Here is a 66,003-nt window from a genome sequence, read left to right as displayed (position 1 = left end):
TTACTTTGAGGCGCATGATGTGAGGATGAGCGATAGAGCCGTTGCTGTTATAAACCAGTTGAAGGCATCAAATTGAAACACTTCAACTGGATACTTTAGTCATCAAACATTGGAATTTGGAGTCTGTGTTGCAAGAGTTGAGTGAGCAAAGAACAGAATGTGTAGTGTATAAGAGAAGGATTAAATGGTTATGCTTTGCACTATGTTTTGGTTGGTTTGTGATTGTCCTCAATTGTGTTGGATGTAGGTAGTCCAAATGTAATAATTGATTTGTACTTTGCACAGTTGCAACTGATTTAGAACTTCTTTATTTGCAATGAAATTGAGAATTACATTTTTGGTTCAAATGTTTTTTTTTTCTACGATAGTATGCTTGTCAAGTTTTGACAGTGAATGCATAAAATATATCTGTTATTGGATTGAGAAAGATTGAGATAAATGAGAATCATAGTGCAAGAGAAATTGAGAAAATGATATCCAAATGGTGTAAAGAGAATGTCAGATTTGGGACTAAAAAGCCTTCCTAGGCAATATATCCAACCCCAAGAAGCACTTATCCATATTATCCCAAATCAATCCTGTTATTGACAGAATCATGTCAAGTGCAGAATCATCCCAAAAAGCCTTCTTGTTATTAACATGTTACACCAGAAGTACATTTATCAGTAGAAAGAAAATCTCAAGAAGCTTGCAATAGATTTTTCAAATTCCTCTTGCCTGCAAATAAAACTACAATATACTAAAATTTACCAGACAATTAAATTAAGCTAGTTCAATGTCAAGACCCCAGGAACATTTTCAATCATCAAACAAATAACTAGGGGTGGCCATATTACGGTTTCGGAAACCGGAACCGAATATTTCCGGTTCCAGTTTTGTTGGAACCGCAAACCGGCGTTTCCACAAACCGGTCGGAACTAGATAGAACCGGTGGTTCTAGCCGTTAAAAACTGTCAGTTTTTTTTTTTTAATTTTGTTGTGAAATCTCTTAATTATCCCTCCCAACAACCATAAACGGCTACATAACGACTACTTTCAAGGATATTTTTGGAAAAATAATTTTTTGGATTTATTATAAATACCTCATTTCATTTCATTTATAAATTCCTCACAAAAAAATCTCTACTCTCTCTACACTATACTATACTCTACTCTATATTATTCTTCTCTACTCTACAATCTCTCTTATTATTCTCTCTAATTTTTTTTATTCAATTTTCCAAATTATATCTTATTATCATATAATAGCAAGTGGAGGAAACTCAAATTCTAGTAAGGGCAAGGGAAAGATTGGAGAAACACAATATTCATCTATCCCTACAAACGACATCTTTTATTTCACTCCCAACCAATTTAATTTTGAGGGATATCCAAATGAAAATTTGGAAATTCCAACTCAAGAATCTAAATTTAATAATGAGCAATTTCATTTCATTCTAAAAGAAAAATTCAATCTCAAAATTATTTATTCATGCAAATTATTTAACCCATCTTCTGCTTTGAATAGTTTATATAATCCCTCCCATTAAAAAATTTACCCTTCTCTTTGGTTAATTTGATTTGAATTGAATTCAAATGCTCATCAATCTTACGTGGTGCTTTTTCTCTCCTTATACGTTTACACAATATATAGCCAATTGGCCCATATATGATACATATCTATGCTTGTTAGTTCAGGACCATCATAATAAAAAGAGAAATGGGAGATACATAAATTCATCTATATATTTTTTTTGAAAAATATTTTATAACACGAGATTTATTGTGTTGCTAAAGTTATATATTGCAGTATGATATTTTTTTTGAAAAATATTTTATAACACGAAATTTATTGTGGTGCTAAAGTTATATATTGCAGTATGATATTTTTTTTGAAAAATATTTTATAACACGAGATTTATTGTGCTGCTAAAGTTATATATTGCAGTAATCATATGACATTTTTTCATCAATGGTAATAATAAGTTTTTTAATTTTTATAACACTAGTAATAATACACATTTTTTAATTTTGTTATGTAAAATGTTGATATAATATATGAACTGGGATACCTGGACCTTTTGTGGAAGCAAACCCTACATTTCCATATGAAATTCCTTTAGTTGCATGCTCGGGTTCCAGAAGGTATAGCTCTTGCCTTGGCTTCGCCTTTGAAATCAGAGACTGTTCCAATTGCCTATCCACTAAAGCCTAACATGTTTGTTAATCCATATCCACTGAGGTCAAAGTTATAGTTTAAAGATTCCACATTATTACGAATTAAAAATAAGAAATATTTTTTTTATTTAATGGGAGGCCGGATGGGTTAAAATAATACTGTGGACTACACGGCCTTTGAACTCATCAAATTGGTGAAAACACTTTTTGTCGAGAGGATCCGAACTCGAGACCTTCTATTCCTCACATAAGCGAGAAAACTAACCAGACCATACCTAATTGGGAAAAATATTAATTTGAGTCTCTCTCCACCTATATATTAGCTTAAATTTTTAAGTTGGGTAACATTGTTTCTAAAAATGTAAGACTATATTTGGTAGTGAAGTTAAATGAAATAAGAAATGAAATAAATGATAGAATGAGAATAAGAATATGAATTCTTATTTCTATATTTAATATGCAGCACATAATAAAATTTTTATTTTATTATTGTAATGAAAATGAAATGAAAATCACTAAAAAGATTAAAATCTCCATAATTTTATATTGTAATTTAATTTATTCAATGAAAATATATGAAATTATGTGTAAAAAAAATTAATTTTCAATGAATTTAACTTTTATTTTTTTGGTATTTAATAGTTTGATATAATGAATAGTTTTTCCTTTATTTTGGTTCCAATTTTTTTTTATTAATAATGATATGGGGTCTATTCGGTAAAATTAGTTGTTTTAATAGTTGTTGGCTGTTTTAACAGCATTTAGCTGTTAGATGTTTGAGTAGCTTTTCATGAAACGCTAAAAGTTGAACGTTACATGAGTTAACTTTTCACAAAACGTTATCATAACTTTTAAAAACTAGTCCAAACGCTATGTTACCGAATAACTTTTTAAGCAACGTAACGCTAAAAGCTACTTAAATAGTTGTTATCGAACACAGTTATGGTGGTGGTGGTGGTGGTGGTGGTTGTATGATTGTTGATGATAGTGGCGTATTAATTACATTATATATTTATAAATGAATATAAAAATAAAATGATAATTACATTTTATAAATTTTTTCAATTACATGACCAAAAATAGAAATGAAATGATAATTACATTCCATTAATTTTTTTAATTACACGACCAAAAATAGAAATGAAATGTTAATTACATTCCATAAATTTTTTTCAATTACATGACAAAAAATAATAATTAAATGTTAATTACATTCTATTATAATACATTTTTCATTGTATTACATTTTTTATTACATTATATTACATTCCATTCAACTAAATATAACCTTTGTATATGATATTTCCTTCTTCCAACACATGCACGGTTCAAAAAATTATTCAGTATTTATATGAATTCTCCATAAAAAAATAATGAATAGTTTTTTCATTATTTATAACTGAACCAATATCGATGGAATTCAATTATTTTATTAGAGATGTACTCAGTTTCAATTCATTCAATTATTATTTTTGAATTTTTTTTAAATTTTTAAGTATTAATTCAGTTACAAATCAGAAATAATTATTTTTTATAATTAATATGTCAATTACATTGTCATTAACTGAATTACTGCACAAACATTTACCACCAGTGCAAAATAAATTCCAAGCATTAAGGAATCGCTCTTAATGGTCATTAACATAACCTATTGAAGAACTGGGCTTACGAAGTTCTTTGATTGCATGTAGATGCTTACCTAATAGGCCCATATATTCATACAAGGCCCAACCAAGCATAAAATGCTTCTTTCCAATTCGTGCTCTAATCAATCAATCAAAAAAAAAAAAAAAAAAATATATATATATATATATATAATCATTTTTTTTCCCAAAAAGTTGACTCGTCACATACATCACATAATCTTTCTATAAGATTTCCACTTGGCATGGTTTTTCAAAAAATGACACGTGACATTTTTTTTTTAAAGAAGAATATTTAATTTGCCTCTTAAACTTTGGACGAAACTACAAATTGCCCATATTTGACCTTTTTTAACACAAAGGATACGAGCTGTGCACAAACAGTACAAATTAATCATTTTTATCTTTGTCTAGGGCGTGAATAAAACGCGGTCAACCATTATTAAAATCTAATTAAAAAAAGGAAAAATAAATTTATTTATAATGGCTATATATCTGAAAGGGAGTGAAATACGAGCAAACGACTGAAATCCTTAAATAGACAAAATCTCCAAATTGTATTAGAAGGAAATCAACAAAGCATGAGCTCCAGTAACCAATACTCAACATCCTCAGCTTATCAAAATCACTGTACGGCTCGGCCCGAGTATGATTACAACGGTCCAACGAAGTATTGCAAGTGTGGGCTGAAGTCTCCACGTTGGGTTTCCTGAAGCGACAGTAACCCAAGAAGAAGGTTCTACTCTTGCCAATTCTTTAAGGTATGATTTGGTTGCCATTACTTTGAGGCGCATGATGTGAGGATGAGCGATAGAGCCGTTGCTGTTATAAACCAGTTGAAGGCTTCAAATCGAAATACTTCAACTGGATACTTTAGTCATTGAACATTGGAATTTGGAGTCTGTGTTGCAAGAGTTGAGTGAGCAAAGAACAGACTGTGTAGTGTATAAGATAATGATTAAATGGTTATGCTCTGCACTATGTTTTAGTTTGGTTTGTGATTGTCCTCAATTGTGTTGGAAGTAGGTAGTCCAAATGTAATAATTGATTTGTACTTTGCACAGTTGCAACTGATTTAGAACTTCTTTATTTGCAATGAAATTGAGAATTACATTTTTGGTTCAAATGTTTTTTTTTCTACAATAGTATGCTTGTTAAGTTTTGACAGTGAATGCATAAAATATATCTATTTTTGGATTGAGAAAGATTAAGATAAATGAGAATCATAGTGCTAGAGAAATTGAGAAAATGATATCCAAATGGTGTAAAGAGTATGTCAGATTTGGGACTAAAAAGCCTTCTTAGGCAATATATCCAACCCCAAGAAGCACTTATCCATATTATCCTAAATCAATCCTGTTATTGACAGAATCATGTCAAGTGTAGAATCATCCAAAAAAGCCTTCTTATTATTAACATGTTACACCAGAAGTACATTTATCAGTAGAAAGAAAATCTCAAGAAGATTGCAACAGATTTTTCAAATTCCTCTTGCCTGCAAATAAAACTACAATATACCAAAATTTACCAGACAATTAAATTAAGTTAGTTCAGTATCAAATCCCAGGAACATTTTCAATCAAAGAACAAATAACTATTTTAGTATATTTGTAAAATAGTAACAAAATGTGATAGACCTGTTATATGACTATATCAGTATACAAGTATCAATATATAAAAAAATCTGGTAAATTTGATATGACTATATCAGTATGCAACTATTTTTTATATTTGATATGACTATATCAATATATAAACAATCTGTTATCAGTACACAACTATATCACCAATATACACAATCTGTAATAGAGAAATTGAGAAAAATGATAAAGTTTTCATTGAATTGAAAGTGTTACATAATATCCAGTCCCCAATCACATAATCTAGTATACTTCTATGCAAAATTTATCCAAAAGGATGAGTATCAAAAAGTGCTCTCCTATCAGAGAATCTAGTATAATCTATACAAAATTTATCCAAAAAAGAGTAAGAGTATGCCTGAGTGCTTTCCTATGTTATGCAACTATATCAATTTACTTGTAAACTTCAAAACATCAAACTATAACTGTATTTTCAAGACAAAAAACAAAAAGAACAAAAAATCAATATTCCTAATTCAAGCCTTCTATGTGGGCCTAATTGATTGCAGCTTCTGCTTTGTTATCTACTGATCTTGCTTTTTCCCTGTTCTTAGATCCTTGCTTGGTTGAGTAGTAATGGTGTTTTGTTGAGTGGTACTATTGGTTTGCTAAGTGGTATGTTGTGTTAGATTTGTTGGAATTTGGACGTATTATTGTTTGTGGTGCATGAATAAAGGTGCTCTTTCACTCCCAAACTATTGTGATTGTGGTGCATGAGTAAATGGTGAAGAACTACTCTGAGATTGCATCATGGTTGTTTGGTTTTCACTTATTTGTGTACTTTGCTGTAAGCATTGATAAGGTGCATTTGCTGCTGCGGATAATGATCCTTATTGCTGCTGCGTTGCTTGCCTTTGAATTTGAGCATTCCTTTACTGCTCATACAACTGCCTTGTTGTGACAACTAGAGCTCCATTCCACATCATCCCATCAGCTTGGAATTCACCATATCTTAGATTGTTGTCATATATATTTATAGATGTGCCTATCATTACCTTCCTTTGTTGTTTAGCTGGTATTGGGTTGGTTGAGTGCAATATACTCTTATTCCACATACCAAGCTGGTTTAATGAATAAATTGTTAAAACAACACAAAATATGCATATAATCAATCATTTTTTTTATTTCAATCATTTGTGAAGCACATATTCAGTCATTTTTAATGCAATTATTTATAAAGCATTTAATAACCTATTTTTAATTCAATCATTCATGAAGTTAACAAAATTAAATACCCACATTCCAGTGAACACTACCTCTTTCATTATCATAGTAGGCCCATTCCAAAGGTGTTGTTTCTCTTGTTTTTGGATTTGCTGGTGAACAAAGGTCTTGCCTTTGCCTTCCCTTTACCAGGATTTTTGGATCATGATGAGGCATTTCCATCCCAGCCATAGGTCTTCAAATTCGATGCCTCTAGTTGGCCTTGATGCTCTTCTTTCAGTATTTGCATTTCCAACTGAACTATTAGCATTTGCAGCTGCATTATGAGTAGTTGGTGCTATAGTCTCAAAAAAAAAAAGGTTACAATATATTAATTTTAGAGTAATGCATATGTTATAATAATGAAATGAAAATAGTATTAGTATGGACTATTTTGTTGGACCTTAGATTTTTGCTTCTCAAATAGGAACGGGGCAAATTCCTTTAGTGTTGCAGGATCTAAAGGAGGAGTTTCAGGTGCTCTAATCTGCCATAAAAAGCAACATTATAATATCAGTTTTTGGTTTACAATGAGAAATTCACTCGAAATTTAAATGAAATAATTAAACACTATAAAGTACTTACTTCAGTGTAGTTATCCTTATTTTTACAACCCTTTTTATTATGCCCCTTGCTTTTGCAAATAGAACATGTCATTTGGACACCCATTCTTGATCTCTTTCCACACTTCTTAGGCCCTTCGGGGTCTTTCACTCTATTCCTTTTTTTCCCTTCCTAGCATCTTTTTCAGTTCAGGAGGCAATATTGGAGCTTTTTTAGTCCTTGGCCACATTTGCATTTCTCTCACAGGTTGCAAAAGATAATTGTAAGACAACAAGTACCTTTTCTTTGAGTACCATTGGTCAATGTACTCCAATATATTTCCATTTTCTAATACGCAGCACAAATGCAATGGGGACATGGGATTCTTAAAAGGTCGCAGGACCTACAACTACAAATTCTCCTCACTATATCAAGAGTATGCCTGTCTTTTCTCTCACTAATTTCGTACCCCTCCTCTCCATTATACTCCAGGACAATTGCAAGCTCTCAACATGTTCCTCTCCAATTTCTCAATAGTATCAGGGCTATATTCTATCACCCATTTTTTTGCTTGGCTCCTCCTCTCAACTATCCCATTCATCAACATCACCCTGATTTCTTCTAGCATAGTTATAATGCGCTTTGCCCTAGCTCAAAGAATATTTCCATTAAAACTTTCATACATGTTGCCAATTGTGTCACACTTGATGTTGAGAAATAGGCCCTACACCATTTTGGTGGTGGCCAATTGAGCAAACTGTAACATCCCTTCTCGGTCCACCCGTTAACCCGAATGAACCGAGTCGAGACATTACAATCTGGTTGAATCTATGTCCTGTCATGCTGATATCAGCCTGTATGCTAAATATTAAGTCATGTTTTTTTTTTTTACACAAACGCTTGGCCGAGCCTAAAGCTAAATCATCCATTTCCTTTAGCTTGTTCTCAAACTCCTACCAATAGGTTGATTAGAGCAAATCCAGAATTGCTTTCTCAACTCACCCCTTTTCCATTTCTTTTGCTAGCGACTGAAAATATGCATGGCACACCACCTATGCTCACAATCAGGTAGCTCCTTTTTAACAACATCAATAAGACCCTAAAACAGATACAACAAACAATTAGTAAGAAGCCAAAAAAAAAAAAAAAAAAAAAGAAAACACGCAAAAAGAAATTTAAGGACTTATAGAACTTTTCACCTTTTGCATGTCAGATATGATGATAAGATCTCTACATTGCTCTAATCCAAGGTCCTTGGATCACAAATTTAAGAACCATGTCCAAGCCTTGGTGTTTTCAACACTTACAATAGCCCACAATTGGATAATGCTTCTCATTTGCATCTCTACCAACCACAGTGAGTAGCTCTTCCTTGCAACATGTTTTTAGAAAGCAGTCATCAACTCCAATGTTTGGTCTACAACCAGCCTTCCATCCCCTCTTTAGTGCATCAAAACATATATAAAAGGCCTCAAATTTATGAGTTTTTAAATTAGAACACACTACTATATTGGTTCTTGGATTACTCAACCTTAATTCCATAACATAATCTTCTAGCTTCCTATACTCTATATTGTAGCCTCCCTCAAATTCCACTTTCAATTTTTTCTTCCTTCTTGCTATACTATAGGCTACATTCACCCTCAATTGGTTTTTTGCTTACTCAATCATGTCCTTTGCTTTGGTTTTTGGACATTGGTGAAGTGTGGGTCTGAAATAGTCAACTAAGAATTTTGTGGTCACTCTTTTATTTTTAAAAATCCTAAAGAATTTATGTTGGTGCACATATGTCTTAATGCTGAAATGCTTAGTACTACCATCCTATGATGTAAATATAACCCATGGGCATGTTGAAATTTGCACTTCGCTCTAACCCTATCAGCCTCATTTCTTTCAAAATCAATTTCCACCCCTTTATGAATTGCATATTTTATGCATGCATCTTTAAATTCTACTGCATTTGTAAACACCATCCCAACTACAAAAGAAGGCACTTGAGATTTGGGGTCATGATGTATTCTTTTTACCTTCTTCCTTCTCACATTGCCATGCTCTTCATTTCCTAATTATTCGTCCATTTCACCATCATCAGGTGAATCATAACCATTCCCATCTTGTTGTTCTTCTCCACCTCCTTGCCATAGCTTATCAGAGGATATTTCCTCAGGTTCAAGATCAGCTTTCGGTACATTAGCTTCCTCAGTTGTAGGTTCAGGTTCAGATCCATCTCCATCACTGTCTTCTTCATCATTAACATTTTCATTTGCATAAAAAGTTTTGACATTTTCTCTAGCAGCTTTAAGTTCATCATCGCCTATATCTGAATGGTAATCAGGATCCAATTCCACTTCTTCATATTCGTCATTTTCCCCTGTCTCTATACCAAATATTGACTTAGCTTACCCCATCAACATTATTGTCCACATTTTCATTACCATTCTGAGCATTGCATTCATTATTAGATGCTCTATTTTGATTTTCAGCATTCGTATCCTCATTTGTAGGCAACATATGCACTTTAGATATTACATCTAGTATATCAACTAAGTGTTCCACATATATATGGACATCATCATCCTTTTCATAACCACAACCCAACATGTCATGCACAGTACCCTCATTTTCTATGAGAATCAATCCATTTGACATTGAACTTCCCTTTCGCAACCAGTGAGTCTCAAAATTTTTTCCATAACCACACTACCCCACCATCTTACATAATCTTCCATAACTAATAAAATCAATGTCATTGATGTTGAAAGTATCTATAATCCCACCTTCGTATTTCAATCTCGCATTTCTGACTTTAAAAAAACCCCCCTATGATGGATCCTTATATTCACATTAATAGGGGTCACCATACTATAAGATAAAGAAATACAATAACAAATTAAAAATTCCTCAACAGCAACATTTACCATAGACAATCCAATTTTTTAATACCCTGTCAATGTCCACTACAACAATTTTATTAAACTATTCACAAATGGTGCTTAATGACAAACAACAAATTCATGAAAACCTAAAGTGCACTTGGTAATAATCAATTTCAAAAGCAAATAATGATATCCTTTAAAAAAAAAAAAAGCGAAGGACGAAGAAGAAGAAGAATTGATAGAGTCAGAAACACATACCTGGAACACTAAGTAATCGAAAGAACACTAGAGTCAGATGCAATCCTCGATTTCTCTCCTCACACTCCAAAAAAGGGCTACCCTCGCACTAAGTTTTTCAAATTGTTTGTTTAACCTAAATTGCTTTCTCTCTTGAAATCGATTTATTCCACTAAGCAAAATGACTTTAGGGAAAATTTTCCCACCAATTATAATCAGATATGAGGTAGGTAATTGAATTAATGCCCACAAAACAATAAGAAATATTATTGACACACTTTTTGAGCTGTTTGTAGGATACACTCGCTGACCTAGATAAAAAATGATTAATTTGTACTGTTTGTGCCAAGCTCGTGTACTTTGTGTCAAAAAAGGTCAAGTATAGGCAAATTGTAGTTTAGTTCTAAGTTCGAGGGGTAAATTAAAATTATTCCTTTATTTAATTAATAATATTTAGACAAAATAAAGTGATAATTTATTTGATTATTTTGTAAAATTAATTAATTTTATTCATATATGAGTATGAGCCTAGAAGTTATTTAAAATAACATTTATTAATATTTTTTAAACTCATTAATTTTTTTGAAAGAAAGATGTAATATTAGAATCGATTTTTTTTTTTGAAAAAAATACATATATAATCGGAAACAGTGATTGGAACCGCACTGGAACTGACAGTTCAGGGGGCGGTTCAGGTTCAACATTTTTAAAATTTTGAACCAACCATGCCTATTTATTATTATTATTAATAAAATCAGAAAAAAACTTAACAAGCTTCGGGATCTAATCCGGATCCAATAGATTTGCCAATAAACCCAACCTAACTAAAGAGAGTTAAATAAAAAATCTAATACTGAAGTACATCAAGAAACAAGCAAACAGGGTATTGAAGAGCCTTAAAAAAATTCTTGAAATAAGAATACAACACTGCAATAAAACCAAGTCTCCTATGATTCATAAGACACCTCACCGAACCTCCAAACTTATAAAATTTCCATTTGCAAAATATAAACCCATAGAAGCATAAGCAAACTGCAGCACAAAATCTTCTCATACAACATCTTCATTCACGTGAGGCGTTTAAATCCGAACTTGGCACGAACCATAAGGTGACACTATAAGCAACCAATTTCCTTTACATACATTCAAGGCCCACACGGATATAAGATACCTTTTATATATTATCTCAATTCCATAATACTTGTCACATTTGTAATTTTATGTCTTTTAAGAAAATTATTAAATTTGTCTAAATTACAATAAATTATTGAGTAAATTAACTATATTACTCTTAATTTAATACTAATTCTTTAAGAAAACCATTAAACTGAAGTAACAATTATTAGTCATATACAGAGAGTAAACATGGAAAAAAAGTATTTATTACTCTTTGAAACTACAAATGTGACAAGTATTTTAAAACAAACTATTTTTTTCAAATGTGACAAGTATTATGGAACGAAAGTAGTATAGCATTGTAACGGTAAAAGATCTTCAGAATGCAGGGCATGAATTAAGTTGGGTTGTATATACCCAGACTGAGACAAAAAATAAACCTAACCAATCAAATCAGCACATCAGAGTAGCAACACTAAGAATATTGATAACTTCCAAAACACCAACACTAAATAATAGAGGTTAGAACCAAGCCAAGAAAGGTGATCTAGCCGCTACTCCTTTCCTAGCAAGGGTGTCAACACATCTATTTCTTTCATAAGTCACTTGATGATACATTACTATATTCAACTTCTTCACATTAACTTGAAACTAGTTCAACGTTTTCCACCATTTCCAGGGATATGGATCTTTAGAAACCCAACTAATGGCCACTTTAGAATCAGACTCAATGATTAAAGGGTATTGTTTGAAGTTAGAAGTACCATATAACTCAATTGCTGTACATATTGCAAGGAGTTCAGCTTCGTTAGAGTCCAGAATTCCTATATATTCAAAGAAAAAAAAAAAAATACACATTTCGCCACACCATTGGAGTCTCTCAATATCCCTCCAATTCCTGTAGGCTCTAATTTTTCCAACACAGAACCATCCACATTAAACTTCATCCATCCATTTTCTAGGCATTCCCATTCAAGTAATAGATTATTTATACCAGCTCCCAATGACCGATTAATAAAATTATTGCACACTACTACAGGTTGTTCAAATCATTCCTTTAATCCATATGGCAAACCTAGACATCTAGACTTTAACAATTCAAAACTCCTCAGCTTTATATTCTCAAACACCTTGTCGCAATCATCAAATTCTCCTTTAAATACAAATTTATTCCTGCGTAACCAAAGGGACCAAGCTGCAATAAAAAAATACCATAACCCAAGCATGTTTGAAGCCTCTTAAGAAGATCAAACCTTCCCACTGCCACCCAATTGTTATAAAGGAATAAGGGAAAGAGCCCTTAATGTCTCACCACCTCAGAATGGCCATCCATACCATTTGAACTAATCGACAATTTAAGAGTGTGTGACTTACTGATTTCTCTTCTTCATTGCAAAGAGGGCAAATTGCCTCATCGGTATTGACAATCACCTTGATATTAAGCAAGTTGAGCCTATAAGGCAGCCTGTATAAGAAGCCTTCCAAATGAAAGGGTCTATCTTTGAGGGAATGAAATGAGCCTAGATATACTTAAGATTAAAATTGTTGCCAGCCTCTTTCTCTTCTATAAGAGGGTTGGGACTTTTGGAGGAGGACTGACCTATTGTATTAAAATTCCAGATTAATTTATCTTCCTTATCAACGAACAATTTTATATTCTACAGCAAAATTAGAAGATCGTTCCATGAATCTTCTTCGAAGCTTCTAAGATCCCTTATCCAAAGTGACCAAGACCACCTACAAATAAGAAATTGACCACACTTTCTCACACAACAATGCTTGTCTTTTGCTAAACGAAATAATCTTGGAAACAAACACCTTAAAGGAATATCGTGGATCCAATTATCCAACCAAAATCTTATTTGTTTTCCATTTCCAACAATCCATCGAAATTCATTCTTTAAAAAATCAACTACAGGACTAGAGAGACTTCCTAATTTTATAATATCTGTATTAAGCTTACCTTCTAATCCATATTTTGACTCAATAACTTTTTTCCACAAGCAGCCCTTCTCTTTTCAGAATCTCCACCACCACTTATTAACAAGGCATAATTTTTCCTTTTCAAAGATGGAATACCCAACCCTCCTTTATTTTTTGCTAAGTTCCACTCTATTCTAGGCCACCCAATTTATGCATCTACTGTTATCTAACTTACGGCCCAAGGACCTTAATTTGAATAGCTTTTATTTTCCGAATAACCATCTTGGGTGCTTTAAAAATTGACATATAATACTGTTGAATGTTGACTTAGTAGCTATGGTGAAGGCCGTTGGAAGATTAGATAATTATTTGTTATTCTGTTGCTATTTTTAAGGAATAATTTAATATGCTTATCATATCAGATATGCATAATAAGTTTGCTTATTTTTCTGAAGTTTTCTGTTTTTAGAGTCTATAAATACTTCTGTAATAGTGTTTCAATATAATAAAAAAAAAGCCTTCACATGTTTATAAATTTTGTTGTTTAAGATCCTTTTTGAATTACTTTTAGTTTCTGAGACACATATCTAACATTGTGGTATCAGAGCCAATATCTTATAGGACTTGTGAAATTGAGTGAACCAAAATCAAACCCAAACACCAACCCGTGAGATGGAGGGAGAGTCTAGTTATGGTTCAATTACTCCTCCAATATTTGATGGAGTTAAATACAAAGTCTGGGCTATTAGGATGGAAACTCATCTCAAAGCTTATGATCTGTGGGAGGCTGTGGAAGAAGATTATGAAGTTCCACCACTTGGAGATAACCCAACAATGATTCAGATCAAAAGTCACAAAGAGAAGGTGACAAGAAAAGCTAAAGCCATGAATTGTTTGTTTTCTGCTGTTTCACCCTCGATTCTCAGCAGAATTATGCAAAAGAAATCTGCCGCAGAAATTTGGAAATATCTTGAAAAGGAGTATAAAGGAAATGAAAAGTTAGATAATATGCAAGTCATGAATTTATTTCGTGATTTTGAAACACAAAGGATGAAAGAATCAGAAACTGCAAAAGAGTATGCCGATAGACTTCTCGATATTGCAAATAAGGTGAGACTTTTTGGCAAAGAATTTTCTGATGAACGAATTATTCAAAAAATTCTAGTCACATTACCTGAAAAATATGAAGCAACGATCTCATCTTTGGAAAATTCTAAAGATCTGTCAAGTATTACCTTGGCAGAACTCTTAAATCCTTTACAGGCTCTAGAGCAAAGAAGGCTTATGAGGAATGAAGTTTCTGTAGAAGGTGCTTATCAAGCAAGTTCACGAATTAAAGAAGGGAAACTGACACAGAGGACAAGAAATGCCAAAAATTATCCACCATGTCCGCATTGTAAGAAAACAAATCATCCTCAACAAAGGTGTTGGTGGAGACCAGATATTAAATGCCATAAATGTGGTCAGTTGGGACACATCGAAAGAGTATGCAAAGGACAGCAGCAAGAAGAGGTTGAGGCTAAGGCTGTTGTTGATGAAAACCAGGAGGAGCACTTATTTGTGGCGTCATGTGTTGCTACAGACAACTCTGAAGGATGGCTTATAGACAGCGGCTGCACGAACCACATGACCTATGATCGGGAATTATTTAAAGAGCTTGACACAACCGTCATCACCAAAGTCAGAATTGGAAATGGTGAACGTATTGCTGCAAGAGGCAAAGGAACTGTGTCAATAGATAGCCTATCAGGTCAGAAACTTATTTCTGAAGTTTTATTTGTTCCTGATATTGATCGAAACTTGTTAAGTGTTGGGCAGCTGCTAGAAAAAGATTATGAAGTGCTCTTTAGAAAAAAAGGTTGTATAATCATCGATCCTGAAGGAAAAGAGGTGTTTAGAATCAAGATGAAAGGCAAAAGTTTTGTTCTTGACATACTGGAACAAGAACAAACTTTTGTTGCACAAAGAGACAGCAACACCATGCTTTGGCATAAACGATTAGGGCACTTTCATCATAATGCAGTGCTATTTATGAAGAAAAATCAAATGGTGAAAGGCTTACCAGACCTGGAGAAAGATTTGCCGATGTGTGCAGCCTGTCAATATGGAAAGCAGACCAGATTGCCTTTTCCAAAAAGAACAGAATGGAGAGCAACTCATAAGCTAGAACTTGTACATACAGATGTTGGAGGCCCGCTGAAAGTATCATCCTTGAATGGTAGTAAGTATTATATTATATTCATTGATGATTGTACAAGATTCTGTTGGATATATTTTCTTAAATCCAAAACTGAGGTTGCTGGTATTTTTTGGGAGTTCAAAACATGGGTTGAAAATCAAAGTGGATGTGAGTTACATGTCATACGATCTGATAATGGCACGGAATACACATCTGATAAATTCAACAGATTTTGTAAAGACGCAGGAATTGAACACCAATTGACGGCACCATACACTCCACAGCAGAATGGAGTAAGTGAAAGAAAGAATAGAGTGATAATGGAGATGATAAGATGTCTGCTACATGAAATGGATTTGCCGAAGAAATTCTGGGCAGAGGCTGCGAGTACTGCAGTTTTTTTACTCAATAGGCTTTCTACTAAAGCTTTGAAGAATAAAACTCCTTTCGAGGCTTGGTTTGGTTATCAACCATTTCTGTTAAACTTAAAAATATTTGGATGCCTGTGTTTTTCTTATGTGCCTCAGGTGAAAAGGGATAAGCTTGATAGAAAGGCTGAAGCAGGAATCTTTGTAGGCTATAGCAACACGTCAAAAGCTTACAGAGTTTATCTACCTCAAGTGGATAAAGTCATAACCAGCAGAGATGTGAGGTTTCTGGAAGATGAAAAATGGAGTTGGAATGATGCTAAAAATAACAAAATTCCAAAAACAGTTAAAGAAAATGGTGATGCCTTAGAATTTTTTGATGATGCCTTTGATGATGAACCAGTAAGGGGCACAAGATCACTTGAAGACATTTATCACAGATGCAATGTGGCTATCATGGAACCAGAAAAATTTGCAGATGCTATTTTAGATGAGAAATGGGTTTTAGCAATGGAGGAGGAGCTGAGAATGATTGAGAAAAATGATACATGGGAGCTTGTGGATAGACCAACACACAAGAAGGCCATTGGAGTAAAATGGGTTTATCGGACAAAGCTGAATTCTGATGGATCTATTAATAAACATAAAGCAAGACTAGTGGTCAAAGGTTATGCTCAAATGTTCGGAGTTGATTTTTCTGAAACTTTTGCTCCTGTGGCTCGTCTTGATACAATCAGAATGCTATTAGCTATAGTTGCACAAAAGGGATGGAAGGTTCATCAACTTGATGTAAAGTCGGCTTTTTTAAACGGTTACTTGGAAGAAGAAATTTTTATAGAGCAGCCCGAAGGTTTTCTGGTTAAAGGAGATGAAGATAAAGTATATCGTTTGAAAAAAGCCTTATATGGTTTGAAGCAAGCCCCTAGGGCTTGGTACAGCCGAATTGATTCTCATCTTCTAAGCTTAGGCTTTGAGAAAAGCTTGAGTGAATTCACTCTCTATGTTAAGAAAATAGAAACAGATATACTCATAATATCTTTGTATGTTGATGATCTATTAATAACAGGTAGCAATGGAAGAATGATAAATCAATTCAAGGCAGAGATGATGGAGGTGTTTGAAATGACAGACCTTGGAGAAATGTCTTTTTTTCTTGGAATTGAAGTGCATCAAAAAGAAAATGAAGTTTTTATTTGTCAACAAAAATATGCCAAGGAGATTCTAAAAAAATTCAAGATGGAGAATTGCAAGTCAACCACAACTCCAATGAATCTGAAGGAGAAATTTTGCAAAGAAGATGGAGCCAAAAAGGTAGATGAGGTGCTGTACAGGAGTTTAATAGGTTGCCTAATGTATCTAACTGCAACCCGACCTGATATCATGCATGCTGTAAGTTTGCTGTCAAGATACATGCATTGTGCTAGTGAGATTCATTTTCAAGCAGCAAAACGTATAATTAGATATATTAAAGGCACAATAAACCATGGTATTAAGTTCAGTCAAGTTCAGAATTTTAATTTTCATGGTTTTTCCGATAGTGATTGGGCCGGTTGCTTAGATGATATGAAGAGCACTTCCGGTTACTGTTTCAGTTTTAGTTCTGGTGTATTTTCCTGGTGTTCCAAAAAGCAAGATGTGATAGCTCAATCCACAGCTGAAGCAGAATATGTTGCAGCCACTTTAGCAGTTAATCAAGCTTTGTGGATAAGGAAATTGTTAGCTGACTTGTCTATGGAAGAAAAAGGAAGTACAGAGGTTTATGTCGACAACCAGGCTGCAATCTCAATTGCAAATAATCCAGTATTTCATGGAAAAACTAAGCACTTCAAGATTAAATTGTATTTCCTTAGGGAAGTTCAAAAGAATTGTGAAATAAGTTTGGTGCACTGCAATTCAGAATTTCAGAATGCTGATATTTTGACCAAATCTCTCTCTAAGGCTAGATTTGAATATTTAAGAGAAAGACTTGGAGTTTGCTGCTCCTAAGCCAAGGAGGAGTTTTGTTGAATGTTGACTTAGTAGCTATGGTGAAGGCCGTTGGAAGATTAGATAATTATTTGTTATTCTGTTGCTATTTTTAAGGAATAATTTAATATGCTTATCATATCAGATATGCATAATAAGTTTGCTTATTTTTCTGAAGTTTTCTGTTTTTAGAGTCTATAAATACTTCTGTAATAGTGTTTCAATATAATAAAAAAAAAGCCTTCACATGTTTATAAATTTTGTTGTTTAAGATCCTTTTTGAATTACTCTTAGTTTCTGAGACACATATCTAACAAATACACTAGTAACGAGGATAGAACAACCTTGATAAGGGCTATTTTTCCACCGCATGGATAACTTTTTTGCTTTCCAAATTGACAATTTTGTTCCCAATTTGTCTAAAAATCTGGTTCCGAAGCTTTGTAACTTTTTGGATTACACCCTAAGGGCATTCCTAAATAAGTAAAGGGAAGTTTCCCAACCAAGCACCTAGAGCACTTGCCTGCTAAACCAATTCACCATCATTCAAATTGAGTCCAAACAATTTGCTTTTGGTATAATTTATTCTCAATCCCGAAATCAATTGGTAATAATAAATGACTCTCCTCAAATTAGAAATCACTGAGACTTGCACGATTAAAAATTATGGAATCATCTATAAATTGTAGATGGAAAACTACTAACTCCTCCCTAACTTTAACTCCTAATATGATATCCATATCAACCGCATTTCTAATCGGAACATTTAACTCTTCAGCTATAATAAGGAACAAAAATGGTAAGAGAGGGTCACCCTGCTTCGAGCCTTTGAGCATTTTGAACTCTTCTGCAGGACTTCCATTTACCAACACAGATAAATAAGAGGATTTCAAACACTCAAATATCAATTCAATCCATCTCCTTCCAAAACCCACGGTTTCCATCATTAGTATTAAAAAGCTCCAATTGACTGAATCATAGGCCTTGTCAAAATCAGCTTTAAAAAATCACTCCTTTCATCTTTCTTACTTTCATCTCATGGAGGATCTCATTGCATACTAGAACCCCATCTGTAATCTATCTCCCACCACCAAATGCTGACTGATTTTCACCTATGATTCTTCCCAAAACAAGCCTACCTTTCTAGCCAAGACTTCTGCCAGTATTTTATATAAGCTAATAATTAAAGAAATTGGCCTATAGTCCTTTAAACCATTTGGAGATTTGGATTTTGGAATTAAAGTAATGAAGTTGGAATTAATTCCTTTTGCTAGCTTCCCATGTTGAAAAAATTCTGAAAAAAAATTGAATAATATCCTTGTTAATAATATCCCAATTACGTTTATAGAATTCTAGAGAGAAGCCATCGGGGCTTGAAGCCTTTGACCCTTCACAATTCCATATTGCATCGTAATCTCTTCTTCAGAAAATTCTGATTCCAAATTAGTTGCCTCAGTATTTGATAATTTTGAGAAAACATCAGCTTCAAGAATTGGTCTAACCCAGTCAGCATCATTATATATCCCAGCAAAGTGTCTTTTAGCTTCAGCCCTGATATCAGAAGGAGCCGTTACCCATCCTCCATTCACTCTTAAGCCTCCAATAAAATTTCTAATGTGTATCTTATTAACTGTTGCATGGAAAATACTGGTATTACCATCTCCTTCCCGAATCCAAGTCATCCTAGATCTTTGTCTTAACATGCTCTCTTTAATTCTCAATAATTGCTACAGTAAATGTTGGGTTTCTATTATTTGAGTCTTTTCCAAGACAATGAGATCCTCAGATTCCGCTTTCAAGTCCAGTTCTTCCAACTTCTTCAACAAGAGTTGATGTTATTATGAATGCATCGGTATTTTTCCTGACTCCAGATTTTCAGTAACCCTTTCAACTTTTTTAATTTCTTCATCACTACATATCTTACCCAACCTGTTGCATCATTCTCCAAACATACAATTTTTACCATGTTACCTAAATCAGGATGATTTAACCAGCAATTGAAGAATCTAAATGGTTTTGGACCCCAATTTTCCTCATCAGGTCTTAAAATTATAGGAGTATGATATGATATTATTCTGTTGAGAACTTTAACTTTCAAATTTGACCACCAAATTAACCAGTTTTTACAAATAAGAAATCTATCTAATATGCTCATTTTTGACCCACAATTATTCGACCAAGTAAATACCCTATCCACCATAGGCAAATCCACTAATTCACAACCAGAAATAAAAGAATTCAAATCACTGCTACTTGTAACATCCAATCTGCAGCCTTTCTTCTCATTTACATTTCTAATGGCTTTGAAGTCACCACCTAAATAAAAATCAATGTCATTTGAGTTAGCTATAAAATTTGACAAGACATTCCACAACCTCCGCCTAGCTCCAATCTTGTTAGGTGCACATACATTAATACGAATACTTTGAGAAACTTCATCTTTAAATTTTCCCTTTACAATCAAGTACCCATCACCTTGCCAAAATTCAGGTTTTTGAAACCACGATCACATCTCACACCATAAGTAGCCTCATGAAGCACCAACAGAATTACAGCTAACCCAATCAAAGTTACAATCAACCCATATTCTGCTAACATCCTTCTTTGTCAAATTTGGCTTCTTAGTTTCTTGTAACCAAAGCATGTGTGCTTTGTTAGATACAACCATGTCTTTTACAACTCCAGCTTTGCGCTTTCTCCCTAAACCTCCAAAATATGCTTTCATGTGCTTTGCACAGGTCTTTCCTCTTATTCTTTGTTCTTTTCTAAAACAAGTTATGAAAGGTTAATTGGTTATCCATTTTTTTTTTAGTACAAAATGTTAGAATTGGACTCTTATTAATAGATATTCCATCACTAGTGCTTCAAAATTATATTATTTATTATATGAATCTGTTTTCTCCTTATCATTATGTTTAATGGTTTATTGCTATATCTTCATAAAACTCACTTTCATTATTTAACTCCATTGTGATAGTAAAATTTTCTTAGAGTCAACTAAATGTAATGTAATGTTTAGAATAAATTTGTATGGAATTTACTTAATTAAATAATTCATTTAAATGAATTTGCCTATAGTTCAATTATTTAATTCATTTCAAATGTGTAATTTAGTACTTTTTAGCAATAATTCATAAGTTTCAATATCCTCATTAGGTTTAAATTTCATTTGCAAATTCTATAAATGTCAAAAAAAAAAAAAATCGTTGAAACATAACCAACTTCACACAAATCAAAAGGTTCAAATTATATATATATAATTTTATTTATGCCAAATATGAAAATATAAACAAAATCCTATAAAATTTATTCACATAAAAAGCTAATTTGAATCTCAATATGAATTTAGATTCTTAATTCTACACAATTATAACATATCTTAAAAAAATCTAAGATACCCATGCCTAGTTATTTTTTAATATTATTTTTGTATATCTATCTGTAATGTGGTATTATAAGTCAGCTTTTACTCATTGTTGGGCCAAATAAGTGGCCTGAAATGACAAAATAGCAATAAAGTTTATCACAAGCAAAACATGTCAAGCGGGTGACTTGGGGGCTAAAACTCATACTTGTAAATATAATATATAATATAGAATTTTAGACTTTTTGTGAAGTCTAACGTAGTATTGTAAATATTTTCAATAAACTAACTCAAATGCACTAAGCATTTACTCTATAGAATGTCACTTTATCCGATAGAGATTTTTCCTTGGCCTTTAAGGCATTCAATTGGGTCTCGAGCTTTCATCCAGGCCAAAATGATCTTCTTCTTGGTCGACTACTTCTGGCCATCTTGAACAAGCACCATGCAGGCCACCTCTACTTCTTCTTTCCTTTTCTTTTTCTTCCCAGAGCATCCTCGAGAACCAAAGGAGCGCAGAAGTAAGCTTTAAGATCATGAAAGTGCTCAACCATTTTTTTCACGTCCATTATACCTTGGTCCGTTACCAATCCACCTCCACCATAGAGGATTATAATGTTCAATCAAATTGTCAGAGAGCTTGAGACTCATAAAAGCTTTATTCCCATGTTCCAGGACCCAATAAATATCACTTAATGCATCCTTCACTTAGTCTGCCACCAAAACTTGAACTGCATAGGTCAAAGGTGAGCTAATCGAGACTTCACCCGGTTTGACTAGAGAAAAAAGTGACATCACAAACTGAAAGTAGCCCTCGTCATCTTCAATAATAGAGCACTCAGCCTAAGAAAAAGAGATGAAAGTTAAAAGAAAGATGGACGGGCAAAATTAGATAAATTAATAGAGAGGAAACTTACCACTATGGGAAAGTTCGGTTGAATGGGGGCATCAGAAGAAGAGGAAGCTTGTCAGTATAGTGAGTTGGATAGATGGATCTTTCGTCAATGGTGCAGATGAATGATGGCCAAAAGAAGGCGAAGCTAACGGAGCTCCCTAAGATAATTCCTCAGAACAGAGAGGGGTTGAGACCAATTGATCGGTCAAGGATGGATGGCAACCAGCAGACCCATTTCCATGGATAATCTTGAAGTGACAAAATGAAGTAGTCGAATTGCTAATAAACGTTTGAGGAGCAGGGACGAAGACACGAACTAGAGAAGGGGTCTAAAAAAAAAAATTATTGAAGTAAAAAAACAAATTACATTAGTTATTAAAAAAGATTTTAATAAAATATTTTTAATTACCGACAGTGATTTTTTGCAAGTATACGAAACCGCAATAAGTAATATAGAATGAGTAGAGTATCGTTCCCACGAAAATTGTATACCAAGTACCAAAATTATGTTAACCTACTATTATTTAAATGGTAATAAGGGGAATGATCTTAAGAAATTAACTTCAATAAATAAGAGAGAACAAAAAGAAATAAAGCAAGGCATTTTTTAATAAGAAGAAATCAAGGAAAAAAAAAACTACTAGAGATTTTGACTTCACTTAATTCTATCCAATTTATTTTATTAGTTTGATAATCAATTTTTAATTATTCAAGTAGGGAAAACAACCCTAAAATCACTAACAAGCTCTCCCGATGTAATGTTAGCTATTTTAACCGGTCTAATTACCTATCTTCCAATAGCGCAATCAAACATGAATTAAATCACTAAGTTTTATGGTTTGTTTATAAATTCATAACCTAAGGTTGGTAACTTATGAAAATCCCCAATAAGTCAAACCATATAGCTTCCGCATCAAGTTATTATTCTCATGTAATTTATTACTTTTTTCATATCAAAAACCCTTCTCACGATAGTGATTAATGAAATAAATCAATCCAGTAGAGAAACTCTGCCTGCAAACATTAAGTTCAATAATAAATTATACTTTGAACAAAGAAAAGCAAATCTAATATTATAAATTGGAAAAGAAATTAAGCTACATCAAATCCCTAGTATGAGAGTTTAGTTCGACATAGTAATTAAATAAAACTCAATTAAACTTGAAAATAATTCCATAATCACTGTGAATAACGAAAAGTAAAAATAAGATTAAGAATTTAGAGATAAAAATTAGTCAACAAATAATTCTGGACGGCTTCCTTAAATCTTGACACAAAATCTTGATCACTTGAAATCATAGGGAGAGAGAAAACAATAGAACAAACGATGGTAGAATTAGATATCCTTCAACAACGAATGGCTTTTGCTTTATATAGACTTCCTGGGGAAAATTTCGACTTCGTTTAGGAAATAGAGTCTTTATTGAGTAAAAAATCTTTTGGAGATAGGAGACTATTTAGGCTTTTAATTTCTTCTCAATTAGGATTCTCCCATGCATCTAAATAGGATTTAAACTTGATTGGCACGTCAGGAAAATATCTCATGTGGGCCCATGCAAGTGGTAGGCACTGGGCTGACGTTTTCGGCCCAAAAAAAACTTGATTTTCAGCACAGGCATACCATTGGACACGGGCTGGGCGTGCTGGAGCCTGAGTTTTAAGGTGATCGCAGCACGGGCCATGCTGGTCTGCACGGTTGTGAGATAAATCTATGGCACGGGCGTGCTGATCCGCACGGCTAAGGCATGCTAGGCGCTGAGTTACCAGGATGGATGCAACACGGGCCATGCTTAGGTGAGCACGCCTTTGAATCGATATCAGTCTGTGGCACGGGCGTGCCATATAGCACGACTAGGGCGTGCTAGGCTCTGAGTCTCTAAGTTGATTTTTCCTTGAATCCTACATGGGCGTGCTGGGTTGCACGACTAGGGCGTGCCAGCCTGTGAGAGTTTTGCTTACTTTGCTCTTTTCTTTATCAAAATCCTACAAATTTCTTCAAGATCAAGTGAATTATGTTTTAAGGAAGCTTTGAACAAAAACATACTGAAACTGAATAAAAACTAACTAAGTGATTAAGACTATTAAAAATCCTATAAAAACTATATTAAAAATATTATAAAAATAACACCTATCACTTAACTAAGCGTATCCAAGAAGTTAAACAGCAAAGAAAATCCAAAAGTCTAATTTTACTTAACGTCAATAGCCAAGCATCATTGCGACTGCTCAACTCCAATTTGCAATTCAAGGATAAGAATTAGTTACCTACTCAGTTACTCATTCTTGAAGCTTGGAAGGATTTGTTGGATTGTTGGAGACTTGGCCTGTTACTGTGTAGAAAAAAAGGTTTATTTATTTTTTTAGTTAGTATATTGTATTGCCCAGATTTTAGCTTTTTCTAAATGTAAAATTTGTTTTCATGTAATATATTTTTGCTTCTTTTTCAATTCATTCATCAATTTATGTCTGAATTTATTTAGAAGCTTTTGAGTTTTTCTTCTTAGATGTTAATTGTGTATGTATTGTAATAATTTTAATTAATTTTTTACATAGATTTGAAGATTTTAGGATTTAAAATATATTTGTGTTTTTGTTGAATTGTAATTATAAATTTGCAATGATGAATTGATGAATGAAGATGATGAGTTTGGACTTCTTGTTAAATGGAAACACTCAACAGAGAACGAACTATGAATGGATGATGATGTATTGAGATGTTAGATAATACTACTTCACTACTCTGTCTTTCCTAGAATTAGAAATTTTCCTTGAATCTTCCAAAGGCAAAGCAAAAAAATTCAGCTATCTTAAATTATTGAATGTTGGTATTAAATTTACTTGGTCATAAAATAATTGATTAGTAATTATTTAGTAAACACTAGACTTGAATGTATAAGTATAAATGTATAAGATTAATTGATTGCTTGCTTAATTCTTTTTTTTAAAAGAAATTCTATACTACTATAAGGCAAGCCTCTAATCATATATTATATTTTTTATTCAATGTAGGAATATTATTTGATTATTATAAAGCCATGGAAAGATATTTCAAGCAAAAATCTATCTCTGAACATGAATCAACAAGCACCTACTCATGAACAAAAAGTCATGATAGAGAATGTCAAATTTCAAAAAGAAGTAGCTTTGAGTTTGAGAGTGATAATCTTCCAGCAGATCCAGGATTACAAACCAGTCATGGATTATCATCCTAATACTCAAGATGAAATTAGAAGAGCATATTTACAAAAAGGGCCTTATCAACCTCGTTTTCATGATTTGAAACAAACTTTACAAGGTAACTTGATGAGGCAATTTAACCCATCTTGGTTTGATTAATATCCTACTTGGTTGGAATATGGTATTACAAAAGAAGCGGGATATTGCTTGTGTTGTTACCTTTTTATATCAAATAGCAAAGAATATGGAGGTGGTCATGATGCTTTTGTTATGGAATGGTTTACTAATTGGAGGAAAAAAGAAAAAATTGCAAGTACATGTTGGTGGACCTAATAGTGCTCATAATAAAGCTTGGAATAATTGTCAAGTTTTGATGAATCAAAAATAGCACCTTCAAACAATTGTGAACAAGCAAACAAGTCAAGCTCGAAGTGATTATCGAGTTCGTTTAAATGCATCTATTGATTGTGTTTGGTTTCTTTTAAGACAAGGCTTACCTTTCTGTGGACGTGATCACTCGTGTGATTCTTTAAATCGAGGAAATTTTTTAGAAAATTTAAATTTTCTTGGCGAGCATAATGAAGATATCATAAGGATTATTGTTGATAAGTTCCCTGGAAATCTTAAATTGACATCTGCAGACATTCGAAAAGATATTGTCAGTGCTTTTGCTATTGAAACCATTAATATAATCATTGAAGACCTTAGTGATGCTTTTTTTCTATTCTAGTGGATGAAACCCATGACATATCAATTAAAGAGCAAATGGCAATTGTTATACATTGTGTGAACAAGCAAGGGCAAGTGATTGAGTGCCTTTTAGGCTTTGTGCATGTCACAGACACTACTGCTTTTTCACTAAAAGGAGAAATTGAAGCATTATTTGCCAAACATAAGCTAAGCATTTCCAGAATCCACGGTCAAGGCTATGACGGTAATATGCAAGGTGAGTTTAACGGTCTTAAAACTTTATCCTAAAAGAGAATGAAAGCGCATTTTATGTTCATTGCTTTGCTCACCAACTATAGTTAGCACTTATTATTGTTGCAAAAAATCATGTGTCTGTAGCTTTTTTGTTCACTTTGGTGACAAATGTTGCAAATGTTGTTGGAGGCTCTTACAAACGACATGACGTGCTTATAGATTCTCAATCTATTAAAGTTATAAAAGCATTTGAAAATGGTGAACTTGAGAGTGGACAGGGGAAAAATCAAGAATCTACTCTGAAACGGGCTAGGGATACAAGATGGGGTTCACATTATCATACTTTGATTAGCTTAGTAAAGATGTTTTCTTCTGCTATTGATGTTTGAATTTATCATAGAAAATGGAAAGTCAGAGCAAAGAGTTGAAGCTTGCACTTTATTAGATTCATTACAATCATTTGACATTGTCTTTTGTCTTCATCTGATGAGAAACATATTAGGAATTACTTATGAATTGTCACAAGCACTACAACGAAAGGATCAAGATATTGTAAATGCAATGACTTTAGTTAGAATAGCTAAGCAACGATTGCAAATTATGAGAGATGATGGATGAGACTTTTTGTTAAATGAAGTTTCCTTGTTTTGTAATAAAAATAACTTGGATGTTCTTGACATGGATGATATGCATATCCTTCGAGGACGATCTCGATGCAATGCAGAAAAAAAATGACAAACATGCATTATTACGAAGTGGAACTATTTTATATTGTGATAGATTTAAAATTCCAAGAGCTCAATAATCGTTTTAATGAAGTGAATACTGAGTTACTTATATGTGTTTCATGCTTCAATCCAACTGATCTATTCATTGCTTATGATAAGGAAATATTGCTTCGTCTTGCTCAATTTTATCCTATTGAGTTTTCATCAGTCGAACTTGGTGTTCTTGATAATCAATTAGAGACGTATATCATTGATATGAAGTCCAATTGCGAGTTTTCAAATGTGATTGGAATTGGTGATCTTGCTGAGAAAATGGTAAAGGCAAAGAAACATATTTTGTATCCATTAGTTTACAAGCTTATAACATTGGCTTTGGTCTTACCTATTGCAACTGCATCTCTTGAAAGAGCATTTTCTGCCATGAAAGTTGTGAAGAATCGATTACGTAATAGAATTGGAGATCGATAAACGGCTGATTATTTGATCACCTATATTGAGAAAGATATTTTTGATAAAGTTGACAATGGCATGGCTATGCAACGTTATCAAGGCATGAAGGCTTATAGAGAACAATTGTAATTTTATTTTATTTTGTAACTTATATTGATGTAAGTAGTGTCATAGATATTTCATATTAATTAGTAAATTTAACTTTTGGAATTTTTTTATGTTATAAGTTATTTTATTCTTATGGAAAAAATGTTAAAATTTTTGCTCCCCTTGATTATAAATCCTAGCGTCGTCCCTGTTGAGGAGCTTGGCCTATAGAGGCAAACATGTTTGAAGCATCTGAAAAATCCAAGATTGAAGATGTCAAATGGGTCGCCTTTGATTTTTCAGACGGGTTACTAGATGAACCACCTTTTAGGTTTTGGGATCATTAATAAAAAGAAAACATGATATTAGCTTACAACATCATAGGAATAAAACGAGAATAAGAAGCATTCTTTAGTTTTCTTTTTTTTTTTTTTTTTAAAGTTAACTGATAGTTTATCCTTTAATGACAGTTGGAATTGCACCTATTAAAAAAGGAAAAAAAGAGTTAGAGCTTTTATTTTCTGAACTGAAAATTCGTATTTCAATTTGTTGTGATATTTGAAGTGATCATTGGCAAATGCATTCTTATATGGGCATTACATGTCATTGGATTGATAATGATTGGAAAATTCAAAAAAGAATTATTGCATTTCGTGCTTTTGATGATAAACATACTGCAAATAATATTTATAGAATATTGTTTCAATTTTAGATGAATATAAGTTGACAAAACAAATTTTTTCAATTTCATTTGATAATGCTTATGCTAATACTAAATCAATTATTGAACTTAAAAATATTTGTGAACCAAATATTAGTGAAAAAATTTTTCATATAAGATGTGTCACACCTTACCCTACTGTAAGACATGGCATGTCGCCCGTAATATAATTAATAAGCACTTAATTCTTATAAATGCTTACTAAGTATACTACAAGGGACTTAATCCTTTTAATTCCTTCATTTTTATATCTTGTAGCAAAATAATTTAGTTATTAAATATATATAACTTCTTTTGGTAGATATTAATCTCAATATAATTTCTTAAACATATTATAAAAAAAAACATAAAATAAAATGGTTCCATAACCCATAAGTCCATGGATGATTTAATTACATATTGGAGTCCTGTTCAAATCTTAGATACATAATAGAAATTAATTACTTTAATAGACTATAAATTTTCAAATTCATACAATCATAATTTCCTAAAACTCCAGTGTGATGATGCTCAGAAGTACGATTATGCAGTCTCTTTACTTCAGGAAGATGCATATGAGTGGTGGAAGACAGTTCCTAGGAGCAGAGTGCAACCACCAGTTCTGACTTGGACAGACTTCCTGAGGGAGTTTAAGAAAAAGTATGTTCCATCTAGCTATGTGGATGCCAGAATAGAGGAGTTTCTGCAGCTCAAACAGGATCATAGGACTGTAGTTGAGTATGAGAGGGAGTTTACTCGGTTGAGTTATTATGCTGGGAGGATGTTAGTTACAGGTAGGGACAGGTGCAAGAGATTTGAACAGGGATTGAAGCCCAGTATTAAGAGCCATGTGATCGGCTTTGAACATGAGAATTTTTCTGCATTGGTATCACAAGCTCTGAATCAAGAGAAGGTTGATCAAGAAAAGGCTACAGAGGAGAAGAGTGTCAGGAGGACTTTCCCAGTGGCTAGTAGCTCTAGTAATAAAAAGAGGAGATTCTTCAGTCCATTTCCTCCTAGATCTAGCAGTGTGAGGCCACAGAGCCAGAGACAGTTCAGACCACCATTGCCACCTCCACGAGCTCCTCCAGTTACTCGTAGTTGTGTTCATTGTGGTAGATATCATGGCGGAGTGTGTAAGTTGACCACAGGAGCATGTTTTAACTGTGGTGAGGTTGGACACTTTGTGAGGGATTGCCCTAAACCGAGAATGACTACGGCATATACAGCCACAGGGGGATCGATTCAAAGACCAGCTGCTAGTTATGGCTCTTCTCAGTCTTCAGGCAGAGGTAGGGGCAGCGGTAGAGGTAGCATGTCGGGTAGTCAGGGGACAGTGAATCAACCAGAGCCTATTGGTGTGCCAGCTAGAGTTTATGCTATGAGACAGAGGCAAGATGCTGATGCAGCTGATGTGGTGACTGGTATATTTCCTTTATTTAATCATGATGTTTATGTGTTATTTGATCCTGGATCATCTCACTCTTATATTAGTGCTGGGATTTCTTGCTATGCATCTGTTCCTTGTTTGCAATTGGGGTATGATGTGCTTGTATCGAGTCCATTAGGACAGGAGGTTATTGTTAACAAATTATATCCTGATTGCCCACTCATAATCTAAGATCATGTATTCCCTTCTAATTTAGTTGAGATGCCTTTCGGAGATTTTGATGTTATTTTGGGCATGGATTGGTTAAAAAAATATCAAGCAGTGGTTGATTGTGACCTTAAGAAGATACTATTTAAACTGCCAGAATATATTGATGTGGTGATACAGGGTGAGAGACAGATACTTCCTTCATCTGTGATAACTGCAGCTTTAGCTCAGAAATTGATCCGTCATGGGTGTGAGGCATACCTAGCTCACATTATGGACACAAGGGTAGCTACTCCTAGTCTTAAGGACATTCCTACAGTGTGTGACTTTCCATATGTTTTTCCAGAAGAATTACCAGGATTGCCGCCAGAAAGGGAAGTTGAATTCGAGATTGAGGTTATGACAGGGACTCAACCGATCTCCATTACTCCTTACAGGATGGCTCCTGCTGAATTAAAAGAATTGAAAGCACAATTACAGGAATTGCTTGATAAGGGGTTTATTCGTCCTAGTGTGTCACCATGGGGAGCTCCAGTGCTATTTGTAAAGAAAAAAGATGGCGGTTTACGGTTGTGCATCGATTACTGTCAGTTGAATAAGGTCACAGTCAAGAATAAGTATCCTTTGCCAAGGATTGATGACCTCTTTGATCAGCTTCAAGGTGCTTCTGTATTCTCTAAGATAGATTTGAGATCGGGGTATTATCAACTCAGGGTTAAAGAGCAGAGTATTCCTAAGACGGCATTCAGGACTCGCTATGGCCATTATGAGTTTCTAGTTATGCCATTCGGATTAACTAATGCTCCAGCAGCATTCATGGCTTTGATGAACACGATCTTCAAACCTTACCTTGACCAGTTTGTTGTGGTTTTTATTGATGACATTCTGGTATATTCCAAAGATATAGAAGAGCATGATAAGCACCTAAGAATCATTTTTCAAACTCTTCGAGAAAAACAACTTTATGCTAAGTTTTCTAAATGTGAATTCTGGTTAGCACAAGTTGCTTTTCTTGGTCATATTGTATCTGCAGAGGGTATTACAGTGGATCCTGGTAAGATTGAGGCTATTTCCAGTTGGAAGCCACCAAAGAATGTTTCCGAGATTAGTAGTTTCTTGGGTTTGGCTGGCTATTATCGCAAGTTTGTTAAGGGATTTTCTATCATTGCTTTGCCCTTAACTCAACTATTGCGGAAGAACGTTAGGTTTGAATGGACAGATAAATGTCAGGAGAGCTTTGATAAGCTGAAGAAGTGCTTGACTGAAGTGCCAGTTTTGACTTTACCTATTCCAGGTAAAGAGTTTACTGTTTATAGTGATGCTTCTCATAATGGCTTAGGTTGTGTGTTGATGCAGGATAGAAATGTTATTGCTTACGCATCACGCCAACTTAAACCACATGAGAGGAATTATCCTACACATGATTTGGAACTTGCAGCCATTGTATTTGCATTGAAGATATGGAGACATTATCTTTATGGTGAGAAATGCTATATGTTCACAGATCATAAAAGTTTAAAGTATCTGGGTACTCAAAGGGAGTTGAATTTGCGACAGAGACGATGGCTTGAGTTGATAAAAGATTATGACTGTATTATCGATTATCAGCCAGGGAAAGCTAATGTGGTAGCAGATGCATTGAGCCGTAAGATTATTGCTAACCTCAGGACGACAGCGTTATCTTTAGTCCATGATCTACGGTCTATTAATGCTAAGTTTGAGAAGATTTCTGACAATTGGGTGTTAGCTAATCTTCAGGTGAAGCCTTTATTGATTGATCAGATTCGAACAGCAATATTGACGGATGATGACTATCAAAAGATTCTTTCAGAGGCACAAGATGGTAAACGACCAGATTTTTCTGTCAGTAGAGATGGGTTATTACTATTTCGGGACCGGTTATATGTTCCATCAGATTTAGATTTGAGACATCTCATCTTGAAGGAAGCACATGATTCTCCATTTTCTATGCATCCGGGCGGAACCAAGATGTATAGGGATTTGAAGAGGAACTATTGGTGGACTGGTATGAAGAAAGATATTGCTGAATTTGTAGCTAAATGCCTAACGTGTCAACAAGTCAAGGTAGAACATCAAGTACCAGCAGGATTACATCATCCACTTCAGATTCCAGAATGGAAATGGGAAAGAGTGACTATGGATTTTCTAATGGGACTTCCACTTACCCAGAAGAAACATGATGCAGTTTGGGTTATTGTAGATAGATTGACGAAGAGTGCTCATTTCCTACCTATAAGATCAGACTATAGTTTAGAGAAGTTGGCAGAAATGTATATTGGTGAAATAGTTAGACTACATGGAGTGCCAGTATCCATTGTTTCTGATAGAGATCCAAGATTCACATCTAGATTTTGGGCTAGTTTACAGAAAGCCCTAGGCACTAGATTGAATTTTAGTACTGCATTCCATCCTCAGACAGATGGTCAATCTGAGAGGATTATTCAAATATTGGAGGATATGCTTCGAGCTTGTGTTCTTGAGTTTGAAGGTAGTTGGGATAACTATTTGCCTTTGATAGAATTTGCTTATAATAACAGTTACCAGACCAGTATCGGAATGCCTCCATATGAAGCTTTATATGGTAGAAAATGTAGGACACCTCTATGTTGGGATGAAGTTGGTGAAAGGCAATTACTAGGTCCTGAAATTATTCAACAAACAGAAGAAAAGATCAAAGTAATTAAAGAAAGATTGAAGGCGGCGACAGATCGACAATATGTGGATCTAAAGAGAAGAGATATAGAGTATAAGGTGGGTGATAAAGTATTCCTTAAGGTTTCCCCTTGGAAGCGTGTTATGAGATTTGGTAGAAAGGGAAAATTAAGTCCTCGTTTCATAGGACCTTATGAAATACTTGAGAGGATTGGTCCATTGGCATATAGGTTAGCCTTACCACCAGACCTTGATAAGATTCATAATGTTTTCCATGTTTCTATGCTTCGGCGATATAGATCGGACCCTTCACATATATTGCCTTTAGAATCAATTGAAGTTAATCGAGACGTCACATATGATGAAGAACCAGTGGCTATCCTAGCTAAGGAAATTAAGCAACTTCGGAATAAACAGATTCCCCTAGTTAAGGTGTTATGGCGAAGCCACTCCATAGAAGAGGCTACTTGGGAACGTGAAGAAGATATGAGAAGAAAACATCCACAATTATTCAGAGATCTATAACAGGTAAAATTTCGAGAAGAAATTTCTTTAAGGAGGGAAGAGTTGTAATATCCTCAATTTTGTAGTTCTTTCTATTTTAGCTTTTTCGATGAATTCGGTTATCCGAATAAAAGGAAAACTTAAAATAATGGGAAACACTATAGATTGAGGATATTAATATTAATTAAATGAAACATTAATTGATCTTTACAAATCCATGTGAAAGCTTAAAGGAAATCAAAAATGAGTTGAAAGATGAATGACTTTTCGGTAAAGCACGATTTTACCTGAAAAGCCTGAAAAACGGTAATTTCCGTACGATTTTTACCAAGTGGAGTTTAGAATATTAAATACACTTGGTTTATACCTAATAGGACTAAAGTAAAATGATTAAAAAGATTAGAGTGCCAAAGGATGAAGGGAAAACAAAAGGGAGGATTATAGTGCAATTTGCATTTAAAGGACATGGAAGGAATTTTTAATAAAGTTTATTATATAATTTTATTGAAGAAGAGTAAAGAACCACGACACTTCACTCATTATTGCAGGCCAAACCGTTCAAGAAGAGAGGAGGAGGGTTTTGAGTCAAAACCAAGCAAAAAGAAGGTGAAAATCAAAGAATTTTCAAGTAATTCTTAAGAAAAGGTTAGTTATTTTCACTTCCTCCTTCATTTCTATGGATTACTTTTTGAATTCCATGAACTTTGAAGTGAGGTGATTGTTTGTGTAATCTGATTTGGTGAAGATGAAGTGAAGAGAAGTGATTTAAGGTGATTTAAGATGATTGAAAGTAGTTATGCATGAATTCAAAGTCTAAGTTGCATAAGTCACCAAGATGGATGATTTTGAGTTTGGTTTTGATATTCTATGAACTATAGACTCTGCTATATCTTATATTATGATGTTATTTCAGTAATAGAAGAGTTGGATTGCATGAATTTGTGCTGGAAGTGAGTTGAGAATACTTAAATAAACTTACCATTGTTGGACATGTTACAGTTATGCTGCCTGACATTCAGCTTCTGTAAAATAACACGCTCTCTGTATATTATCACAGAAAACCATGCATCGTATTAGAATATTGTATGATGTAGATATCCAACAATTAACAGGCATTCATATTTGAGCAGATTACATTTCACACATTTATATGCAGTAAAAATGTGATCCAATATGCAATTAAAACTGCTCTGATACCAAAATAAACATGTCACACCTTACCCTACTGTAAGACATGGCATGTCGCCCGTAATATAATTAATAAGCACTTAATTCTTATAAATGCTTACTAAGTATACTACAAGAGACTTAATCCTTTTAATTCCTTCATTTTTATATCTTGTAGCAAAATAATTTAGTTATTAAATATATATAACTTCTTTTGGTAGATATTAATCTCAATATAATTTCTTAAACATATTATAAAAAAAACATAAAATAAAATGGTTCCATAACCCATAAGTCCATGGATGATTTAATTACATATTGGAGTCCTGTTCAAATCTTAGATACATAATAGAAATTAATTACTTTAATAGACTATAAATTTTCAAATTCATACAATCATAATTTACATGAATCTGCTCAAATATACATAAATGATCTGTTAATGTTTAATACATCATACATATTCCAAAAGAAGTCAAATATACAATAGCTACATCAGTAGCATACTATCTACATCAAATAAAAATGATCCTCTCTTGGTTCTTTTTCCTTTCCTTTACCTGCGATAGTACAAAAGCAACTATCGCTAAGCATATGGCTTAGTGGTGTACTAATAAAAATAATAAGGAATGACAATTCATAAATCCACCTTGGTAAAGAAAATAAGAAACAAAATAAATCAATACCATTTAAATCATCAATTCATAATATAATCTTTACAGCTTTTATAGAGTCAATTCTGAGGGCCATCAGTGTCTAATGTGCACATCTAGACCTGCTATCTACAACCTCAATCTGTGATATGATTTCAACAGAAGAGGGAGCAATCTACAACCTCAACATGGAGGGAGAATTTCATATCAATCATATATCATCTAGTGATGATATCCATGTTCAATCGATCTTAATATCAACTTCAACAAATGAAATGATATTCGGGGTAATAACCATATCTATATCAGCTGTAAGACTTTTAAACCAGTCCATTTATGTACTAATATCAAAATCACAATGGACAACATTTCATTTCACAACCACTGCTAAAAACATTCAATCACGGCCACCCCTCATACTACAGATATCAATTGGCCAACGTCCTCCTCTTTCACAGTATAAGAATCATAAAATTCATTTACAAATATCATTCGGTCGTATGCTTTCAAAATAATCCTTTTCCTCTTTAAAAACTTATGAATATAATTATAATTCATAAAGCAAATCCATTGAAAATATTTTGCAAAATCAATTTCATTTTGTTTAAATAAAAGTAGGAAAGGAATAATATACACTAACCTGAACTAGATGGCTCCCCTAGCCCTTTTCCTCTTGTAATCACCCTCTCCTCAACTCCCTTTCTCTCAGCAGCTGTAGCATGATATTAATACTCACATTAAGATCATACTACACAATGTACACACATGCACTTCTATAAGAATGTAAATTAAGCATTAGAATGTAGTCTCATGCTTTTTCTTTCATTTTCACTATACTTGTCCAAGTGTTATATGATCTGAGTTTAAGCATGAAACACTTCATATCCAACACTTAACCACATCCTAGACACAAAATACTAACAATGAAAACAATAGAAGTGAATAGCATGCTAAATTCGTTCAAGGTTTATGAAATGCAGAATTTCAGCATTTGAGTAGCTGGCATTGCGTTGACTATATCTTGAATTCCCCATATTCAATTGCCCTGAAATTTTGACAGCATGTTCCAAACATCTTAGGGTACTGTTCTGGAAAATTTCATAATTTTTAAATCTCATTTGCATTTTTAAATGACATAATTATAGAATCTGAAGTTCAGTTTTTCTCATGCTGAGCAGCCTGCAGTGATTTACTTACAACTCCATTTCCTTTTATCCAATGGCCTTTAAATTTTAACACGACCTACCCAACATCTCAGCCTATCTCCATATCAAATTTCATAAATTTTGGAGTTCATTTGCTTAGTCAAATAGGTCAATTACAGAAGCTGAATGTCAGGCAGCATAACTGTAACATGTCCAACAATGATAAGTTTATTTAAGTATTCTCAACTCACTTCCAGCACAAATTCATGCAATCCAACTCTTCTATTACTGAAATAACATCATAATATAAGATATAGCAGAGTCCATAGTTCATAGAATATCAAAACCAAACTCAAAATCATCCATCTTGGTGACTTATGCAACTTAGACTTTGAATTCATGCATAACTACTTTCAATCATCTTAAATCACCTTAAATCACTTCTCATCACTTCATCTTCACCAAATCAGATTACACAAACAAGCACCTCACTTCAAAGTTCATGGAATTCAAAAAGTAATCCATAGAAATGAAGGAGGAAGTGAAAATAACTAACCTTTTCTTAAGAATTACTTGAAAATTCTTTGATTTTCACCTTCTTTTTGCTTGGTTTTGACTCAAAACCCTCCTCCTCTCTTCTTGAACGGTTTGGCCTGCAACAATGAGTGAAGTGTCGTGGTTCTTTCCTCTTCTTCAATAAAATTATATAATAAACTTTATTAAAAATTCCTTCCATGTCCTTTAAATGCAAATTGCACTATAATCCTCCCTTTTGTTTTCCCTTCATCCTTTGGCACTCTAATCTTTTTAATCATTTTACTTTAGTCCTATTAGGTATAAACCAAGTGTATTTAATATTCTAAACTCCACTTGGTAAAAATCGTACGGAAATTACCGTTTTTCAGGCTTTTCAGGTAAAATCGTGCTTTACCGAGAAGTCATTCATCTTTCAACTCATTTTTGATTTCCTTTAAGCTTTCACATGGATTTGTAAAGATCAATTAATGTTTCATTTAATTAATATTAATATCCTCAATCTATAGTGTTTCCCATTATTTTAAGTTTTCCTTTTATTCGGATAACCGAATTCATCGAAAAAGTTAAAATAGAAAGAACTACAAAATTGAGGATATTACAAGATGTGCTTGCCATGTTTTAAATTTATGTGTACAAGATAGTTTAAAAATTCTCGAATCTTATATTTCCCTAATTAGAAAATCTATTTTATATTTATGGGGACATCCTCAAGTGATGAAAAGTTGAGCTAAATTTTGTAAGGAAAATAATAAAAGATCAAAACGTTTTCCAATGGATGTCCCAACTCATTAGAATTCAACCTATGAATTATTAAACGGGTGTTTTTCTTATGAAGAATTATTGTGCATTTTTGTTACTAATAATATTGAAGAAATTAATTTATATCCACAAATTGGGATATTTGTGCAAAAATTTTAGATATTTTAAAAATTTTTAATGGTGCTACCTATAAATTTAGTGGGGTTTATTATCCCACATCTTATTTGTTTTTACGTATGTGTATTAATATTGTTAGTGCACTCCAAGAATTTGAAAATGATTTTATATTAAAAGGTTGTGTTTTTTCAATAAAAAAAAAAATGGTTATCTTATCCTAGATGTAAAATTAAAATTTTATGTGAACATCTGATTATTTATTATGAATTATTAAATCTCGATATAGAAGATAGTGTTAATATAAATGTATTATTGCATGAAGTTGGACAAAATATTATAGAATTATATAATGAATTTGTTCAATTTTCTAGTTCATCTACTTCTAATTCTTCTCAATTTAATATTCAACAATTTCCAACTCAAAGGGTAAGTAGTGTAGGTGTTGCTAAACGGGTTTTACTACAAAGACAAAAAAGACCAAGAGAACCCAGTTCTTTTTCTGAATTTGATAATTATCTAATCACTTCTTTTGAGTTTGGTGATGATTATGCAGATAATAATTTTCCAATTTTAGATTGGTGGAGTCATCACACCAATACATTTCCAATACTTTCTTTAATTGCAAAACAAGTTTTAGCAGCTCCGGCCTCCACTGTTGCGGTTGAAAAAGCTTTTATCAATGAGGAAACATACTTTATGAAACATGATCTCGTATGACACCTGATTCACTAGAAGCACAATCATGCGTGGATAATTAGAGCAAGGCCGAATTAAGAGCACAAAAAAATCTAAAAGAAAATGAAGATTTATATGATCTTTACAATGGATCCTCAACGGGAACATCAACCGGTGGTGGAAATAGCGAATAAGGTAAAAGGGGTGAAATTGGTACAAGGTAAGTAAGAACTATGTGGGCTTTAATTCCTCTAAACCCCAAGATGATACGTAGGCAACTTTATTTTTTAAAAAAAAAAATTAAGTTCAAGCCCTTTTTTTTAAAAAAAATTATGTTCCAACTTTTTTAAACAAAAAATAAATTCAGTTGAAGACTTTTTTGTTAAAAAAATAATTAAGTTCAAGTCTTTTCAAAAAAAATAAATTTAATTGAAGCATTTTTTAATTTTTTAAGTGTATTTTTTTTTAGAAATAATTTTCACAAATTTTTAAATTTTAAAAACCGGTCTTCAAAATTTAAAATTTAAAAGTATGCGATTCGCCGAAAAACCGGTCAGAAAACAAATCGAAACCGTCGGTTTTAGAACCGTTAAAGAACTGAAACCGAAACCGAAAATTTTCGGTTCGGTTCCGGAACTGTGGCCATGCCTAACTTAGGGGAATGACCGGTTTCAGACTATCTTATTGATGAAACTAACGCATTAATATTAAGTGAAAAGTAAAATGGAGAGCTTTGCAAAATAGAGCATGATAAATAGCTTTCAGACATGGACTTTTTAGAAAGAAACCAAGGATCTCAGATGAAGTGTCTGGATCATTGAAGATTACCTGATATGTAACGGAAGAAAAATTCTTGGTCATTTGATTTGCAAGGGTGTCCCGAGATTCAAAGTACGACTAAATGCAATGATCAATCGGTTAACTATTGATTAAAGAACAAAATCACTTGAAAAAGGAAGGTGAAGAAAATAGGCAAAAGCAAGGGATTTCAAGGAATGAAAGATGACAAACAAGCTCTATCACGCCATCTTTTATATGCTCACAAGGATAATAGGAAAGTGCTGCGAAACATCATAATGAAGGTCGGCCTATTGAGTGTACATGGGCCTCTGAACTTGTTGGAAGAAACTCGCTTGCAGGAGGCAGTATTGATATCAGCCCAAAAATTAGGCCTGAAATGGCAAAATGGAAATAAAGTTTATTATAAGCATAACATAACAAGAGAGCCACTCGTGTTTTTTTTTTTTTTTTTTTTATATACACGTTATTATTGTTTTCAGATTTTTAACAGTAGAAGCATGACAATATTAACTCTCTGATCCAGATCTATTACAATCTTTTCCGACTGAGATAATTAACTCTCTAATCTCTTTTTTCATTCTTTTTCGTTTTCTATTTATGGAAGGAACTTTTTATGGATTTTTGTGTTTTTTTATTTATTTGCGGGTGGTGCTCCTTTGTATTTGAAAATCCAATCAATATTAATTATTTACTTTTTACTTTTTCAGAAAATAATATTTTATCTTCTTAATTTTTATATTTTGGAGTATAGCATTTTCAAATATTTTAATATTTTTGGTTATTATTTATCATTCTCATATAATTATTGTTTTATTTAGAAGTATAAGCATTCTTTTATTAAAAAAAAAAGTAAGCATAAGAATTCTATTCTTTTTAAGAAATTATTGAAAATTTCTTTTTTTTACTATTTAACTGTATATATATATATATATATATATATATATATATATATATATATATATATAATTAAAGCCTAAAAATTATGTCTTTAAAATTTTAAAAATTTTGAATTCAAATTTTTTAAATAAAAATATAGATATAAATAGTTAAGACTTTGTTTTATATAAAACTTTCTATTTTTACTCTATTTAAGTTCTATATATTAAATTAAACTAAAATAACTTTTTATTGGGAATTATGCTATATTAATATTTAATATTTAATTGTTCTATATTTTCTATGTTTTGTAATAATTAAATTACAAACAATATTTAGCTATATATTATCCATATTAAATTATTTGAATGGTAAAAATTTTATAGAATTATTTACGTTAATATATAGTGTTTAAATTATTTAAATTATCTATATAGAATTACCTAAATAGGATATTAAATTTTATAATTATTAAAATTTCTATAATATGCTAATTTAATAATGTAATCTACGGAAAAATAGATACTTTAATAATATATTAAATACAATTTATAAAATATAATATACAACAGTAAAGCAATCAACCTGTAAAATGCGGGCATTCAACTAGTTACAAAATATTTTAGAATATTCATTTTTCTTGTAGTGAACTTCTAGGATTTCTATAAATCGAGGATGATACAATTGTAAATAATACGTGGATCAATATAACTAACTCCAACTATACCAAACATTTACTATATTTCTCATTACTTTTTTCTTCTCTCTCTACCTTCCTTTTCTTTCAAGCTCTTAATTTCTTTAATTTCTCTTATGTCCCCAATTTAGTTCTTTTTTCCCTCCATAACATTTTTTATTCTCATTCTTTTTTGTTTTTTTGAACTAATAAACCCTTCGCACTTAATCCATCATATCCTAAGGCACTCCTGATAGACGTAGACTCAACGGATCCCTCTCCACTTTTCAATCCAACTTTCATATTAAGTTTATCTTTTTGTTGGATTAAAACCAAATCATTCGCATGAAAATTAACTAATTAATATTTATATTTTGAGCCTAATAATTAAGTTTTGATGATTTTTCATATTGTATATAATCCAACTACATGTATATATGTAATTCAAAAATTAACTTCTATTTTTTAAATATTGTTGGATTTTTATGAAGATGGTGTGTATATACATAGAAAAATCCCAATAATAATGTGTCTGTCCTTTATTGATAGTATGTAGTCCCTTGTTTCAACCTTTAAGAAAGAAAAAGGATTATCAAGTCAGGAGTTGCATGTTGACAAACTTTTATTTAACAAAATCCAATTATAGCATTATCATGTCACCTCTAACTCTAGGCCCCATCCACATGCTCTCTGAGTCTCTGTCCTTTCTCCCTCCCTTCCTATTAATAACGTTACATCCATAAATGTACACATCTTTCCTATTTCCTACTTGAAACTTCCAACTTAAGTTTATACCTATATTGTACTGTCCAAAAATGATTATTAACTCAAATTTCAAAAACCGTTTAGGGGTATTTATGAACTGCCAAAACCGTTTCAACTTTCCAAATTAACTCAAATTGATCTAAAATTATATTCTGAAAATCTAATGATTTGATTCGTTTTGTAAAATTTAGAAAAAGGAACTATATATGTGTGTAATTTTTGAATTTGGAATGATCTATAATGCATTGCGATGTTTTGAATAAAGATTTTCTTTGCTTTTATTGGTACTGGTCTTTTCTATGACGTCCATTGCATGTTGAATATACTCATTATATTCTTATTTTTTATACTCTTTTAATTTTTTTATTTAAATAATATTAAAGCATAAGATTTTATTTAGATTAAAAAAAATATAATTGATTAATTTGTATTAGATTTTGTCGTACAAGCTACTTGTAATCTACTTCTTATATACTTAATTCTATTTTTTATATAATGAAGTGATCTCAACATAAAGTTTAATTCAGTCCCTCATTTATAAATACAGATTTTTAAACCCTGATATGTGCCCAAAAAGAAATCAATTCATCACTCAATCTTCAGCCCCTGTCCTCAACTCCAAATCAATATCTATATATAACTATAATGAAAAATAATAATAAATTATTCTTTACTACTAAGTAAAAGAAAAGAAATAAGAAGATAATATGAATTGATAATGGCAATCATTTTAATTATAGTGACAGTATTATTTATCCAATGCTAATGAGAAAAGAATATATAAACATATATACAAATTCATGAAACACAAATAGAAATATACAGTTCTAGTTTTTTTCAAATTTCATAAACATTATTTTTTGTCAAGTCAAACGGATTTAGGATATAAGAGAAAAAATATCAAGAAAATTAAAAATACTTAATCATCAAGAGACCATCTATTTATTGCAAGGGAGATATAAATATCTTACTAAATTAAAGTGATAGTGGTTATAAATCTATATAATATATAAAAGTAGAGCAATTTATCTTAAATGAAAGCCAAGTGTTAGTCTCCCAATTTGCCATGTTTAAGTAGAGCAGTTATTTAGCACAATTATAAAAATACCAGTTATTTTATATTTTATACAATTTTACCTAAGTGTAAGCATTTTGCTAATAATGATATTAATAATTTTATTAGCCATAAAAATGCTATTAAATGATATTGGCTAATAAAATAATTCTAAATTCTAAATTCTTTATGTTGGATAATAAAATAAATCTAAATCCTACCTAAATCTCAACCCTATTGGCTAATAAAATAAAATAATTATTATTTCAAAAGAGTACAGTTATATATTTTAATTTAGTAAGTTGATTGTGTGGGAAGAAAATTATTTTAATTAAATTTATTGAATGAAATATTATCTACACATAAATAAGTTAATATTATACGTAATATTATACATAACTATATTAATATCAACATAAATGTATGAAGAAATGTAAATAATTTTTATCTTAAATCTTGAGAAAGGTAAATAATTATAATAAATCAAATACAACTTAAAGATCAATATTGATAGTATATATTATAGATATTAATAAATGTGATATTAATATAGTTATATGCTCTATATTTTTTTATTTTGTCAAACAAGTCGTAATTATCTTCGTTATATTTTGGGATAATGTTAATTTTAGCGTATTTATTTGTTATTTTTTTCTATTTTGGTGTCTGAATGAAAAATTATGACAATTGAGTGTCCAAATTTGCAATTTTTTTTTTTTTCATTTTGGTGTTTCTAACGACATGAACTACTAGAAAAATCTAATGGGACTGATTAGGACCTACAAACGCCTATGTGTCTGCTCTGAATAATTTTACATGTAAGACGCGAGCGTGACAAAAGCGATAAAATGTCTCGTTTGCGCCTTTTTAATATCGCCCAAACGCAATCCAGTTTTTGTCTTCCTTTCTCTTCTAGGTTGCTAGATTATCGGATGGTTAATAATCTTGTTCCTGGTCTTGAAACTGATTGTTTTTTTTTTTTTTTTTTTTTTCAACAATCTCAGCAGCAAAATTTTTTTTCTTCAACAGCAGAGCTCTCAAAAACTTTGGTTTTGATAATAATAGAGTGACAGGCATAGGGTCTCTTCTTCTTCTTCACAATCAACTTGTGATAGTTTTATCTCTATGGCTCTAGATGCTCATCATCTTAAAAATGCAAAGGCGAGAGGTCGATTGCATTCTTCAGGTGGAGGTATTGGTCTTTATTAATTTCTTTTCAAGTTCTTGGGTTCAATTAATTCTTGAAATTTCTTTCTTGAAAATTGCAATTAATCTCATAATTAATAAATGCAGAATCAGAGGCTAAGATCTGCTTTGTAAGAGCTAAGGAAGCAACAACTTGGAGTGTTGCTAAAGAATGTAGAATCCAAGGCCATTTGTTTGATGAGGCAAAAAGAAGAGGACTTGGCACAAGCAACAAAGAAAACAATGGGGTTTGAAGCTTGTTTAAGAAAAGCGCAAGCAAAGAGAGAGTCATGGCAAAGACAAGCAAGAGCAAATGAAGCAATGGTAATAGATCTAAGCAACACGCTTGAACAAGTTAGAGAGAGACTAGTGTTGGAAAATAATATTGGCCAAGATACAGAGTCCTTTTGCTGTGGGTCATGCGAGAGAGAAAAAGAAAAAGAAGGGAGCATAGGATTGTGTTTGGAGTATATTAAAGAGGCGCAAGTCAGAGATTTTATCCCTTTTGTCACGACGGCGTCCTATATGTAAAATTAGTCAGTCTACATAAGAGGACACATAGGTGTTTATGGGTCTCAATTAGTCCCGTTAGGTTTTCCCGTAGTCACATATCATCAGCAGACACCAAAATGAAAACAAATTGTAAGTTTAAACACTCAATTGTCACAAGTTTCCATTCAAACACCAAAAATAGAAAAAAATAACAAATACATGCACCAAAATTACCATTATCCCTTATATTTTTCATATTTTCATATCTGTGAAACTATAAATTAAGGTAACAAAATAAAAGATAATTTTTAATGTGCTAATTATCATTATTTTTGCTTATAATTTTTTATAAAACTATATTCAATTTAATTATTTTTTCTAATAAATTTTATTTTTTATTGAACTTTTAAAGTGTCAATAATTATAATTTATGCTTATAATTGTCTTTTATTTAATTAATTTTTTTACTGTTACAATATGTTGTACACGTGCAACCCACGTCTATAAAAACTAGTATATATAACTTGGTTATAGGATAATATAAATTGTAAAAAATCACACAAACTATGTTTAGTTAGTTTGAGTAAGTTCGGGAATTTGATTCGATTTTATATATATATATAGATTTTGTTTCTACAAACTTTAAACCGTGAACACTCCTTCTTTCTGTAATGCTCGAATTTCAGTAACAAAAATTGGAAGTCTTCAACAAGATGAAAGTTTAAGCAACTTACTTCAAATTTTATAAATAGATAAAAACAGTAATTTTTAAAAGAAATCAAACCGAAAATTTCCTCAACAAGATAATATATATAGATCAACATGTTTTTATATTTTTGAATAGAAAATTTAATTATAAACCACATATAAAAAGAATAAAAAAACATAATCTTAATTTAAAGTATTTGATAGAGTAGATAGAGCATAATATATATGTCATAAACGATAGATCTCTTCACTTGGTGCATGTTCATAACTATTATTCGACTACATGGTTTTTCTAAAAGTTCAATCTGATTAACTTCAAATTTCTTCTTTTTATCTGAAAGATCTTTTTTTTTTTTTTTTTTTGTATAACTATCCAAATAACAGAATACCATAAACAAAAATATCATAATAGCGACATCAACAAAAAAATTCAAAAACTATCAAAACGACTAGATCTGAGAATAAAATTTCAAGACATGAATAATAATAATCCTGAAATATGGACTAGAAAATCCCAATATATTGGCAATTTTAACTCAAATGTGTATAAAAAAACACAAATATGATGATTATTCAAAAAAAATAAAGAAGAGTCATGGTGACAGCTCAACGGTTGCCACCAATAGAAAAAGACAAGACCACTTTTAAGTGCTCAAGGGAAAGAGTAAAATGACAATAACACTAATTAAGGTAATGTGAAAATTAAATGTATTTTTTTAACTCTAGTTGTCTCTCTTTGACCGTCTCTTTTTTTTTTTGTGTTCTTTTAGATTTATTTTATAAACCACCGCCGGTCATCTTCTTTGGTCAGCGGTGGTTTCTTTTCATCCCTTTCTATTATTTTTCTTTATTTTATTTAGTTTTCTTTTTAATAATTTCAAAATCTATGATCGTTTAGTATAAAATTTATATTTAGTTTCTCAGATCTGTAATGGTTGATAGATCTTGAGTGTTTTTGATACCCTTTTAGTGAGGTTATTAATTTTTCTTCTTTCGTGGGGTTGTTCATCGTTATTGAGGAGCTTTTATGTAGATTTTTTATTTCTCTGGCAGTTTGAAATACAAAATGAATTATTGGTTGTTTGTGGTTAGAGACTTCGATCTTCAAGTTTGAGTAAATTTGGTATAACAAGTTTTCAAAAAAACAATGTTCAGGACAATATTGTGGAAAGTTTCTTTTGTCGTCCTATTTGAAAATGGACCAATTTTTACCCAAAAAATTAACCTCTTCTGCTAAGATCAAGAACATGTCTAAATAGAAGAATTTAATTTTCTATATTTATATTTCTTAATTCCTATAGAAATATTATGATGTACTTAATTTATATTCATTATTAATGAATTATTAAGTGTTTTTTTTTTAAATGATAATGTGAAAATTTGGAAAATAAATTCATAGCTAAAAATGAAAAAAAAATATAAATTAGAAATTTTTTTTTTCATTTATTTCTAATTTTAATTGTTATTAATTAGAAAATTTTTGATTGCTATTAATTAACTCAATCACATGCAATATCTAGAATTTAGGGGAGAACTATATAAAAAATCTACTAGTTTAAGAGCTCCCATTAACCATGAAGTTATGAATTGTTCTAATTCTTATTTCAACAAAGCAAAATTTACATAACAATACATATAAATACAGAAAAAAAAAAATGGATGCCTTTTCATCGATAATTAGCAATAGATTCAAAAAAAAAAAAATGAAAATTCATTTATAGACAACAATAAATACTAGTGGACGATTTAACGACATTAATTGTTTTTGTTTTCCTTCATGTTCTTCATTCTTTTCTCCTTTATCTTTTTTAACCTTTACTCCTTTTTCTTCTTGTCCTTTTTCCCCTTCTTCACTGAGCAGCATAAACGAAACTTATGAACTTATTATAAAGTTTGGAAAAGAAAAGTCTATATTTCTTGAATTTTATTACTAATTAGTGTGAGAAATGAAATCATATACTTTGTTTGGAGAGATATCTACGTCTACTACGCTTTTTATAATCTACAATATTATTTTGACTCAGAAGGTCTATCTATCTTTTATAACTCTTTTGATAATAGCAAGATCAATGATGATTCAATCTCGGGTCTTTTATTAGAGAATTGTATTATTTGCAGCTGGTTATTTTCTTATTTGTCAGCTCTCCAAATCTACTTCTTCTACTCCGTACGAGCTATGGTTTACTATTTTTAGTATTATAGTAACAATTAGTATTTAAAATTAATGATACATAATTCTTTTTGCAGACTTGCAGTAAAAGAATTATAAATCATATATATCAACGGTAACATGAAACCATAAGTAGATTTTATACATTAAAATATATTATGCATTACAATACTCTTCTTCGTTTGGCAAATCATAATAAGGGCCGAAATGGTAATTCTCTCATGTAACTAATTAATAGAATATTCATTCTACTATTCAGGTGATAATTTATTATGATGTAAAAATTATAAATCATATTTTTCAACTGTAAAATGAAATTATGCTTTGAATCATATTAAAATAAAAATCATATTTATATAGTAATCTATTATATGAACCGAGCCATTTCCAAACAGTTTACTAAAATTCGGCTCCATTCAAGTTTTTTTTTAAACAAAAATAAATCAAGTTTGAACTTAATCATTAAACAAACTTAAACTTTTAAAATTTGGTTCGGCTCAATTTATTTATTGTCCTAAAAGAAGTGAGATTTCTGAAAATTTGGAATTTTATAAGTTTCAGATTCTAATGTTTCTACTTAACCAATAGAACATAAGACTAATTCAAAATGATATGTTACCAAATATTATAAAAAATAATAATAATTTTTAATCAAAATGCTAAAATCGACTTAAAAGGCAGTTGTAACAACTCTTAAGTATATAAGCAAGTGTTTCTCTATCCTCTTTGGACCGGACAGTAAAGCAAATCAGCAAATCATATACCTAGCTATGTTCAGCAAAATTAATTATTTTAATAATTATTAACTTAATAATTGTCAGCTATTTTATTAATATGTTACCAGACATTAAAAGAATTAATGTTTCATAATTTGCTATTAATATTGCATCATTAAACACTATAAACAACTATGAAGTGTTTTGACCTTAGTTAAAATACTAATAAATGTCTTAAAAGCTATTGCCCAATAGAGATTTGGTGTAAGATAATTAAAAACATAACTAAGCTATTTCTTGGATCGTTTCAAGAAACTAACATAACTGTAAACCCATGGACACTCTTGTTGAAAAGAATGAGCCCTTATGGCATATATATATATATATATATATATATACCAAAAAGAAGGGCTACGACATGCTGTTTCTTTTCTCTAGAATCTCAAAGCTGATGCCATTAGAATCTCCATTTGTTTCGTTGACCCACCTATACGCAAAACCAATCTAATAAAAACACAAAAGACAATCGGCCGAGGAACAAATATATATATACACCATGTGCTAGTAAATCTTATTTCTACGATAAAGCAAATTCGACTACCACACCCAGTAGCAAATTCTATTGTTTTCAAGTTCACATAGTAAAACCAATTCAAACATTACCCATTATTTGTCAATTTCACAAGCCACTTCTATACCGATAAAGGAGAAACTAGCTACTTGTTACAGTTACTTCTCCTTAATGTAAAAAGTGGCAAACCTAACAAGAAAATAGACAAACTCTAAGCCATCAACTTCCGTCCTCATAGATGATTGATTTCACTCTTAATGTATATATCTATAAGCAAGTAAAACAACGTCTCAGGTAACATATTATATACACACACACACACACACACACATATTATTTCAAGAAACTACAAGTTAAAACCATAATGCGAACACAAACATATATAAAATGACTTGTAAATTAATCATAACAAAATCTGTCATGTATAGTGTTCCAATACTTCAAACAATGGCACAGAAAGTGAGTTGCGACTCAAAATCTCAGAATAGTAAAATATTGTACCTTTCAAGAATTGACAAAAGAGAGGACAAAATTGATCAAATCACGTTAAACAAAGTCAGAAATTCAAAAATACATGTTAAGCACATTGTAATGCACAAGAAGCTAAGTTCAGAAGCTAACACTACAAGGACAAGATTAAAAAGGTTTACTTATTTCCCTCATTTATTTTGGATGTGAAGGTATGAAAATTGCAAGATATGAAATGGCATCTTGTTTCTATTCATCTTTACTCTAATTACAAGTTATGAATGAGAACAAATAATAAAAAATGTATTATACAAAAGTCCACTATAGCTTGTACTCATCAACCATAAACAGAATCTTAACAAATCAGAATTTCAAATCATTAAGTTATGTTCAATGCCAAAGAATTCAAACTACTTTTTTGAGAGGAGCAAGTCTTGCCTGCACTAGGTTTAAACAGCCTGGCTAAATGATAATAACATGTGGAGCAAAAAATGAATATAAGTGTCTTTTCACTGGAAAAAAAAAAAAAAAGGAGAAAAAGAGCCCTTACAATAAACTACTTCTCAAACTACGACTTACCCAATTGCATTTACTAGTGTAGGCAAGAATTTTCATTACAAACCCTTTTTCAACAGTCTCTGATAGTATTTATCCATTTTCAATTAGTATTCTCCGTTATTTAGCTCCTTATGTATGTGCTTATATTGGTTAGAACAACGAAAAAGAAAGGTGACATTCTTACCCAAGTAGAGTCGGAAGTAGCATAAGAAAAACTTTCTTCAAAACCAGGCAGCAAACAGACACTTGACTTATAATAAGATTATAGATATATACAAACATATAAACTCATGAACCCACAATGAACAAACACGGTAAGAAGCAAGACTTATATCTTATCAATAGTAGAATAAACTTTAACATGCCTCCACATGGAACTTCACAAAATGCCAAATAAAAACAAAGACAAATAACATAAAATTATGGATTAATTAGCAATTGGACACTAACTTTATAAATAATCTCTTACTACACACATTAATCTGTCAACAGATCATGGACACAGTACAGTGCTGTCATCTGCAATACACACAAGGTGTCTAATAATTATAAAATAAAAAAAAAAAAAGTAAATAAAAGGGAGAACTAAAGGAGGCAACAAGTTCCAATAGGGTCGTCATCTTTATCCCATTACACATGCATGATTTACAAATGCGGTACACAGCATATCAAACAATAACATTATATACAAGCAATATAGACAGAAAGGGAATGATTATAATTCACATGACAAAATCTATGCATTATAAACAAAATGAAGATAGCCAATGGGGGACAACATGTCAGTGGATGTAAATTAAAAGCGAAGCAAACATTAAATACATGCATCATTTTAAAAAATCCACATTAGTCAACATTTCTACACAAAATTGTCTCTAAAAGGATAAGGCCCATATATGTGAAGAATCTCAAGGAATAAAGTATATGTAAATACACTACAGACATCCACAACAATTATCATCCCAACAGGCGCAAATGAAAACCTAGTGCCATATTGAGGACAATGAGAAAACCCACTTAGATTTAGAATATTGTTCAAATTATTCCATACATTGCATATACACAACATGGGGAACAGAAATAAACAATAATCCAATTAATCAGACCACAAAAAGTTTCAATTATCAGCTTGGGCTCACCATCAAAACCAAAGGGCAAGTACAGAATCGAAGCATAATGGATTAACATGTGCGGTAATTGATGCAAAATTAAGAATTTCCAAGAAACAAAGACAAAGCTGCAAAGATTAAAATGTGCGATCATAATACAAAGTTGGGATACAAGTCTAATTCTGAGATTGGGTAGGAAACATTTCTAATAGAGGGGGTCAAGCAGATGCAAATACACACTGTGTTCATGAATGCATGCGATTGCCAGGTTGTTGTCCATATTACAAAAATGTTAGAAGAAGTGAAGTGGGTAGAAAAGGACATCCATGTAATGCTCTTTCTTGTTTGGCAATAAATGATAGTGACATTACAACTACTTCTCATGCTAAAGTCTAAAAGCAGCACAATAATGATGGATTCCACATTCACTTCTAGTTGATCAAGAACCAATCTAATCAAACTAACCCAACAGGAAAAATAAAATCGTGCAACACAATGTTAGCCTGCAAAAATATGAAAGGTATATGATTGGAATAATATGCAAATGAGGGAACAACGAACAGATATACAGTATAAATGGGGAAATTTTAGACCAAAAATAGACCATTTATGTCTAAAGCCATGAGTAGAATAGTGAATAAGGGCAAGACAAAATTGCAACACACAAAAGTTATGGTTTACGCCAAAATGTCTTTTGATGATGGAAAATACTTTATACTGTTGATCTCACCTTTGTCAAAGAAAACTCTAATGAACAAAAAGATCAAGAACATTGAAAATTAAAAGAAAAAAAGTAAAAGGAAGGCTACAACTTCAAGAAAGCATACTGATTTTATCATCACAAAGTTTTAAGAACTGGTATATCTAGAAGAACAGAATTTTTTGCCTTTTATTATCTATCTTTTCTAAAATTTGCTACAGGAATTACTCTAATAGTGGGAAAATGCAGCTTCTTTGGCATATAGTGATCCTCCTCTCAGTGCAATTACATTGGAGAAAATAAATAGAAATGGGGAACAAGAAAACCAAACCAAGGAGCTGAGAATTTCAAAGATATATGTCAACAGGGACACAAATCTAAACCCTATCGATAGTAATTAGTGGAACAAAAACGAAAATTAGACTTAAATAATTGCCAATCTATAAACCTTAATTTATTGGATTACCATAACTTGAACCTCCAAGCAGTCCACCACCAGATGCACCATAAACATCTGTAGGGTCAAGGATGGGAGATGACGAAGAGGCTCCATTCCTTCCTCCTCCATCACCGCCGCCGCCGCCCAAATGCAATTCAGATATATTGGGAAACCCATCTCTTGTTTCAACTCCTTGATCATATAAAAAACCTTTAAAAACATGACCACCGATTTTTACCACTGCCTGATATGCATATTCATCTTCACCATCATCGACTGCTGTCACCCTAACACACTTGAAAACCGCCGGTGCGCGTACTTGCCCTGGTAGTGCCTCTTTAAAACTTGCATCTGCACCCAAACAATTTGTCAAACCCTAACATAAAATTTCAGCTTTTTTTGGTACAACCCTAAAATTCTCTCGTTTTCATATATATATACATATATAAAACAAAAATATGAATATACAAAACATCAGACAATTTAAAACTCAAACCTTGATGACTAGAGCTAGTATCAAAGCTTCTTGGTGGAGTAGTATTAGAAGTGGAAGTATGAGAAGTGGTAGTCTGTGAATTTATAAGTCTAGGTTTCTTTATCCCAGAAGTGGAGCCAGATGACACAGCACCACCACCACCGGCTGCAGATGCCATTAACTGGCGCTCTCTTCTCCGAGCAGCAGGCACCCACGTGCTCTTCACGTGGGTAGCACAATCATAACCCCGACTCTTGCAACAAGTCCTACACCTTCTATGTGTGCAATCTTTCTTGGCCTGGTTTCCACAATCTTGACACGTTGTTGTTCCAGATGAAGTTGAATTACCTCCAATACCACCACCGGAGTTTGTATTATTACCGGTTTGAAGTAGATTCGGTGAAGAAGAATTATTATGATGATCAAGAATAGAACCAGTAGTTTTCTTAATATTATATTGGCTGTGCTGGTTTTGCCAAAACTGAATTCCACTAACCCTATTCCTTCCATTGCTCAATAAATCTTGATCATCCATGTTTTGCGACCCGAGACATGGACCCGCCGTGAGAAGCGGAATAACCCCTACACCAACTCCAACACCAAGGGCAGTAGCAGCAGCAGCAGCTGCGGCAGCATTTGACCCATTGATGGGATCATTGGCAAGATTAATATTTGATTCATGTTGTTGGTGATGGTGGTGATGATTAAAAGAAGCAGCAGGAGCCACAACAAACATACCCATCTCAGGAGGAATACCATAGTTAATGGGTCTAGCAGCACTAGGCCAAGAAGGGCCGGTGGGGCCGCCTCCAGCTGCAGCAGTAGCAGCCGCGGCGGCTGCTGTGGGGCCGGCATTGAAGCCGAGAGACAAATCGTCCGGGCCAGCGGCACGGATGGCCGAAGAAGAAGACGAGCCAGCCCAATCTGCAAAGGCACCGGAGTCAGATAGAAGCTGTCTACTCCTTGTAGTAGCCACAACTACTACTGCAAAATGAAAAATTTATTGTCTTGATAGAATATCAAAGAAAGATACAAACTTTAAATTATATACACATATATAATAATAATTCGTTACATATGTGTGTCTAGAAACCGTTTTTTTATGACAATCATAGATGAGAGAGAGAGAGAGTTGAGAAAGGATGAGACTGAAAATCTATGGATATGCGTATGTAGGTGTTTTATGTAAGTGAAAGTGGGGTCAAAGGCTCTGAAATTGTATCAGAGAGAGAGAAAGAGAGAGACCTTGTTTGTTGGGTTTGTATCTTTATTTCTCTAAGTAGGACTGGATGCTGCCATTGCTGATAGGTTCTGGCTTGTGTAGAGAGAGAGAGAGAGAGAGGAAGAGAGAGAAATGGGTTTTTGTTGGCAATATGTATTATATATACTTGTATATGTTAACATGCCCAACTGTCAGTTTGGCTTTAGCGAGTGAGAGAGATAAAAGAAAAGGAAAAGGAAAAGGAGAGATGACTGAAGGATAAGGATTTGAAGGCAGCAGTAACAGCAGAACAGACAGCAGTGACCAGAAGAGAAGACTCATAGGAAAGAAAGAAAGAAAGAACACAAAGAAAGCAAAGAAATGCAACAACTCCTCTTTCTACACATTACTCTCTCTATATAAGTTTTCTTCCCTTTTTTTTTTTTTTTTCCTTCTCTTCTATCTTTTATTTTGTTTTGAGTTTTTATTTATTGCCTACCTTTCCATCTCTCTCTCTCCCCCTCATAATCACCATCATCATCACCACCTCTCCTTCTTCTGCTCCTTCTCTTTCTTTTGTTGTTTTTCTTTCTTCTCTCTCTCTCTCTCTCTCTCTCTAGGAAACACAAGCGCACACTTTCTCTATATGGTTTACTAGAAAGCAAAAAATATATGAGGTGGGTTCCTCTCTACCTCTCACTCCATCTCCTCTCTCTTTCTCTCTCTAGTATAGTTATTATGATTATTGGAGTGAGATGGAAACTATACTGTTGAGAGAGAAAGAAAGAGTATAATTAAAGACTTTTGTTCTCTAGTTTTTGTAATTTTATGTGCTTTCTAAAGTCACATGACACCTTTCATTCACTTTCCCAAGCTTCTTCTTCTTCCCATTCATTGCGCGTGTATTACACTATCTCCCTCTTGCGCGTTAAATTATGGAAATGACTTAACAGAAAGGTTATAATTTAGAAACCCTAGCTTCCAAGCTGCTTTTGCATTGAACCGTGTAGAGCACGCTCCCATGAATATTACATTCACTAAATAAACATGGAGTGGGAGTAGAGTGAGTGAGTGACTTCATCGTCCATAAAATCCACATATCTGATCTTTTAGTGTCGTTTGGTTCGGAATTTGTCAGATAAAACGGGAGAAGATTTTCAAAACTGTCGTTTTATGTGTGGCATGTACAATTATTATTATTTAATTGTTGACACCTTGTAAGAATTAATATATATATATATATATATATATAATTATGCCCAATTTTCTAATTTTCGAGGTTGAAATTATTGCATCAACTAATTCTCTTCTTAATGTGCCACACATTTCTTGTAATAAAAATTGTTTAATGTATGGTGTGAAAAATGATAAAAAATATTCATATTTTGTCTAATGTATCCTCAAATCATGCTAATATATTCATGATTTTATTTATGTATATAAACATAAAATTTCAGATTTATTTAAGTATTTAGGCATAATTTTATTTTTTCTGTATATTCATAATGCTATATATGCACAGATTTTTTATATGGAATAAGAGTGATTATCAATCAGTTCGATCTGATTCATATAAAAAATAACAAAATTTAATTTTTTTCAAAAATCAAAATCTACTTAAAACCAATCATTTAATTTATCAAATTTTGTATAAGCCTAAATAATTTTGAAGGGAGAGGTAAATCAATGTTTTATGTAAAAGAAAATGAATTTGCATTTAATTTGTTTTTCCAAAATTAGACTGTAAATGAATTTCTAGCTCAATGCTCTTTTATAAATTTCCAATATACTAAATAGTAGAGGCATTTTATTAACACGTTAGATTTATAAAAAGAAAATACTTTTTATAGGGATTTTCTAAATATTTATTTTTTATTTCAAATAACTGAGTATTTTCTACTCGCATCATCTCATTGACGAGACACCTAACACTTTTAATTAACAACAACGTGCGTCCTTAATTAAGGTCACTTTTGTTAATTGTTGAAAAGGAATCAAAAAAAAAAAAAAAAAAAAAGAGAGAGAGAGAGAGAGAAATTAAGGTCACTTCAAAGCATGGTTTAGGTGTGATGGAGCTTTTGGTATTGGAAACAGCAAATGTAACTTGAAAAATGCTATTTGCCACCAAAGCTAAGGCATGTGAAAGAGACAAAATAAAGTTCTTTTAGACCCGCCAATCCAAATGATTAAAATTGAAATCTTAAAATTAAAAATTTAATCTCTACAAGTATAAGTGTAATTGAGAATTTATTTGAATAGTATGATATTTGTTATATTTAAGTTAGGTTGTTTAAATTACTCTCTCCTTTAAGGTTTTTACTTTACAATTAAAAACAACTAAATCATCTAAATTGTAACAAAATACTTTTTACTTTAATTAAATCAATTTTTTTCGTCTAATTACTCTAATTTTAATAATTCTCTATCCAATAATCTACTGCTGAAAGTAAACGATCGGTGATAAAATGGATTTTGAAAAAATTATAAATTTTAATACTTTTTAATTCGATGTGATTAATCAATTCTATCAATTTTTATTAATAATGAATTTAAACCCTATTTTCAAAAAAAAATAATGAATTTAAACCCACTTAATTTTATTTTAAAAGTACCATTTTTTTAATTTCATAAATTTTATTTTTCAATCAAATCTTTAAATGTGAACTTTCATAGATTTTATAAAATTCATGAATTTGTCATTCTATCACTTCAAGCAATTTTCTCGAGTTAATTCAATTCTCACGTGTGAGAGAGTTAAAAAGAAAAAGAAAAATAAAAGGCTATTGGCCCCTCTCCTTAGGCCACTTGGCTATTGCCCATGGGGCCAAAAATCTCCCTTAAAAGTCTATTATTAAGCATTCTAAATTTCTAATTAAAGAATCTCTTAATTATAAGTGTTTAAAGTCTCTCTCTCTTTCCCTCTTTTTTTCAAAGCACAATAACTAATGCATTTGCTCTCTTTTATTTGTTTCCAAAGTGTTTGATGGATTTGGAATGCACTTTTTTTTTAAGTTTCATATTCATTGTTCCTTTAGGACTTATTTATAGAAACACACTAGCTTCCTATATATATCTTGCCCTATTTTTTTTTAGGTATTTAGCTTAACTTGTGTTTTTTGGTTGCTTAGTGTAAGGTGTATAGCTAATTAAAGATATGTTTCTAACTAGTAATTCCCTGCAAAAGTAAATTATTCATGCATCCATGAGGATGAAGGATCATTTTCTCCGCTATAGCTTTTTAGGGTGCAGAAAAACAAAAGTCTTGGATACCTAAATTCACCTTTGTAGTTTTCACAAAAAATCTTATGACATTTTAAATTTTACGAGGACGTATCGGCACCTTTAAAATTAAAGATTTTAATAATATTGCACGCTAACAATAATAATTTTTGACTTTTTAATATAAAATATCGGATTGGTATGTAGTTATTATAATTTTTATAGTGACATTTTTCATATTTTTAAACTATTTAATAAATGTTTAATCCAATTAAGGTGATCTCTTTATGGAGAATAAATCCTCATTCTTAACTAACCCTCAATAGTCCAATCTCTTGTATTGTAATTAATTTCCATTGAGTGGAGAGAGTTCGTAGCTACTATATTAGGCACAAGAGGCTGCAATCCGGCTGGGTTGGATAAGTTTAGGTTAGGCCATTTTAGGTTTGAGCATCCTTGTTTTATTGGTTAGGCATATTTGAATCTAGTCATTTTGGGTTTTGAGTGAATTAGAAAAATTTCCAAAGAGTAATTATGAATTTAGGTTTGGAATATCACCTATTGACTTCAAAAAATAAATAAATAAAATTAATAAATCAAGAAAGTAAATCTTATTAAGTAAATTTTTTGCCTATATTCGGTGTATTGGTGGTCCTATACACCAAGTCAATCAAAATTTCTTTTTAATGTTACTCCTTCTATCCCAAAATATAAATCGTTTAAAATTTGCATAAGAATTAAAGAAGCAATTAATTATCTTAGATTGTAATAAAACCAATAATAATTTATCATTTATCTCAAAACAAATAGTTATTTGTAAAAATATTTATTATATCTAATGTAAATAATGGTAACATCGAAAAAACATAATTTATTATTCTCTTAAAATACTCAAAGACGAATTATATTTTGAAATAAAATAATTACTCGAAAACAATTTATATTTTGAAACAGAAATAATATTATTTTTATCCTTTTTTCTCAATATATAATCCAAAATACTTTCATTTAAATTAAAATATAATTTATAATTAATTTGAGATACAAATAAGCTCGTACATAAGAGTTGAAGTAAGATTTTTCCTTTGTCCCTTAAAATAATATGCATGGCAAGTAAAGTAGGTGAAAGCAATTTGATGCAAGTTGATGAAGATGTTGCAATTGCTTGACACGTCAATGAGATGGATAGTTTGTACTACTATTCTTACATTTAAGTGACAAAGAAAGAACTTGTTTAAATAAATTATTAAAAAAAAAAAAGAAAAAACATGTGATGATTGAGTCTTTAGGAGATGCATTGGAAAGAGACAACAAAGGGACTTGCGTATTTGTATCAAAGACTGAAAATTGGAATATTATTAAAACATGTGAATTTTAGCCTATTTAATATGTGATGGACTGCGCATCTATGTTACTTATAAAACACAATTTTAAAAATCCTATAGTTTGTCCGGCGAAATAAAATGCATATTACTTATAAAGTTGGGTTTAAAATATTTAAAATCATTACTAGGAGTTGTTTAAGAAATTGTTAATTGTTTTAATAGTTGTTAGTTTATTTTAGTAGACTTTCATCGGATGTTAAAACTTTTGTTCGGCAATAGCTCTTCATGTATTGGTAACTATTAGTTATTTTAATAACGTATAGCATTTAGCTGTTAGCTGTTTGAGTAACTTTTTATAAAATGTTAAAAGCTAAACGTTACATGAGTTAACTTTAAATTTTTCACAAAATGCTACCTTAAAAGCTAATTGAAACATTATATTACAAAACATTATAAAAAATAGTGTTTAATCAAAATGCTAAAAACTACTTAAAAAACTCTTGTGAAACACAATTTTAGTGTTTTGACTTGGTCAAAATAATACAATAGTGTTCAATGACGTAGAGTTTATACAGTATTTAGAGTTTAAAGGAGCGCTATAAAATATTATTGTCTTTAACGTTTCTTCAATATATTGATGAAATACTAATAAAATAACTGACAACTAACCATTACTAAGACAATATATTTTATCAAACATAATTAAAATTAAATGTTAAGAGGAATAAATTTTTATAATACGTTACTTCAAACTTTAAAAAACACTGATGTAAATGTTAATTCATTCAATACTAAATAATATTCAGCTTAAAAAAAAAAAAAAAAAAAAAAAAAAAAAGATAGAGTATGAGTGCACTTTCTTACCATCCACATTGGACTAAGTTGTGTTTGAAGAAGAAAGGCTACCAAATGGTCCTTTTCATAAGGAGGGAGCACATGCACATGCACCTGCCCCGCCAATAAATCACTAGCACAAACCATTGCAGTCAAAATTATTTTATATTTCAAGAACATCCCTTAATTAATGCAATTAATTAGGATTTTTTTTTTTAATTCTTGGTTATAAGTTAAAACAAGGAGAGATTTGGAAGGTGATTGATTTGCCTTTTATAAGCAAACCACTAATTTGGTATGCAATACGACAACTATAAGTTTTATTTGTTATAATTAATTTACATTTTCTGACTGCATAATAAATAAATATAAGCAATGACATTTAATTAATAGGTAAGCCATTGGCTATATTGCTTAAAAACATAAACCATTATGTCTATAAATATTGGACCAAAAATAATCTTAATATTATTCATTTTTCATTTTTATTAAAATATTTCTCATACCATAAAAAAATAATAACCTTAATATTGAAAAAACAACCTTTCATGATGGAGAATAATGAAATAAAAGTTATACCATTGAATTTGGAAATTTAGCTTCACATAACCATAATCTTATGTTCTTGAGATTCTTTTATATAATTTTGGAAATCAAACAAATCCTAAATTAAAATATAGAAATTGAATATAAACAAAACAATAATAATGTTTTAAAAATTTCTAAATTTAAGTTACTTTCTTTGAATTGCACTGATGAATGACATAAAAAAAATGTTTGATTTTAGCTTATTCATGTTAACATATAGGTTATATATAAGTGTGTGTTGTAATTGGTTAAGGGAAGCGCTCCATCCACTGGACCAACTGATAATTAATTGTTTGATTAGTATTTTAATAAACAATTAATAGTCGATTTAAGCGGCAATAAGCTATTGATTCCATTAAATGGTAACTATGTTATACTATATTTGAAGCTTATTAATTTTATAAAAATAATTATTAATAAAAATAGTAAATCTATTAAATTAGTATTCTTATTTATATAACACATTAAAGTAAAAGAAAATATACATTATATAATATAAAAATAATACATAAAAGTTATTATACTTTTAATGGTTACATTTTGACAACAATCGCTATTAAAATTTTATTAAATTACCAATATTTATCAATTAACGCCTTTTCCTGGGACTATTAAATAATATGAATAGCTGAATTAAGCCATAATATAAGATTGTAGAAATTGAAAAAACCAAAATAGATAAGAAATCTCTATCCAAGTGAATAGCAGATGAATTCTCATTGAGGGCAAGGTTATTAGCAATAACAAACAGAAACTCAATGTTAGGCTGAATGGGCCCAGGGTTGGCCATCACACTCAATCTGGTCACATCAAAATGTTAAATCAGAAATTGAATCAAAATTCTTATCACCGTCCAATCTCTCTTCACCGTTGACCATCACACAATTCTATTCTCACCATGAGACAAAAAAGACAAAAGCAAGATAAGGAAATCAAAGAATCATACTCTTAATTACCAAAATCACCTTCTCAGTATTCTTTGGTTTCTTGCTTTATTTTTTTTTCATCTTTAAAAAATTATTATCCTAATAATATATTTAACATTAATTTAATCAAAATAATGAACTAATTAATTTACCAAAATGTATCAAACATTCCACTTGATTAAAGTAATTGTTCTTACTATATAATATACATTTGGACCAACTAAATATTTCACATTAGGTTAATTACAAATGCTTTGATAGGCTTTTTCGCAAATGTACAAAATCGCGACAAGTAATAAAGAATGACTAAAGTATCGTCTTATAAGGATTTTATATCAAGCACCAAAATTTTATTAACTTACTATCATTTAAACGACAATAACGAGAATTATTTTAACGAAATTCTAAATGGGTAAAATAGAAATAAAAGAAATTAAGTAAAGCAATTCGATGAAAAGAAACCAAGGATTAAAAACTACTAGGGAATTTGATTTCACTTAATTTTTTTTAATTTATTTTATTAGTTTGTTAATCAGTTTTAATTATTTAAGTAGGTGAAACAACCCTAAAATCATTAACAAACTCTTTCGATGTATTGTTAGCTATTTTAATCCGGTTTAATTACCTATCTTCCAATAATGCAATCAAATATGAATTAAATCATTAAGTTTTATGGTTTGTTTATGAATTCATAACCTAAGATCGCTAACTTATGAAAACCCCATGAGTCAAAACATATAGCTTTCGCATAAAGTTATTATTTTCATGCAATTTATTACATTTTTCATATCAAAAACCCTTATCCTGATAGTGATTAGTGAAATAAGGGGAGAAAACTCTGCTTGGAATCATTAAGTTCAATAATAAATTATACTTTGAACAAAGAAAAGCAAATATAATATTATAAATTGAAACTGAAATTAAGCTACATCAAATCCCTAATATGAGAGTTTAGTTCGACATAGTAATTAAATAAAACTCAATTATATTTGTAAATAATCCCATAAAGAATAATAAACAAAAAGAGAGTTTAGAAATAAAAACTAGTCAATGTAGACTTGAACGGCTTTCTTAAATCTTGACACCAATCTTGAGCACTTGAAGAGAGAAAACTATGTAGAAAATAATAGAACAAGAGATATCTCTCTACAATGAATAGATCTTCTCTTTATATAAACGTTCTAGGGAAAACTCCGACTTCGTTTAGGAAATAGAGTCTTTATTGAGTAGAAAATCTTTTAGAGATAGGAGACTGTTTAGGCTTTTAATTTCTTCTCAATTAGGACTCTCCCATGCGTGTAAATAGGATTAAAACTTGATTGTCATGTCAGGAAAGTATCTCATGTGGGCCCATGCAAGTGGTAGGGACTAGGTTGGCGTTCTCGGCTCAAAGCAAAACTTGATTTTCAGCATAGGCGTGCTATGTTACACGGGCTGGGCGTGCTAATTTGCACAGCTAGGGTGTGCTAGACTCTGAGTTACCAGGATGGATGCAGCACGGGCTGTGCTCAAGTGAGCACGCCTTTGAATCGTTATCATACTGCGGCACGGGCGTGCCAGATAACATGGCTAGGGCGTGTTAGGTTCTGAGTCTCCAAGATAATTTTCCTTGAATCCTGCACGGGCGTGCTGAGTTTCACGGCCAGGGCGTGCTAGCCCCTGAGAGTTTTTCTTTACTTTGCTCTTTTTTGTATCGAAAATCCTACAAATTTCTTCAAGATCAAGTGAGTTATGTTTCAAGGAAGCTTAGAACAAAAACATAACAAGAACTGAATAAATACTAATTAAAGTGATTAAAACTACTAAAAATCGCAACAAAAACTATATAAAAAATACTATAAAAATGACACTATCAAAATTCCCCAAATTTAAACCATTGCTTGTCCTCAAGCAACAAAACTAAAAACAAAAGAAAAACACAAGCTAAACAAACTAACAAAGCTAGCTTAATATGGTTAGGGATAATTATTCACAACTTTAAAATCATCAAAAATTATTATCATGAGAATGAATTATGTGTTTCCTATGCTAATTATATTCTTAGCAAAAATTCAATTATCAACAAAACACATTCTTTAATTTAATCATGAGTTAATAAGATTTTTAACGCCAATTTATTCAACCTATGACATATAGAATATGAATTCTCATAAAAATTATTTAACCTTTAAATAAGATGATTAACAATATGAATCTAACATTCTCATAGGTAAAATCAATCATCTCTTCTCCACAATTGAAATGCATACAATTTAAAAAGATTAAAAGGTCTTTACTTAGGTTATAATGGGGTTTTAGATGCATAATTTAGCTAAACAAAGAGAAAAGGATAGAGGATAGACAAAAAGTGCAACAATGCAAAATATCAAGATTTTTATCACATCAAAAACAAAATTTTTAATTGTAAAGGGAGATTAACTTGAAGTTCTTCACTAGCTCAAAATTACAGATATTTTAGCAAGGTCTCTTTATAATTCATTGATAATTCTTCCTTGCTTCAATTCCCCAAACTTGAATTTTTGATTGATTGCTTCTTTTATGGGGCGTCTCTCTTTGAGTTTTTTCTACTTGCTTCACTTGCTAGTATTAATGGAATTTTCTCCCTTTTGTTGCTATGTTTTAATACGAATCAAATCCTTTAATTATACATTATTGCACTCAGAGTAAGAATTGATTTAATGGCTAGGCTTAATAAGTGTGAACAAGAAAATTTTTGGTTTATAGGCTTCAAAATTGGTTGCAAAAGTCATAATTTAACTTAGGTGGCCTAGGCTAATTATGGAGTTCAACAAAGAATGCTTAAATCATCTCTTTCTAAATGTAAGCATTTGAAATTTTACCTCGAAGGGAATTCTAATTTTTTCTACAAATGCCAAGGTTAAATAAATTTTGATTAAAACATACCTATATATCATAAAATCACAAAAGATTGGTGTTTATGATCTTAAAAACAAATAGTTAAACAAAACAATCATGTTAAGTCAAAAATTTAAAATTTATGCTCAAAAGCAACTAGCTTCGAAAAATAACTAAATTCATCACAAGTTAATAAATTATGATAATTTCCAAGCTTGCTCATAATTATTCCAACCATGTTGAGCTAATGAAAACAAGCAAAACTAAAATTTTAACTAAAATTTTCCTTCCCCTAACTTAATCTAGCACATTGTCCCTAATGTACTTAATATCAATTTCCCAAACTTATCATATTATCAAGAATGTGTCAAAAGAGTATGAGAGTGCATAATTCATTACCACCATTGTATTAAACAATACCATAAAATTTGAAGGAAAAGATACGATAATAGTTGGCACCGGAAATTGTCACTACAAAAATTTAAGTTTGAAAAAAATAAATTAACAAAATAAGGAAAACGAAAAAAAATAATGAAAAAAAAAATAAGTCTTTAGGTGGTGGAGGTGGATGCGGCAACAGCAGTTGGATCACTGTTTGGAGTTGGCTAACAATTCCTTGATATCGGCCTTGCATGGTGTCTATTCGAGAGTCGAGGCTCCCATGCATAATTTCTATGGATTGGAACCGGTCAGATATCATAGTCTCCATTTCATTAAGGTGAGCATTAAACATATCCATTGTAGACATCATACGTGCGAGAACTTCATCGTTGGACAAATTAGACTTTCCCTGAAAGGAAGGACTAGCTCCAGGGGTACCTGCACCAGAAAAAGTACCAAAACCGGGGAATGATTGCGGATTATCCTCCTCCATATTAGTATCGCTAGCCTCTTTGGCTTCCTCATCATCAAAACTTTCTTCTTGGGATCTCACAATACGGAACGAATCCCCTATCTTCTCTACTAACTTCATATGCATTATGACCTCTAAGTTAAGTCTAATATCCTTTCCACCTCCCACAATGTCATATACTGGTCGAACAGGGTTCCATACTCTCAAATAGGATGCAATACGGGTCGCAAAACACCCCATCATAATAACTCTCTTATCTGCCTTTGCAATTCTAGCCCATCATTGGCATTACCAAAAGCCAATATTAAGAAATATGCCTTGATCTATTGCCCAGATAAAGTATAATTCATTTAGACTCAACACTTCATCACTCTCATTATGCCCAAAAATTGTGTTGGCAAAAAATTTGTGAACATACCTATATGCCAGGTTTTGCAATTTAGAAGCTTTTGACAATCTAGGATTATACCAAACCTCTCCATGAGTCAGTTTCGTTCATGTGCTATGACCTATAAAATCATTTGGTATTTGTTTAAGGGCATTCTCAGTGGGGAAACTAAAGATATGACAAACTTTGTTTACTGAAAGTTCATAATTCCTTCCAAAAAGCCTAAACTTAATTTTACTAGGGCGATTATCAAGCAACAGACGAATATCAGTAGAATATGAACTCAAAAACTCTAAGGTCATTGGTGCATAAACAAAATCTTTCATTCCAATAAATGGTTCCCATCCAATTCGCTTAAGAGGCTCTAATATAGCATCTCCAAGCCCTACTTTTGCTAAAGCAAATTCATCAATAAAGCGATTAGGCAAAAGAAGGCGGAGAAAGAGTTTATTGTGCCTTTCCTGTTGTTCTGGCGTGCTGAACGTAAACGGAGGAGGAGGAGGAATCGTTTTCATTTATATCTTGGAGGCATAGTGAAGGAGAAGAGAAAACAAAAGGGTTTGGCTAAGGTTTTGGTAGAGCGACAAAGAGAAAAGATGAAGGAGAGAGGTGGGGCGTGCTTTGTGAGGAATTGAAGAAGTGAAGGAGAAGGATGGGCGTGCGCTTTAAATAGAGAGGTAATGAAGGGATGCGCGGTAATTGAAAAGGCACTCTTTTAAAAACGCAAATCTAAAACGTGGCACGGGCGTGCTACATAGCACAGTCTAGACGTGCTACCTTCTGAGTCCTTGAGGTAGTAGCTGGCATGGGCATGCTATGGTGAGCACGGTCAGAGATCGACATCTCCTTAAATCACGGGAGTGCTACCTGGCACGGCTTGGGCGTGTTAGCCTTTGACGTGCGAGAGACAAAAGAATTGTCTTACCTGGCACGGGCGTGCTACCTAGCACGGCTTGGGCGTGCTAGCCTCTAACCTATGAGAGAAAAAAAATTGTCTTACCTGGCATGGGCGTGCTAGAGCCTGAACCTGGAAGATTAATTTTGCACCTTTTGACATCACGAGCGTGCTATATGGCATGGCTAAGGCATGCTAGAGCCTCTGCCTCAACTTTTACCTGAAAGAACTGATTAAAAATAGAAGAACAAGCATTATTAAAAATTTTGGGAGAATGATAAAAAGAATTTACATAAACCAAAATAAAAGAATCGGGGAAAGAACATGGGTTGTCTGCCACAAGTGCTTTTGTTTAACGTCATTAATCTCGACGCACTAGACCCAATTTAGGCAAGATTAAGCAAGACTTATAATGGTTTTAACTAGATCAAAGTCTCCATTTTGGTAAACTTTTACTCGTTGAGCATTGGCTTTGAAACTTCAGTTTCCATCCACTATTTCAACTGCTCCATGCGGAAAGATTTCTTTGATCGTGAATGGCCCAGACTACCTAGAATGCAATTTTCCTGGAAAAAGACAAAGTTTTGAATTATAAAGCAGTACATGTTGCCCTACCTTCAGATTCCTCAGAATAATGTGCTTATCATGCCACTATTTGGTACGGTCTTTATAGATTTTGGCATTCTCATAAGCATGAAGTCTCATTTCATCCATCATATTCAATTGAAGCAACCTCTTTTTAACAACCTCTTTGGTACCAAGGTTAAGAAACTGGATTGCCCAATATGCCTTATGCTTTAACTCAACAGGGAGATGACATGCCTTACCATGGAACATTCGATACGGAGACATACCAATTGGTGTTTTAAATGTAGTTGTATAGACCCAAAGTGCATCATCAGGTTTCTTGGACCGGTCCTTCCTTGATTGGCAAACTGTGGTCTCTAGTTTTTTCTTAATCTCCCTATTAGTTACCTCTACTTGTCCACTTATTTGAGGTGATATGGGGTACCTACACGATGAGTAACACCATATTTTGAAAGACAAGAGTCTAGATACTTATTGCAAAAATGCGTACCTCCATCTGTGATTATTGCTCTAGGAGTACCATGACGTGTGGAAATGTATTTCTTAATGAAGTTCATCACACTCT

At 31.9% G+C, this 66,003-nt stretch overlaps 2 protein-coding genes, 1 long non-coding RNA gene and 1 pseudogene across 7 annotated transcripts; 2 read left to right on the top strand and 2 right to left on the bottom strand.

The window, feature by feature from the left end:
- The first annotated feature begins 25,181 nt into the window (after positions 1-25,181).
- LOC149496098 (uncharacterized) lies at positions 25,182-29,830 on the top strand. The gene is made up of 5 exons (XM_089721026.1): positions 25,182-25,404; positions 26,017-26,232; positions 26,355-26,537; positions 26,991-27,253; positions 28,696-29,830. The coding sequence occupies exons 1-5, from the start codon at positions 25,182-25,184 to the stop codon at positions 29,794-29,796; spliced, it is 1,986 nt and encodes a 661-aa protein (XP_089577152.1). The 3' UTR covers positions 29,797-29,830.
- Positions 29,831-34,465: 4,635 nt separating this feature from the next.
- LOC105647910 (uncharacterized) lies at positions 34,466-37,006 on the bottom strand. Its single transcript, XR_016320974.1, has 3 exons — positions 36,471-37,006; positions 35,410-35,481; positions 34,466-34,676 (listed from the first exon to the last, which is right to left on the bottom strand). It is a non-coding gene; the product is annotated as an uncharacterized LOC105647910 (long non-coding RNA).
- A 6,016-nt stretch (positions 37,007-43,022) lies between these two features.
- Positions 43,023-43,937, top strand: LOC149496097 (uncharacterized; annotated as a pseudogene).
- A 3,781-nt stretch (positions 43,938-47,718) lies between these two features.
- LRP1 (Lateral root primordium (LRP) protein-like protein) lies at positions 47,719-53,714 on the bottom strand. Of its 5 annotated transcripts, none has more exons than XM_012210517.4 (4): positions 53,011-53,714; positions 51,787-52,749; positions 51,318-51,641; positions 47,719-47,932 (listed from the first exon to the last, which is right to left on the bottom strand). In XM_012210517.4, the coding sequence occupies exons 2-4, from the start codon at positions 52,505-52,507 to the stop codon at positions 47,880-47,882; spliced, it is 1,098 nt and encodes a 365-aa protein (XP_012065907.1). In that variant the 5' UTR covers positions 52,508-52,749; positions 53,011-53,714; the 3' UTR covers positions 47,719-47,879. The 5 variants fall into 5 exon arrangements, with proteins under 5 accessions (XP_012065907.1, XP_020532969.1, XP_089577848.1 ...); XM_020677310.3 differs by having other exon boundaries at positions 53,466-53,714; XM_089721722.1 differs by having other exon boundaries at positions 51,787-53,714.
- Positions 53,715-66,003: the final 12,289 nt, after the last annotated feature.

This window comes from Jatropha curcas, chromosome 5, assembly GCF_041381405.1.
Source record: "Jatropha curcas cultivar XTBG-Jc1 chromosome 5, XTBG_Jcur_1.0, whole genome shotgun sequence".
Taxonomy (NCBI): Eukaryota; Viridiplantae; Streptophyta; class Magnoliopsida; order Malpighiales; family Euphorbiaceae; genus Jatropha; species Jatropha curcas.
Note: the sequence above shows the minus strand (reverse complement) of the source record. Positions and strands in the feature narration are given on the sequence as shown.

Bases quoted from the DNA above. Each gene is read 5' to 3' on its own strand.
- LOC149496098 (XM_089721026.1), top strand. From the start codon at position 25,182: ATGAATCAACAAGCACCTACTCATGAACAAAAAGTCATGATAGAGAAT. The intron at 26,233-26,354 runs GTGAGTTTAACG...ATGTGTCTGTAG, and splicing joins CTATGACGGTAATATGCAAG to CTTTTTTGTTCACTTTGGTG. The intron at 26,538-26,990 runs GTTCACATTATC...ATATTGTGATAG, and splicing joins GGCTAGGGATACAAGATGGG to ATTTAAAATTCCAAGAGCTC.
- LRP1 (XM_089721722.1), bottom strand. From the start codon at position 52,507: ATGGGTATGTTTGTTGTGGCTCCTGCTGCTTCTTTTAATCATCACCAC. The intron at 51,642-51,786 runs GTTTGAGTTTTA...GTTTGGGTGCAG, and splicing joins TACTAGCTCTAGTCATCAAG to ATGCAAGTTTTAAAGAGGCA. The intron at 47,933-51,317 runs GTAATCCAATAA...TTTTGCGTATAG, and splicing joins GCTTGGAGGTTCAAGTTATG to GTGGGTCAACGAAACAAATG.